A 71,663-nucleotide genomic window follows, 5' to 3' on the forward strand; every position below is an offset into this window, starting at 1 on the left:
GTGTTTTTGCACTGTAGTAATCCTTTGCACTTTTAATGTAGGAAAAACTGAAGGGGGCGTATCACCAGCCAGAAGTTTATCCAATATAAACTGCTCATCCAAGAGCATTCACAGGCATTTTCACCTGCTCTTCTCACACTGTTCAGTTCACACAGGATCACATGCTGGGGTTTAGTGAACAGCACCAGGATCTGGAAGAACACAGGCAGCATCTCTGCACCCAGCATGAGGGTACATGCTGTAGTTATTGGATATTAGGGATACATGCTATAGTTATTGGTCTGTAGGAATACTTTGGTGACACAGTTCAGCCCTGTAGAACAAGAGGATGGAGAAGAAATCCAGACCTTTCAGAGCAGCTGAATGAATCACTGGGAAGTTTGTAGCATCATTTTTTGTTCTAGGAAGTGTTGGTGAGTCATAGAATCACAGAATGGGTTGGGTTGGAAGGGATGTTTAGAGGTTTGTCATGGCCTGATATTACACCTCTCTCCCTTCAAGTCTGTTTTAAAGCCTGTCAGTCAGCCCAGATAGCTCATGAGCAAAGACCCTCTTGCCCATGTGAGAAATATGAATCCCATCTGACACAAACAGGTCTGGTGTTGTACTGATCATCCTGTTACCAAAAAAACCCGAATTCTGGCTGTGACCCAGCCATGGAGCCAGGTATTGATAGACTAAGTCTGTCTGTTCCTGCAAGACTAAGAGAAAAAATGATCCACATTTCCTGATCAGCCATTCCAAGATGCTGAAGTCTCTTTTGATCACCCTTGGACTGCACACTGTGACTCATCACCCCCAGCATGGAAGAGCAATAACGAGTAACAGTCCAAGGGCTGTACCAGACTGGGAAGTTTCCTGCTCATGTCCTTAACTTGGGCCTCAGGGAGGGGAGAGGCTTCCCTAAGAGGAGGCTCTGTCCAGCATTTTGGACCTTCTGTTGCCTTCAGAAGGGAGTCACACACCGCTATAGACAGGAATGAACAAAGGAACTTTCATGTAATTACTTTGGCTTTGCTTCTGGGTGTTTCCTGCTAAGCTCAGTAAAGGAAAAATGTCTGCAGAGGGATTTGGAGTAGTTGCAGGTTTTAATTAAAAATCTGGAATACTTGGCCACCATCAGCAAGATCCAGTCTGAACCAAGTGCACAGTTAACAAAAGTCAGTCTGATCATAACAGTTTTTATATAAAAAATCAAGTGAAATAATACAGAACACTGTCCAATAATTATTTAAGGTAATATCTGACCTAGACAGATGCTCCATAGTGCTGACCTCCCCACAGTAAGGCGTTAATACAGCCTAACACCTAATCCTAGTCTACGATTATGTCATTTGTGTGCTGGAGAGTGTGAGGCAGCGTGTAGAGGATAAGGAGGGCAGGCACTCAGTGCCTGGCTGCTGTCCTGCCCCTTCCCAAGCAGGAGGTGGGTGGCTATCTGCCCCCAGGGTTATGCGCCCCCAGGGTTATGTGCCCCCAGGGCTATCTGCCCCCAGGCTATCTGCCCCCAGGGCTATCTGCCCCCAGGGTTATGTGCCCCCAGGGTTATCTGCCCCCAGGGCTATCTGCCCTGGTGTTGTCCCCCAGCTCTGGAGTTCCCCATGGGATGCCGCGTCCCTCTCTTGGCTCTTCGCAATCCGCCCCGCAGGGCTCCTTCCTCCTCACTGCTCTCCTGGGAGCTGGAAGCCCCTGTTCCTGTTTGTGTGCCTGTGGGAGGCCTTTCAGCAGGAGCCCCTGGGCAGGAGAGCTTCTCCTGTCGGCAGCCCTGCCCGTGGGGCAGCTTCAGGCTCTGGTTGAAGAAGGCAGAAGCCATGCACTCGGCCGCGGCCGCGTCGCAGGCGCAGAGGAGCTTCTCACACATGCTCCAGCCAATGCCTGAAAGAGAAGTTTCACAATTCATGTTTGAAAGCTGTTGAACTTACTTCATGAATAATTTGCCACGGGTTGATGAGCTTTTGAAAATAAAATTTTCAAATCTGCCATGAATTTTAGTCTCCAAAGTCACCATTAATTACCTAAACAAAAGCCTGACGCCAAGGTGCTGGGCTGTGGAAGGTTCTGCTGGCTTTAGTTGAATTTGTGAATGTAAAGACACAAATAGCTGACTTCTGACCATAATTATAAAATGTCTGAATATAATTTTCTCAGCCTGACCTGGTCACATACACAGCTGTGTAATAACCTTTGTTTCAACTAGGAAAAAAGTTCAAGTTTATAGTAAACATTGCTAATTTTTTATAAGCTAAATATTTCTGTCTCCATACTCAGCTCTAGCAGCTCTGTCATAGTGTCACAGTGTAATAACCTTTGTCTCAACTAGGAAAAAAGTTCAAGTTTACAGTAAACATTGCTAATTTTTTGTAAGCTCTGTAATTTCTGTCTCCATACTCAGCTCTAGCAGCTCTGTCATAGTGTCACTCAGTCTATCATGTTGATACACTGTCATCAGGACATGAGTATTTCCTCTCAAACAAGCTTACATTTTGGTGTGTGATCAAAACATACAACTTCAGATCTCAAATTTCTTTCTGCATGACATCCAAGCTTCTTAACTTGCTCCATACAGCAGTGATGAGAGAAGCAGCATCTAAAATAAACAGTAGAAGTAAATGGAAAATACTCTTCCTGAATCCCATAACTCTCACAATTATTTGTCTGTCTTTATTTTCAATGCCCATTAAAACTAAAAAATTTTGGTTTTCATACCCTGGAATTTTTTTTATATGAAGGACAAAAATCAACCTAAGTTGTTCCTACCTCCTATTTTTGTTCCTACTCTCACTCTCCTCTTCCTCATTCTTTTCATGTCATGTGTTTAACAGAGGTGTTTTTTAATTTTAAGGCACAATTACAATTGTAACCATGACCTAGTTTGTGATGAGAAGTATCTTCCAGTGTTCAAATCCTGGCTGGAAATCTGAAAACTGCATCATGACACCCAGATCATGCCATCATCTAATCCAAGTTTTCATGCCTGTGCTGTCTTGTTTGTGTGTGAGTGCAGGAAAAAGGTGTGTGCTCTACTTGGACCTGATGTGCCCCAGCTGTTATGAACTTCTCCAGAGGAGGAGATTTTTAGCTATAAATAAAAACTCCCAGAGGTGTTTTTATTTGTGGTGTTCTCTGCATTGCCCCTCATCATCAGCCCTGCTGGCTCCTGGCTGCAGCTCTGGCAGAACTTTGCTCCAGCTCTGCTCCCTTCTGGAGGACAGTGTGCCCTGGATGTTAATTCTTCTCTTCAAAAGTCACTTTCCAGGCCACCTCTTAGCCAAGTGACCCTTATCCTCATCCCTTTGATGTACTCCTCATTCTCCATGGCTTACCCCCCATGGTTCTCCTTTCTAATTTGCAGTTAGTAAGTCCTCTCCAAAATATTGGCACAACAATAGAATGTGGTTTAGTCACATTAGAGTATTTTGTGTTGTATGTATTTAAGTGGATTTTTTCCCCCAGAATGTGACTTGACTGCTGCTGCAAAGCTATAGAATGCCCAGAAAATGATGTAGTGATCTTCCTTGGTCCATGGGCACCAAGTAACGCCCGCAGTTAATGGCTCATACAGAGGAGCCCACACCTGTCCAGTGCATCGGCGGGTTCGCCTCTTCCCTCTTGGCCACAATAGCAGCCATAAGACTCAAATTCCTCTGGGCACCGCTCAGTTAAGCAGAACAGCATTTCTCCAAGCTGGGGCAGCTCCCTCTCCATTCTTCCACGTCCTCTCTCCTGCAGAAAGGTCAGTCGCTCGCACACTACAAAGCAAAGTTGTTATTTGTCACATCACGTTTTCACTGCTTGGGGGCTCTCTTGTGAAGATAGGAGTGTTTCCAGAGCTATCAAAACTTTGCAGGACAATGTTTTACTGTCTCTAAATTACTGCTTCAGTCCAAGAATTATGGCTCTTAGAGTACTGCTGACTGAGCAAGACAGCAAAAGGGCAAGGTAATTTAAAGGGAAGAGAGATTCCTATGAAGATAGACCATACAAGTCAAATTGGACTGCAGTGAGAATACTTAGCAATACTTAGCAGTCCTTTGTAATCTTTCAAAGGTAAATTTTTCATTTGGAATATTCAAACTCAGCTGAGTATTCAGTGGTTTCTGTCTTGGTGATTTGGAAAATACAGTCCTAACTTCTTGTGCTTCCACAGTGACAGCTGGACAATGACCATGTTTTGCTGAAGGAAACAATATTTTTTTTTGTTCTCATTTGAAATATAGTCCAATTTGAGCTGTAGTGTCCCTAGACCAAATGCAGGAGTGATCTGTTGTAATGGCTATAGTGCTGCTGAGGGTTTGGCATCACCAAATGCCATTCCTAATGTCTCTGTGGTTCCCTCTACTCAGGAAGAACTGATATTACGGGAATTATTCCTCAGATTTGAAAAAAAACACAGTGTTCCATATCAGGAAAAAGGCATCAAAGGGGCCTGTTCTGGGACTTTGCTGGGGGAAGAATGTAAGAGGCTGATGCAGGAGAAGGAGGGAGGGAGGGAGGGCTTCTGTTCCCTCTGCATCCTCCCTTCTCCCACAAGTTATCCCATCTTCCCCTCTGCAGCTCTAGACTGATTCCCTGCTCCTGTCAGGGTCAATCCTGGATTACTGTTTCCAACAGGAAATTCTGCCCATGTGCCTTCTTGGGTCTTGATTAATTCATGTTAATTCCCAGGATAAACCACAGGTTCAGGAAATTGGTCTGTGCCCTCTAAAAGCTGGTATTTTAAAATGGTATTTTCCAGTTTGGTGAAAGGTGGGGTTGATTCTTCTGCTCTTTTCCAGTTCCAGGGATGCTTCTCTCCATTGGGAAGCCTAAAAAGACAGATGGACGGATGGGATGAGTGTAGATGTATAGCCATGACAGGTCTGAAGTGTCTTAGGATCTCTGGGATCCCTGAGCAGGAATTGGAACAGAATCAGAAATGGTGAGAAAAAGTCTGACTGGCAAGACTGTGGCAAAAGGTCAGAATGAAGAGCAGAAAAATTCCTATTGCTGCTGCTGCTGCTTATAAAACAAAGTAACCTAAATGTGTGATTAAATTACTTCCAACAAACAAAAGCAGGGAGAATCATTCCCTGAGCTCATTTTAGATACTGCACTAAATGAAAAAAAAATCCTTACAAGCTAATAATTAGTAGTTTTTATAAGTGTTACTGACAGCGTACTGGCAGAAGAGGTTAAAGTGATGGAAGCTTTTCCAGATATCTCCACCTCCTGTTCTTCTAAATACCAGTACATGAGTGCTTATCTAACTGGTTTAAAGTAACTATAATATTTATATGTAATACATACCTGCTTTTAATACAGAGGTTGCTGAGTATTTCATCAGATGTAATGGGGAAAAAGCCCTTTATTTACCTTTTCCTGCAGGTCTTCTCTCAGACAGTCCCAGGTCCAGAGCTATGCCAGAGGAAGCTGTGCTCAGGCCACCCCTTGCAGGGCTTGTCTCTGGAGAAGACAAATGCATAGATTAGACTTGTGAAGGTCAAATATCTCCTCTTTCAGGACTGTCCAAAAATGCATATTCTAAACTATTATCAGCTGCAGTCTTCTAAAATTTGTTCATTCTTAGTGGGAGGCTGTTTATTAGTGGTTAGTTAAGCTTTCCTGGTCAGGTGGCAGTGAGCTGCCCTTTCCAGGGCAGTCAGTGCTATTGATCCTCTGTTGGATGCAACCTCCAGATTTAAATAACAAAATAGCTTCATTCTACATATCCATGAAAAATGCTGACTCCTCAGATAGCCATAAACAGGAATAGGGGAGTGCTCTAAATTAGAAAAGGTGTAATTCAGTTTTCACTTGCCTTTTCCTTTTGTCCTTGCAGTTGTGCCTGCAGGACTTTTGTTGGTGGGGACAATTTTGACTTGCATTGAGTTACTGTCTCCTGGGAATGAGGCTGGGGAGGTGGTTATCTCTTCCACTGAGACCAAAGCTTCCATAAATCCATCTTCTTCTGAATAAGCAGAAAAAAGAAAGCAGAAAAAGAAACAGAAAATAAACAGCATAACAGATTTTAATTTTAGATAGCTGAGAGTAATATCCTCAGGCAGAACGAGTGTGAATTGATGGTTATAGAGAAGGAGTATCTAAGAGGAAAACTGGAAAAGCAGAGTATCCACACTGGTCATTTATGCACATCTCTTGCCTTTCAGAAGAAAGGACTGTGGTTAACTATGATCAATTTAACTGCTGATTGTTTGGGGTTTTTTTTTAATTCTCTATGTACTGAGACAAAGAGCTTTGCAGGTGCTGAAGATCATGATGTTTGCTGCTTAGTCAGTTGTACTGAGAAATAAAGTACAGGTGAGATGTCATTTGCTGATTAAATTGCCTTAAAAGTGTCTGTTCACCTGAAGTCTCTATAACTGAGAGAAACATCAGTGAAAGAAGGAAATTATTTGATTGATGCAGAGCTGGGTGATTGAAGGGTTTACTGGGTTGTAACCACAAGGAAATATTGAGGGAAAAATAAGTTGAAAAATAATTCTTTTCAGGAGATTCTTTATCCTAAAAATTAATTTGGTATTTGTTTTTAGATTATCTGACACTTTATTGTAGATCAGGAAAGTTTTGTTGAATTTGGAGGTACTTAAAATATTCTTACTTTTTAAACCTTTTTTATGTAAACTAATTTGTGAATGAAAACACTTATCAAATGGTTTCATTTTCTTTTCTAAATGTCAATGTGAACAATGTGGCATTTCACAAAATAAATATATTTTAAATACTAATGGGCATGTATTTTCATATTTTTAAAGATTTCCTTTTGAATTCTTTGGCTGAATTTATTGATTGGACTAAACTCAAATTCATTAAGCTTGTCCCTCTGATGTTCTGGTTTTAGTATGTGTTGAAAATAACCTGTCACAGGATAAGAGAACAGATTAAAAGAAATTAAAGTACTGCTAAGAACACAGCAAAGCCCATGAAAGGTGGCAGAATGGGATCAATAGTCACACACTGGTTTTGAAATCTCAGCAAGGTGCACATTTTATGCTACTTTCTTTGGGAGTGGAATGTTGAAATGAAAGTGATTCCTGCTGGATGTAAAAGATAAAACCAGAGTTTGGGAAATTCTACACTTAGCTAAGAATAGATATCACAAATAATCTCCTGGGAGCCATGCAGACCTGCAACACAATACACAGATTTTCTGGTACATTCAAGTTAATGCAGGAGAGCATTTAGTGATTTTAACCAGTGCTTAGTACAGCAATGCTGAATTCATTGGGGTGGGAGACAGGGATATTGTTCAGACAGTGTAATCAGAGACAAAAAATGACTGCTTTCTACTCTCCATATGCAGCAGTTTTCTCTGACATTTTTCTGGTGGATTTCAGCCTGCCTGGATAATCCTTTCTACACAAAAGGGGCCAGAGGAAACTTCCAGATCTACCACGGTGCTCCATTTCCAGCTGTGCCTACTGGTGAGGCTGTGCTCAAAGCACAGACACCTGCGAAAGCTGGAACAGGTTTTAGACTGGGAGAGAGTTCCATGAAATTATCTGTAATAAAGGAGGAGGCAAAATCAAAATAAACCCTTCTGGCAGCAAATGCTGTGAACGTAATTTACAGAAACAACGATTATATCATTAAACCTTATGTGAAGAGGCTTTCAGAAAGACCTGGATGAGGAGTGCAAATGAGTGACTGGAGGCAAGGAGCAGCTAATGCTTCTCAGCCAGGTTTTATTGTTTGTGTATCTGCTATCTGCCCCTGATCTAAATCTGATTCTCTGGCAGCCCTGCTGCTACCATGCAAAGTTTTAACTGTGATGCTTTTAGATGAAGAATTGCTGTGTCAGTCAAAGAAAGAGGAAAACTGAGGGTCACTGACCTTTAATTGAGAGGATGCGGGGAGCAGGAGCTGTGCCTCTGTGGTCCCTTGAGGTAACTACAAAAACCAGAGACATCATGGTAGTGACCTGCCAGCTGAATTTCTGCCATGCATTTCTGAAATTACTTTGACTTAAAGCATTATAAATTTAAACCAAAGGGCCTGGATTTATTAAGATGGTAATTAGGAGAAGCAAAGTGTTTTGCTGAAGGATGTGCAAGTCAGCAGAAGAAATATTATCCAGAAATCCTGTGCTGAAGATTTTTGACTGTGACGCCACAGAGCTTCATAAATGAAAATCCATCTTCACCTGTAGTCAAGAGTGCCAAATTTGTCAACAACGTTTAATGACTCTTACCTCTGGCTTTGGAAGTTGCCAAGACTCTGTCACGGGGCTCAAAAGAAACCACTGTAGAAAATAGAAAATATAAACTCAGGAAACACATTGCCAGCACAGTTATGAACAGTCAGGCTGCTGAGAAGAGCTTCTTCTGAAAATAGGAAGATACAGACATATCATGGAGAGACACTTGCCTATTTTTCTCAGTGGTGTATTGATGGTTACAGACAAAGTGATACTCATAAATTAATCTCATTGCAGGCAAATAATGTACATAGCACTAACACAGGAATCTATGATTCTATGAAAGAAGTGTAAATATGGCTGAATTGGGAAATTCAATATTAAGTCCATTTGACAGACAAATAGACTAAACAGGGTTAGGTCTGGCATCCCAGTGTTGTGCACAGAAGGATGCTGGGTTCCTTGTGAACATCTTGTGTTTGCCTGCACTGAGAGTCAGGTATGGATGGGCAGCCATAAGTCCAAATACTTCTCTGACCTCTAACTCTAAACAAGACTCTAACTTGTTTTCTTTACCTGATAAAATTATCTTTACCTGATAAAATTATTTTCATTTGTCAGCTGCCTTTTGATAAATTATAAAAATAGCTATCAAATGATCTAAAAAATCATCTCCACCTTTTTTTTTCTGTGTTGTTAGAATGTTGTGAGGTGAAGAATAACTTGTTTGCCTCTGAATGAATTTCTCAGTGATACTTAGCTTTGGTTTAATGAAGCTTCCTGTTTAAACTCAAAGAAACTTCCATGAAGATTCTTTGAGTTTAAACAGGAAGACAACTGGTTAAAAAGTAAGTGGTTCTCCAAATGTTGCCTTCAAAGACTGATTAGAAACGTTATCTATATTGTTTTCAGCTTTGTAAAATTCCTAATACAGGTTTTTGTTCGTTGATAATGCTTGGAACCTTATGATGGACTGAGCCTCAATAGGAAGCAGGAGAAGTTGTTTTTTCAGGAAGTAAAAGATTGCTTCAGAAGTGCAAATACAGGTGCTCTCATTCCTTCAGGAGTTCTGTTTTCTATTACAAAGTGTCCCAGAAGCAGACAGAAAAACATGAACTAACACGGGAGCTGCTGCTAGGCAAGAATGCAAAATATTGTAAAGAACTACTTTGATAATACAGGAGAGGTATGAAGGAACAGCCAGCACTTACACTCAGCATAAAGCCTTTTCAGGTACTTACACTTGTGCATGTGCTGCTATTTAAAAATATTAAAAACAAAGAAACCCACAAACCTTTAAATGTCAGAAACATTGTTTTTAAAAAAAAAAAAAAAAAAACAAAAAAATTTCTATGTGGTTTTCATTATTCCAGACTCACACTTAGGGCAATGGCACACACAGAGGAACACACTGAAGCTTGAAATCAAGTTCTTAGGTTCTGAAAAAAATCCAACTTTCCACCTCTCCCTGTGCAAGCTGGTCTTGTGCAAGCTGGTCTAGCCCACAGCAGGGGACTTGGAATATGATCTTTAAGGCTCCTTCCAACACAAACCACTCTGTGATTTTCTGGGTTAAGCCGTGGCCTGGTTGCTCATATCCAGTGTATCTTGGTTCTGTGCTTGGCAGATATGGGGTCTATGAACAGGGAATCATGGAATCATCAGGAGAGGAAGAGACCTTCAGATCCCCCAGCCCAGCTGTCAGCCCAGCCCTGCCCCTGTGACCCCTGAACCACCAAACCACATTGCCCAGCACCAAATCCAGGTGCCTCTTAAACACCTCCAGGGGTGGTGACTCCACCATCACCCTGGGCAGCCTATTCCAAAGTCTGAGCACCTGAACAGTGAAAAAATTCTCATTAATATCTCATCTGAATCTCCCCTGTCTCATCTTAAGGACATTTCCTCTGATTGTTTCCCTGCAGGCACAGTAGAAGAGACCAATGCCCACCTCACCACACCCTCCTGTCAGGTGGTTGTAGAGAGCAGTGAGGTTCCCCTGAGCCTGCTCTTCTCAAGACTAAACAAACCCATCTGCCTCAGCCGCTCCTCATAAGAAATTTTCTATAGTCTTCTCACAAGCCTTGCTGCCCTTCACTGGACACACCCCAGCACCTCAATGTCCTTTTTAAAGTGAGGAGCCCAGAACTGAGCACGGCACTCGAGGTGCAGCCTCATGATGCTGAGGGGTGATCCCTGCCCTGGTCCTGCTGGTCACAGCACTGCTGGCACAGGCTAAGATGCCATTGGCCTCCTGGGCCACCTGGGCTCACTCTGGCTCCAGTTGGGGCAGCTGTGCTCCAGCACTGCCAGTCCATTTTCCAAACAGCTCTGATGCCACTTCTCCCTTAACAGCAGTGGCTTTGCTTGTGATGGAGCCACAAAACAAGAGTGCAGCAGCTAAACTGGGTAAGAGTCCAAGACTGGTCTCCCTCTCTTCTTCATATCTTGGTCCTCTCTTACAAGGTGTCCCCCAAGGGCTGTGGGTGTTCTGTCCCTGGCCTCTGGTGTGGCAGTGCTCACCATGCAGGCGAGAGAACAGATTCTCACTGCAGCAGTGAGGTTTTGCAAGTACCCACTCCTCATAACACAACCATTGAGTGCAGCAATAAAAAAAGACTGTCATGAGAACCACTTGGCCTTGTGGTTTAGAGACTCACCAAGGAGGCGCCAGAGTGAGGAGGTTTCAGCCTGGATTTCATTGGTACAAATAAATAAACTAAAAACTGGTGGCTCATTGGCACAAAACATGCTCAGAAGTTCCTCATGCTGCTGCTTGATCTTAATTAATTCAATATCTTTTAAAGACAAGAAACATGCAGTTGGCTGTGGGTCCAGTGGCTGGGCCATCTCTGCCAAACAGCTCACCTGCCCCAGCCTGTTTTCCCAGGGGAAAAAGGATGTTTTGATGAAAACAGGTTTTGTTGTAGCCCTTGGGAAACTCACTGTAGACACTGGTTAAACACATTACATGCACAAATTGAAAAATTGCACCTTCCCATTCAATCTTGAACTCCACCACCAAAACATTACATCTAGTTTTACATAAGTCCTTTTAGAAGGGCAGAAAGAAAGCAAATATTCTCTGAGCTTTTGGGAGCTGCATCACCAAAACATTACATCTAGTTTTAGAAGGGCAGAAAGAAAGCAAATATTCTCTCAGCTTTTGGGAGCTGCAAGCAGGGCTTTTGTCACTCTAAGCTGCAAACCTTCTTCCACAGATGCAGTCGCAGCTGGTGTTCCATCAACCCCTTGATGAACCAATTCTGGAAAAAAAAACAAATTTACTTGTGGCTTAGGGTGATCCCTAGACTGTATCCTGGAATAACATGATCAGAGTCATCGAAAAGGAACTTATTTCTAAATATTATTATGATTACAGCAGCAGTATTAAAATACTGCTTTAGTATTTATATCCTGCTGATACTAAATTCTCATGAGCTACATGCAGTATAATAACAAAAAATAATCCCAAAGATTAACCTCAACAAGAGGAATCAGCTGGCAGTCAGCATTCTTTAAATTTCTATTTCTTCAGCTTATTTTTCTGAGTATAAGTCGGTCTCAATTTGATACATTCCAGACAAACAATTACAGAGGTGACCTACCCTCCATGTGTCGTGTTGTCAGCTCTCTCTTACTGGTTGTTTCTGAAAGAGAAAGGTCTCTCATAAAGTGTGAGCAGGTGATTTTTTCACTGTTTGATCTGAATAGCACAAATCAGGAGTCCATTGAATGTATTCCTGTTAAAGATTTAGTCAAATACATGCCCATTTCACACAATTTTTTTCTCTGTAATAAAGAACCTACCAAAATCCTTTGCCTATGGATTCATCAGATAGGGTTATTTTTTATTTTTTCTCCCAAAGTCAGAACTGAAGAGAACAGCTACACAGAAGGATTATAACATGAGTGGACATTGAGTGAAAATGTTTCATTCAATGTTGCTTTTTTTTTTCCCCTCATCAAGAAATATAATCAGTCACCTAAAATTAGCAGAGGCATCCAGTGAACTAAAATGGAATCTCTTTATCAGCAGTGATAAAAATCAGCATGATTTTCCTGTTAGCAAAGATCAATTTCCTCTTTATTTTTAGTGTGTTGGATCTACCATACTGTATATCAGAGATATCTGATCCCAGGGAAGGATTGCTGTCTTAAAAAAAGACAACAACCTGGCTTTGATGCAAACCTTCCTGGGGCATTTTCTTCTCCCTTGATGCATTCAGGAGGGTGTGCACACATCCAGGGTGTGACACAGGTGTGTCTGTCTGTCTGTCCTTAGCACTGGAGGTCGTGACTGTGACCCAAAGTATTAGAAAAGCCAGTGCTGCTTTTTCACATCTCCCTCAGCTTGGGGACCCAGAGCTCCTGCCCCTGCCATGCTCGGATTGCAATCCATATGAATGAAGTCTTTAATCCAGGCTTGCTCCCACGGAGCTGGCATTTGTTCTTGCAGGGCTGTGATTTCAGCTACAGAGCACAGATCAGTGTGTGACCACGGGGATAAACCTCACCTTCCTCCTTAGCAGGGGTTTTCCTTCCAGAATAGAAGCCAAGTAACTGACCAGAGCAAGCCTGTTTTTGCTTTCCCAGTCAGTTTTTGAATTGTTTAAGGGAAGATTTGGGTTAGCAATATTTTCAGCATTTCCTGCTAGTGACATCATCATAAGTATCACTCATTCATTCCAGGTGGCAGAAGCTTCCTGAAGAAAAAAATTCCTTCACATCTAACTGGAATTTCCCTGTTGCAGTGGTGTTCCTTGCACCCTGTGCACCTCCAGGAAGAGTCTGGCAGCATCTTCTCTCCACACTCCACTCGGTACTGAGAACTGCAGAAAGATCTCCCCCAAACCTTCTCCTCTTTCCTCATGGGCTGCAGCCCCTTCCCATCTCAGAAGCCTCTCCTGGCCCTGCTCCAGGACAGCAATCAGTCTGCCACCACCTTCTCTCCTGGTATTCACCCAAGTGGCAGTAAATGGACAGGACACATGAAACAGAGACCAGATTTATGGCAGGAAAGCACCCAGCTCCTGCTTCATTCTCGTTGGGTCACATTTGGTGCCAGCAGAAAATCTGGCAGGAGGGGCACTCGGTCAGATCCCTGTTATTACCTGTAACTGGAGATGGGCAGGAGGAGACATCCAGCCCGTTCAAGGAGGAGTTGATCTGTGCATTCACAAAGCATTCAATGGCATCTTTGTCACAGGTGCAGAGGAACTGTTCACAGGGATCCACAGACTCTGGAAATAAAACAAAAATCCAAACAAGGCACTATTGAAAAGTCTTTTCCATCTTCTGCTTTTTCCTCCCTGTAAGGTTTGTGTCTGTATTTTGTTAGTCCAAACCTATTTATACTGCGCTTCTCCATGCAAAACATGGACAAGTTTCATAGTCCAACTCTTGTTTTAAACACCAGTTGATGCAGACTGGCATGGCTGTCAATAAATGATTGTCTCTTTGCTTGTGTCTGCAGAGCATTGAGGACTACAGAGCAAGGCTCTAGTTTTTCCATGGAAAACTTAATCCAGCTGATACTGCATTTAACATTTCACAGACTTCATTAAAATATTCCTCCTAACTCCAAGAAGTCACAATCCACAATCCAAGCCTTTCATGGATGTGTGATTTGCTCCTTATAAAGGATCAGAGAACCTTAGAACAGCTTGGATTGGAAGGTGTGTTAAACCTCATGTCACTCCCCCCTTGCCATGGCAGGGACACCTTCCACTAGCACAGGTTGCCCAATGTCCCAACCAGCCTGGCCTTGAACACTTCCAGGGATGAAACATCCACAACTTCTCTGGGCAACTTGTGCCAGTGCCTCACTGCCCTCAAAGTTAAAAATTTCCTCCTAACACAAAGGATATGAAACAGTTCCCCATGAAATACTATTTTCTCTCTTCAAAATTTCCTACCTTTCAGAGTTTAAAGAAACATTGACTTTTCATAGCTTCTATTTTGGATTTGTCATGGGGACTATACAGAAAGAGCTTAAAAAGCATTATTAATGCTTAAATGCACTTGGACAATTAGAGATTGGCTTAAATAACAAAAATGGTTTTAATTTGAAATAAGAAATGGAAGTTGGATCAGATTGTTGCTTAAATAGGATGTAAGGGTATTAGTTTGGGGATTCTGCTGTTCTTTGCTGGTATCTTCAAACCATGTTCTAGCATATAGTCTTTTCTGAGAGCCAAAACTTGATGAAAAATTATATTACAAGTTATTAGGCATTAAAGAACCCCACTGCACTCTTGTCAGGCCTGTACCAGCACTGCATGGAATAGCTCCTGCTATAACACATGATCTCTGCCCTCACTGGTGATAGTGCTGTAGCTGAGGAGTGTGTGTGACCCTCTGAACAATGAATTTGATCCCTCAAAGTGCAGAAAAATCAGGCCTTGATGCCTCAGAAGATAGTTTTTCAGGTCTCTCCTCAGCATCTGCTGCTTTTCTGATGTGTGGAGACATCTCAAGCAATGCTTAGTGATCTTGTAAAGTAAGGGAAACCCCAGGAAGAGGCTGCCTGTTGGAGCAGCTCTGGGAAGTGGAGGTGGTTTCTGATGAATTTGTCTATGACTTTTGGTAGGTAGACCAGAAAGAACTTCTCGTGAGGCTCCAGTGTCAAGCTCTTTTGACAGGTCAATCTCACCACAGGTCAGGTTTTTAGCAGAGCAGCTGACATCTGCAGAAATCTGTGATGGGTCCCACGTGCACTCCATCTCCAGCGCTTCCTCGTAGCATTTGCGGTGCTGAAAGCAGCATCTTGAAGAGGAAACAACAGAGAGGTCAAACCATTCAGTTGGATCCCCAGACAAAGGAAAGGCAGAGTGCTGCCTTTCCCTGAGTCAGAGTGGCAGGATAACCATGGCATGCAAAACTCCATGGTGGGAGCGGGTCTGTCTGCTGTGGGTGACCAAACGTTTCGGTCCTGCTGTGGTTCCTGGGCCCTTGCAAGGACTTTACAGGCACTTCATATAAGAAATCCACTACCAGTGCACAAATACCTCCCCTCAGCACTGTCAGCTCACTGACAAGTAAAGTCTCACAAGTCAGCCCCAGAGATCTTGGGTCCAGTCCTGTCCCAACCTTCCTCACTGCAGATTTGGAGAACTAAACTGAACCTGGCACTCATGGAGGGTTAATGGCTCTGCAATGTGAATTCCTGTGTCTCACTGGGACTATATAAATACATGCAGTTTTATCCTCTATTTCTTGTACTTCTATGCAGCAATCACAATTGAAATGCACCATTTAGTTATAAGAAAGGGCCATGAAATATTTTTCTCACACTGGAGTAAAACAGTTTTCTCCTGCCACTATATGTCAGAAACCTTGTGTTTTCCTGCACTCCTGCTGTCCTGCCAAACTCAAATTGCCTACAGGGCCACTTTAGCTTGAGTAGGAATAAAAAGTCAATTAAACCAACAAGCTCTTCTTCAATCCTCTCCTCTCTTCAGCTGTTTATACAGATAAATCATCTCCACAACATCTCTGTGCACTGACACCAGCTCTAAATGAAACACCAAGGAAAACAGTCATCACTTACCCCAGGTAAAATTGTTACATAGATTAAACAGTCTTGCTGTCAGATTCAGATTGAAATACCCTCATTTCAGAGAAATGGACTCAAAACACAGCTCTGTTATTGAGTAGCATTTGTCCTGGACAATGCTGAAGACAAGGACAACAGGAACACTCAGACCCAGCATCTGCTGCCAGGAAGGCTGACACCTGCTCCTTGCCAGGCTCCCTTCTAGGGAGCCCTTCTACACGTGCTACACATGCACTCCTTCACCTCCTATATTTAGAAAGAATTTCATATTAAATCATTGACTGTATTAATAAATAATTATCACAATATTTTGCTTGTCTTCACAACCAAAGAAGGAGTCCAAGGAATGTATCTAAAAAAAGTGAAGGCAAACAGCATTTGGCAGAAAGGCCTGATGGCTCCTCTGCACAAATTCTACTGTGCCTTGTTGCAGGAATGAGGCTGAAATCTGTGAGCTCCATCTGGAGCAGGGTTTTGAACACCTAACTGCTGATGTCTCAACGCTCTCTTGACTCTCCCTGAGGTCTAGTGAGGTGTTAGCACCTAAAAGCTCCTCTAAGTGCATAAGAAGCCTAACACAAACTCTGCACTTCTTGTTTGTTTAGAGATTCATGATTACATCAACATTTACTGCAACAGTTAATCCAAAAATTCACTTAGTTTCCCTTTGCAAGCAGAGAAGGGATTGTTTCCCTGTCATTGCAAGACATGGATTGCCTTCCGGGCCTGCTTCTCTTTCACAAAGTTTGTGGAGGCTCCTAATTTAGATATGACAATGAGCTACTCTGGGAAATGGGAAAAGGTTGCTCTTACAGGCACTAGTACTTTCCCATGCCTTAAACACCTGCTGTGAGGCATTGAGTCCTTTTCTATGGAACAGAAATGGCGCAGGCAAGCCCCAAGATTTGCAAAACTATTTTCTAAGAAATAAAATCAGTGAAAAAAAATGCAACACTGTGGGAACTGTCTCTGGGAGAGACAGGCAAGCCACTGGTTTGGAGGCACCCTTGAACTAAGAGCACCTCTCTGTCAGTGGCAGAGCAATAATCAGTCTGTGTTTGCTGCACATGGCAGTAGGAATTCTCTGCTGGTAGGGAAACCTCACCCCAGGGCTGCAAAACAATTTGTAAATACAAACTGGCTGTGTGGGTGATTCTCAGGACAAACCTGCTGATGGATGTTTCTGCAGTTTCTGGGTTTGTGCTGCTCTGCACTAAAATGAAGCTGAGTGAAGCAAAAGCCCAGGTGCTCAGCTCTTGGGTATCCACCCATTGAACTGACTCAAGCTCCCGTTTCAGGATGTCATCACAATTGTTCAAAAAACCTTTCACAGAGTAGTTCCATGGCTTGTTTCCAGTAGCAGGGTTAGATCTCCATTTTCCCAGATATCCCATGCTGCAGAGTGGATGGATTAATTTCCACCTATCTATAGGCTTAGCCCTTTCTGAGCCGTTGCTGTCTTCACTGAGGGAATGAATACATTGCATTGTTGGAAACCCCATTTTCTTCACAGACATGGATGTATCTTGATTCTCTTTGAATCTCCTTTCACATCTCCTGCTGATATAATTAAACAGCTATTTGATTGTCCGGGCCTGAGATTACATTTTCTCTCACTAGAGCCAGATGGTGTGGGTCTTACTTACCCCCAGATAAATCTATCTTTATATTACTGTTTTTAATTAATTCATACAGGTGTTATGCTTTGGGTAATCAGAGCATGAGGGCATTTATTGCCAGTCAGGGCAGAAAAGGACCTCTCATGGATATGACTTACTCATCAGCTTCATCCACGGGGAGCCCTTCCATCTCAAACCGGCAAGAACAGCCATAGTCTTCGAAATCCCTGGGACAAAACCCAGTAACACACTTCATTTTGTTCACAAAGTTGAGAAGGGCAGGGAAGTTGGTGAAGATGGACTGTAACCAGGTGAAGTGAGAACCCAGGCAGTCTGGAAGGAGAGCAGCCATAAAACACCTGGTGAGCGGAGGTGGGGCAGGTGTGGGTGACACACGGGTGACGTTTGCAGGAGCACAGAGCCCAGACAAGGCAGGGACATCGGGCAGCGCTTGGCACCCAGCAGTGCTTAGTGTTACAGTGGCCCTTGGGGAGATCTGCATCCACAAAAATCCCTCTTTCATCTTTGTAAATGTATAAAAACAACCCCAAAGGATTTCTATTCAGAGCTAAAGTACAGATAACTGGAACAGATACGTACCAAAAAATAATGCAACACTTTCCACATTTTGAAAGACTCCATTGAAGAGTGTGGCATTGTCTAAATGAAAAAATAAACAAACCATGCTTACTTTAAAAAAAATATATAAATTACAATAATTGTCCTCAGACTTCCCTTGGTCTCGCTTCAGTTGTTAAACCATTTTGAGATGAGTTCCCAGCTATTTGCTCACACTTCCCTGTGATGCTTCTGGAGTACAAGGATTCCCACTGCCATGAAATATTGCAGAAAGTAAAGCTTAAACCTTTCTTACTCAAGAATCTCTCAGGTGTGTTAAGCAGCTCTGGCAGGAATGCTGGAGGCTCCCGTTCTTGGCCACCTACCTCAGCAAATAAATTTGAGAAGAAAAACATTTAAATGTAAAAAAAAAACCCAAAAACCCAGAAATACCCCACCAAACCCCAAAAGATCACAATAAACCAGCAATATATATTTAATTGTGACACACTGCAGGCATTTTGAATATCTTCATACACTGGTAAGCTGATTTATCAGAGACATGAAGTACTTGCTCAGCTCCACCCCCACCCTGGGAAGCCCAGAATTGTACTGGTGTGGACTGGTGTGTACTGGTAATTCACACCCACCTCAGCTCAAAACCCAGTCTCTGTTGAACAGGTGTTGCTGCTGAGGATGAGCTAATCCTTGTCTTCCTGTTCCCATCTGAACAGTAGCCCTTTCTGGGACAAATTAGTAGAATTATATAAAATTGGTTTAGTGCCCACCTATGTCCCAAATACTCTGTAACCCTGTGCTGTAATGTGAATCTGGGTTATTTGAAGTGATTTGGTTTTTCTGAGTCCATCTTGGCTTATTGCCTCATTGTCTCTCTTCCCATAACTCTTCATATTTTAAGTTAATTATCTTTTCTTCCTTTTGAAGATGACATGGTAGATTTGGCATCTTTTCAACACTTCCATTTTTTCTGTTGGCCAAATCCTGAATTAGAGTAAAATATAATATTTGTCCTCTCCCTTCCCATTTTTCACTTGTTTTTTTCCCCTGCATGATTTCAGAAGACAGTGTATTACTTTGGATTTCTTTAACTTTGGCTTTTTAAAAGGAAAGGAAAGTAAAGTAAGTAAAGGGTATTTGCTATATAGAATCTATATATAGAATCTATATGTTTGAAATTGAAAAAACCCATAGTGTTAAATTCATGACATAACTTATGTCTCAGAATAACTGGCATTAGGAAAGCTGTCCTTTTTCTCTAAAAAAATTCTGCAAAAGAGCTGACAGTTCTCTTGCTCATCTGTTACATTTTCCTGCAATAAATATAGGTGTAAAAGAGTAAAGCAGAGTAGTGGAGTTTTAGATAGGAGGCTTAACTCTGTGTTTAACAAAGGATTAGGAAAAATAGGAATTTTTTTAAAGATCATATATAAATGCTTTCTCAGGATGTCCACAACTTTTGTGATGTGAACAAGATTTTCATGGTAATAGTCATACCCTCCCAGCAATTAATTTCTCAAGTTGAGTTGCAGAATATGGAGGTAGGATTGAGTGAGTCAGGAAGAGATGCTTCCTCTTGAGTTATTCTTTTTCCTGAAATTCTTGGTCACAACAAGAAGCTTTTAGATAAAGAGTAATCCATCAAAAGTGTCCCTCTCTGTAGCAGGACTAAGGGGAGCAAATTTCTTTCCACAAATCAGAAAAAGTCTCCTAAATAATGGCTGGTCTTTTCACAGAACTGGAACAAGTCTGTTGAAAGCTTCAGTGCCCTGAGGATTTCAGCTTCAGGCAAAATGCAATGGCATGCCTTGCAAAAAAACAGCATTGGATGCTATATTTGTACATATGCTTGCTAAAGAAAATCTAACCTTATTTTCTAGCTTAAAGCCTGTGTTTCCTCTGCAATGACAAACGTCACCTGGGCCAGGTTCTGTCAAGTGCAACTGGAGCCAGGTTTGACACACTGGCTCAAACTAAGTGTTGATGAAGAGCCATTAACTATTTTGTCCTTTCAGCAAAATGTTTGGAAAACGTGAAAATCCCGTAGAGTTGAAATGCGTCAGAGGAGAAAATTGACAAAACCATATTCCAGGGGTACTGGAAGCTGTGATTGCTCCCCTATTCTTCACCTGCAATTAGTTATTCTGAGCATACTGAACTGTGTACATCCAATTAACACATAAATGTTTGAAGTTCCCCTGGAGAGGAATGTCTGCTCAGCAGTTTGGTAAATCATTGGCTCTTCAAATCCTCTAATTACAAAAAAACCCCTTTTCTAATTGTCACCAAGTCAAGATCAATGAACCAATATTTTCTAACAAGATTGCTTACTTTTGATTAAACTGGGGGTGTAAGGAACAAGGAGAAAATACTTTCTGGAGTAATTATTCTCTTTTCATCTTTTGGTACCATGTATTTGGAAATACTGTCCTATGTCATTCCCTGTAGAGGCAGTGAAAGATTTCACTACAAAAATCAATCCTTTAAATCTCAGAAGACCCTGAGGATGCCAACTTGTCTCACCTCTCTCCAAAACCTGTTAAAAAATTCAGTACGTTTTGAGGAGGCTTTTATGATACATCAGCTCTTGGGCTTTCCCATTGTGCACCTTATCCATGGAATTTCTTTTAATGTTCAGTTACATATAATATTGTTTCAGGACTGCATCTGTGATTTTCCTACCTGACAAGAGTTTTCTGAAATGTTGTATAAAATAAAGCCCATGAAAAAACATCAGTGCACCTCCAGTTGTCTTTTTCAGCCATGGCTCACTAAAATGTCCTAATACAGGGCACGGATGCTCTCCTTATAATCCTTGGGAAGCAAAAACCTCGACTATGCCAGAAAAAGTCAGGGTGCAGCAAACCCAAACTATTTGATTTATTCATGGTAAATCACATTAATTCCTCTCAAGGATGATATTTCATGCACAGAATTTGCTTCAGTCTCAGAGCAGAGATCAGCAAAATAAACCCCACAGAAAGATAAATCAATAATCCTCCCCAAACCTAAATGTGGTAACACTTTAAATATTCATGTTCTGATTGCATTTAGCTAAGGGTAAAGAATCTAAACACTGTTGCACAGTATTTTAAGGTTTGGGGGATTTTTTTTCCAAATGTTTTGTCAGAAAAATGTATCAACGTCCAGATATTTTTGAGTGCAGTATCAATATAAAAATACATATTTTTAAAATAAATAGGTATTGCAGGTATTTGAGCATTTGCTGTCACTGCAGTGGAAAATCTGAATATTCTCTCTGATTTCTCTCTGTATAGTAGATGCCTTAAGGTTCATAATTTTAGCATGTATGTTTTGTGTTAGTCCTGTTTGGTTTCTGAACTGCAATGCAAGCAACCCCTCAGAGGAGAAGTAACTGGTGAAGTTGATGAAGGTCAGTGCAGAATTTTTCTATTCTGGGGTCCTGAGTTTTCTCTTCCCTTTAGAAATATCCCCATGGATTGACCAAAAATGGTGATAGACATTCTGAGAGTCCTTCTGTTGCACATCATAGCTCTTACTGACATTCCTACCCAGTTCAGAGACTGCAGAAATTTGAGATGTTTGCCCATCCCTGACTCAAGAAGTTCATTCACTCATGACAATAAAATATAAAGAGTTATATGAAGAAAAAGCTATTCATACTAAAATTCAAAAGAGGAGCTTTAGGTGGACATGGGTTCTATTTCAGGATGTACTGAATGGTTTGGAGAATTAAGACAATACAAATGTATTTAATGAGTAGAGTCTCTTTATATGAAACTTATAAATTTGGAGTCCTAATGGCTTAAATAATGATGAAGTGCTAGCAAAAAGAAGTTGCAATTTTTTTTTCTGTATTTTTAACCCCATTACATATTTTGTTGTTTCACTACAAGTCCTGAAAAAAATACTTTATGAGTATTTCATAAAGAAATGTCTTCAAGTGCATTTGGGTTTTGAACACCAAAATTTGAGCAGAGTGAAGGTGTGTTTCTAAGAGACTGTTTCTAAATGCTCATACTTAAAATAGTATTTTGACATAATGTCAAATAATCATAAAAATACATTGCAACTTACCACTGTACACCACCATGGACATAGACACCAGCAGAATTACAATCATTTTTTGTTTAATCCAAAGACAAGAAAAAAGTCACACAGCAGATTGGTGTGCCTGGTGAGTTAAGTAAAATATTAAACAGAATGTTATCTCTTCAATCTGGGAGTGGGAAGACACCATCTTGGGAAATCATTCCTTTGTAGCCTGGATATATTTCTGCCTGACAAAATTCAGTTTTTACCCTTATCATAGTAAATGTGCATATTACAGGAATGATGGGCCTTATATATCCTTATTTTAGCAATGTTGTCTAAAAGTCTGACTAACAATATTTATTTTGGTATTGCTTTGAGCCAACAGACTATGAAACTGCCATGTAGCAATAAAATGGTGCACTTGCAGTTTCTTTTGTTTTGCAAACAGTTTTCACATCTTCCTTCATCTCATACAATGTTCAAACAATTCTTATGTTTAAATGAAGATGTTGTGAAACACTGTGTAAATAAAGTTATTCTGATGTTGCATCTATGGAATTCAGTTTATCCACAATCCATTATATTTGTTTCATATCACAAAAACTTGTAGTCAAACATTTATTCTAATCTGTATTGAGACTCATCTAATATATCCTAATTTTTCCTAATGAGAGATATGGTGTTATTTGGAGATCTTCAAGAAATGGGTATAAAATATTCATCTAAATGTGTTGCACTAGTATTCATTAAATGGAAGATGATAGATTGGTTTTTAATTACAGTCACAAATTACTTTAAATTTAGAACAAGTAAGTCAGGCATAGGGCTTTTTACAGCCAAATAAATGAACATATATATATATATATATACACTCACACAAGCACATATATATCTCACTTTTCAAATATGTACCTGCTTATTATTATCTTCTTTTCTGAACTCAAATATGGAATTCATTTCTATTAGAAAATCTTGTAATATTTCATCAGGAAGTGAGATTATAAATCTAACAGCTCTAAATATTTATAGTCCATTTTCCCAAATCTCTTGCCTATATTTTTTGTCTATTTCTCCTAAGTCACAAATAGCTTATTCTACATTGTTTTCTTCTTGCTTCCCTTATTATAGACAACATCCAGAAAGACTTACCTTGAGGGATATTATCCCAAAGCAGCTGGATGGAAGACAAATGAATATCAGCAAAGCCAGTACTAACTTATTTATACCCACTTGGATATAGACCTCACCCATGTGATCCCTTCCTTTATCAAACCCACTTCAACATTTATTAATTAATTCCTCCATGAGATTCCTTGGAGTCATTATGCCCGCAGTGTATCTGGTAATATGGCTCCAGGCATGTAAAGGATCTATACCGAGAAGTCTGTTCTGCAGGTGCCTTCACCATATCATAACTTTCCCTAATACTCCTGGCTGTAATTAAATAACAGTCATCCCATTGTTATTAATCACTCACAAAATCTCTTGGGCATGTGAATGAGGCTTTAATGGCTTAGCAAGAGGTAGTGTTTGGTGATGAAAGACGAGTGAGAGTTTACACAGCTTTAAGCACTGGCATTCCTCAGGGCTGGAAACTCTTCTTTAATCTATCCACAGTGGCTCTGATCCAAGGCTGAGTGAAATGCAGGAGAAGGTAGGTTCAGTGAGCTTTGGGCCAGCTGCTTTTCATCAGGAAGGTGTGCTTTCTGCCAGGGCCAGACACAGCTACCCTTCAAGGAGTCCATCAACAGAGACAAACTGTCTCTGAACTGCAGCATGGAGAAGTGAGAAGTCTGACAATTGGAAATTGTAAAAAATACTTACATGAGCAAAAAGCCCTTTGACTCTATGACCTACAAGGTTTTCAGGAAGACCTTCACAGTCTCCTGTAAGATCTTCATGGAGAAGCTGCTGATATCTGAGCTGGATGTGCCTGGGGAGGTGGTTGAAAATGGGCTGATGGGGCCCCAAGTGGCACAAAGTCTGTTTGGAAGCCAGTGCCTGGTGGTGCATTCCAGCAGCCAGTGCTGGATCCAGCCCTGCTTATCATCTCCATGAATGACCTGGATGATGGGGCAGAATGGACCCTTGGCAGGCTGGCAGGTGACACTGAATGAGATGAGTGATTGGCATGTCAAAGGTCACGCTGCCATCCAGAAGGGCCTCAACAGGAACTCCATGAAGCTCAACAAAAGTGCCAAGTCCTGCACCTGGAGAGGTGCAGCCTCATACACCAATATGTGCTGGTGGCCGCTCATCTGGGAAGGAGCTCACTAAAAAAGGACCCTGGTCCTGCTGGACACAGGGTTGAACAGGAGTAAGAGGTGCACCCTTGCAGCAGAGAAGGCTCAGGATGTCCTCACTGGGCAAAGTGCTGCCTGCAGGTTGCAGGAGGGGGTTCTGCCCCTCTACTCTGCACTGGTGAGGCCACAGCTGCAGGGCTGTGTCCAGTTCTGTTTGTTATATCTTCGTAACAAGGTATGTACAGATATAGAGATATAAAGTGAAAATGTACTTACTGTGGGAGTAAGCAACTCTTTTGACTCTTTCGCAGACATAACTTGCATTTTTCACAAACCAGGAATAGTATTCAACACAGTATCTGAAGATGGAGTTAAAGATAAGAGGCTTCTTATCTTTCATAAGGAGAGGGACTTTGGACAAGGGGAGTGATAAAAAGAGGAGGAATGGCTTCAGGCTGAAAGAGGGCAGGTTCAGATTAAATATTAGGCAGAAATTCTTTACTGTGAGGGTGGTGAGACACTGGCAAAGGCTGCCCAGAGAAGCTGAGGATGCCCCATCCCTGGAAGTGTTCAAGGTCAGGTTGGATTGGGCTTGGAGCAACCTGGTCCAGTGGAAGGTGTCCCTGCCCATGGCAGCAGAGTTGGAACAAATGGACTTTAGATCCCTTCCAACTCAAACCAATCTATCATTCCATGATAAGCACAGTATATCATGCTGCTATTACTAAATATGGAAATAAAAAGCTAGATTCCAACCTCAGTGATGTCATTAGATGTTTGGAAAGATGCAGCTGGGCTTTTTTCACTTAGCTGGAATACTGAAGCCAGATCAGGTACTGATCAGTGCACTGGGACACATTTGGGTCTCAGCCAGTGGCCACAGACACTCCAAAATAATCGGTGATTGAAAATTGTTATTTGGGAAAAAAAGCCCAAAGGAGTATTTTAAGCAGACAGAGAAATTAAAAATAGTGCCAGGTTTTACCTCATGGCTTCCTTTCTGGAATATCTTCTCTGACCAACACAGAGGCACAGCTGAAAGAACCTACAGAGCTCCATCACACAGGGGTTGATCTTCTGCACTATGAGGGTGACAGGAGGCGAGGTCACACGGGGCTCTCTGAGCATGGCCTGGGGACACCCTGGGGACAAAACACAGCTCTGAACCAGCCCAAAGCCTTGTGCCACTACATTCCTTGCTCTGCCTTCTCTGGGCTATGAGCTCCAAAGCAATGTCTTCCCTGCTCCAACAAATAAGGGATATCCCTGAAATGCCACTCTGGGGTGGAAGGAAGGAAGGAAGGAAGGAAGGAAGGAAGGAATGTGAGGGCAGACATGGTGTGATTGTAAACTATACATGACAAGAGGTAATGGGCACAGACTGAGAGCTGCTCCAAGAGGGTGAGATCTCCTACGGCATGGCAGTACTGCGGCCATGTTATGGCACTTCTTGAACTTCCAGAAGTTCTTGTTGGCCCATTCCTTCAGCCTGTTGAGGTCCTTCTGGGTAGCAGCATGTCTTATTCCCAGCACATGCTCACTGTATGGACATTCCTATTTATTCCATTGGCCTAATTTTCAATATCTGCTGAAATTGGTACCACTCCAATCTATCCTGCTCTTTGACAAGACAGAAGTTCTTCTCCCACACTATTGAGCTCATCAGTGAAATATATTTTCGAAGAGAGCTACTGCATCCCCCCTCTCCCTGGGGTTAGCATTGCTTATATTGCCACTTTCCTCCTTGGCTTTGCCTTTGAACACCTTTCTTCAGTGAAACATCCACGTGCAGCAGCTATAGTGCAAATAAACTTCTTTTTTAAAAACACTATTAATGGCTCGATGACGTATTCTGGGTAGATGTAGCATAATATTGCTGCAACATAGAAAAATATGGGATATGCTATTGATTTGGTTATTCTTTCATTTTTTTTAGAACTGGTTTTTAGTTCACCAGACTTGCATATCAAGGAAATGAAAGCAGGGTTGGAAGGGGCCCTGAGAAAACTGATCTGGTGAGGTTGGAAGAAAATAATCTTTAAGGTCCCTTCCAACCCATTCTATAATTTCATGTTTCTAAGAATCCTGGTGAGCTCACACAAATACATCTCAAAGTACAAGAGATCCTTTTACTTCCTGGGTTGACACTGCACAACAGGAATTGCTAAAGTAATGGAAGTTTTTGATTTAGAAGATAATCTGCATGTGTTTAACACCAGAGAGTCCTTCTTGTCTTCAGTATTTCAGGTTGCTTTTAAATTACTTTGCATTTGTTAATTTTGATTACTATGTCTCAAATGTCAATAAAATAAATAGAAACTATTTGCATTTGCTAGCCAGCCATGTAAATATCCTTTATAAAATAAGATTTTTAAAAGACTTTCAATGTTTTTATTGGAGTTACATCGCTTGTATGAAATATCTCTCTTTTTTAGACATTATTTTTACAATGACTTGGAGGAGGAGACATTTCTAGGTAAACATCTGGTTAATAGCTTGTCTGATTTCAAATATTTACAAATAACATGTTACTTTCTGATTTTTACACTGAGAAATCAAAAAGAAAACTAAAACTGCCACCAGTCTTCCAACTTGCAGTAAAATTTCTCAGTGCTCTAAACTGATGTACAGATGTTTTTAAGGCATTTTTGCTTTAATGCTGGAAGAACACAAGAAAATATTAGTTAGAAGAGGTTTTACAAGAAAATATTAAAACATGAATGAAGGTAAAATAATTTGTTTAATGCTTTAAAAATTGTTATCAGATAAAAGAGCTATCTGATGAAAGACAGCAAATATTCTGTGGACATGCAGAAATCAAGGAAGGAAGGAAGGAAGGAAGGAATGTGAGGGCAGCCATGGTGTGATTGTAAACTATTTTTTCCATTTTTGTGTAAGTAGCAGCAGGCTTTGGCCATGTGTGGATAAACTACCTTACCTGAGTATAATCCCCTTAGACAGTGTAATTGCATTTCCAGGTTCACATGTCTCACACACTTTATAGCTCTGGGCAATGCTATGTTATGTGATAGCAGAGGTTATGAAGGTTAAATTTGGACTAATGAAGTTCTGTTGAAATAAGCTTGAGTCATCTAGTGCTGACAAGAAATTTAATATAAAATGGCATTCTTGGGCAGGAGAAAAATCAAGGCTCTACCAACCTGAAAGAGAAACTGGTTTCATTGCTAAGAAACTATTTCTCTCCTGGCAGTGCTTGACCAAGATAGCTGGAGTGTGTGAGGGGTAGGGCACAGACACTGACAGCTCCCAAACTCACAGGCTGCCCTGAAAACCAGCTGTGTCAAAGGCACTACACAGATATCAGGTGAAACTAGACAGAGATGGGCAAGAGAGACCCATTTCTCTTCATCCCAGCAATTTCACATAAATGTCATTAGGCTTTGTCCACTTAACAGCATTTGACACACCTTGATATTCTCCTACATGGAGTAAATGAAAAATTAATTATTCCTTGCTTAAGTAAACACACTTCATGTTAATAACCAAATATCAGAGAATGGGGCAATAAGGTTTTAATATAAGTTGTCCCTGAAAAGTAATGTTAAAATTTATGAGAAATAATGAAGTTGATGAATAACTAAAACTTGCTGAAGGCCACCCTCCTACGAATTTCAGCCTCTGCAGAAGTGGGTCCCCCTATCCTGCAACGAGGTATTAAATGCTTTACTCAAGCTATGTGTTTTACCAGCAGAAATTCAGTTTTATTTAGCTGCAAATTGAACATTGGCAATTTCAATTTGAAGTCATCTATGTGGAAAGAGAAGTCAAACAATAATGCTAAAAGCTAAGGAAATTGATTTGGTTTTCATTTTTGACAATCACTTTAAATTACCACTGTATTTGCATAATACTGTATTTGTTTGATGATTAAATTCATTTTCAATTAATTTTCTATTTAATTTTTTGATTGCATAGTATATTCACATAGTATCATTGAAATTTAATTTTTCACCCATTCATAGTAATGCTTTATACCTCTTCTGTAATAAATTTCTACTGTGAAATGTATTTTTTTGTGTTCAGTACATAAGTTCACAAAGATAAGAAAAAGTAGGAATTCATTTCTTTTCCAAAAGAAAACTTTCTTTTCTAAAAATTCTCTTTCTTAAGAAATTGAATTAGTCAAGGGACCAGAAAAGGCAAGAACCACAGCTCCTGTGCAGAGATTTCCTCCCATGTGTTTCAAATTGTCACATTATTGTCAAGAGCAGTGAAGTGACCAACTTTTGCAATAAACAGACAGTTCTTTTATTAATTCAATATCACATCCCTGTGACACTGAGATTAAATTTTGCTGCCAGTGAAGACCAGTGTTATGGTTACTGTGAAGGATTCAGACTCAATATATCCCTCCCTGCATGCTCTAACATGCACATTTGCATTCTTTATTAGTTGGCACCCACTTCTGTGATTCAAGAATTGAATTAGTGGAATCATAAGCCATCCCTCAGAACAATGTGGATGCCCTTTCTTACTTAGGGATCCCACTGTTGGATTTATTTCCCCAAATGTGTGATTGTTAGAATCAGGCAGGCAGCCAGTGACTCCATGGCTTCTCCCAGAGAGGCATTTGGTGACTCCAATTCAACCATCTCACTGAAATCCATGTTTTCCACCTTTTCAAAGCATCCTAGGTTCTCCAGGGTCTATGGTGCTGCACACCAGAGGAGGACTCTGGTATTTAGAGCTCTTTAAAGAGAAGCAAGATGAGAGAACACTAAATCTGATTTCAGAATTAAATAGCATTATAAGAGCTAAAAAGATGACCATGAAAACGAAAGTCATTTGCCCAGCATTTTAGTTCCTTAGACTCTTCTGGTTTTATCTAAAATATCAAGTTTAAAGGATATTGAAGACCCCTGGAGGCCAGGTGATATGTTATTTTTGCACTACCCAGCATCCCTGCTTCTCCTAGACAACCACCACACAGAAACACAAGCAGATGAGAACTGAGGCTTTCATGAAAATCTAGTTGATGGTGATCCTTCTTTAGCTGAGGAAGTAGTTTGCAGTATTGTAAATTCAGAACAGTTCTGGGGGTTTCATGTGGCATGAGCTGGTATCATAATTTTGTTTATGATGAGATTTAAAGCATGATATTTTCTTTTGGAACGACTTTTAAGAATGAATTCTGCAATAACCAATCAATGCTAAAATTGCCACACAGAATACCTATGTTAATTCTATCACCACAATATAATCTATATTTTGAATTTGCAGCTGTGTACAATTCACAAGCAAATGGGAAGCAGTCCCTTGGACATTTGGGGTGGTTTACATACATAAACTATCACAACCTAATTAACCATGTATATTTTTTCTGCATGGGAATGTTTCTATCTTGCATTACTTGCAAACACGCCGCAGTTTCTGCTGCATGAGGTGCATTTACTTACTGGTAGCTGAGTAAAGTTTCAGTGTCACACCAGGTCGGTAGGAGGGTGGCAGAGACAGTACTGTGGAAGGCAAATCTGAGGGGAGAGAAAAAAATAGAACTTGCTTTGACACCTTAACACAAAAAGGCAGGTTGATTCAAGGAGCAGCAGAGAAGAATAAAACCCTGAACTCACAGTTCATTAATAAACATTTAGACAATGACATTTATATAGACAGTGATGTATAAACACATTATCAGTCATCTATTTCTATATATTAATTTCTATTTCATGAATGTGCCAACTGACACACTTTGTTGCTATCCCAGACCAGTCTTACCTGGCTCTGTTTGCATCAGTTTGCTGGCTTCTTGTGGAGACACTGTCTGCATCCAAAACATGGACGTGCCAGCTGTGGGAACAGAGAGACACACCCTTCCTTTTATTCATTATTTATTTCTACTGAGAAGAACTGCTATGTATGAGACAGCTCAACAGCCAGAGTCCGTCACCCAGTACTGCCAGTACATGTAGAAATGCCAGGATGAAATGGGAAGGACAAAAGCTGTACTTGACTAGAACTTGAATAGCCTGTGGTCTAGGGAAGGGCACAGCATCAAGAAGGCAGAAGAAGCATTTCTACATTGCTTTTTCACAGGTCTGCTCACCAAATTTGGAGCTAAATGTGAGGGAAGATCCAAGTGGCAGAGGTGTTTGTGGGAAGCAAGATCAGGTTTTTCCCCTAAAGATAAGAAACTACAGGATGGAACCTATAGCTGATTTTGGCATTTCTGCAATAAAATAATCAGCTCACTGGTGCCCCAGAGTGGGTGTCCCTGAAGGGCTTTCCAACCTCCACTCAGAGACACTTGGCCAAACCCCAGAGCAGAGGGGTTGGCCGGGTCCCAGGGCTCCTGCCATACTCACCGGGGCTGGGCTGCAGGGCTGGCCATGGGGCCAAGCTCCCCCCGGGGCTCAGAGGGGGCCTGGCCATTCCTTGGGGCCTGGGAGCATCCACGTGGGGAGAGGGAAGCCACGACCCTTTGGCTCCAATTGTCTTTGGCCACAGCGGGGACTTCGTGGTGGGGATTCCCCCTCCTTTCTGGGCGAGAGGGATCCTGGTAGCTGGAGAAGCAAGAGAGACAGAGAAAGGGCACCAGCAACTGCAACACACTGGGGAGAATAATATCTAAAATACACCCAGAACATCCCATCTACCCTTTGACTGCTTTCTGGCACGTGAGCAGGCAATTCTCCATTTTGTTTTAAATATGGAAACACAGGGAGCTCCAATAATGTTTGAAATTTTAACCGAGGACATTTTAATGTGTGAGTTTTCATAAACAAAGAAACGGAAATGTTCCTGCAGGGCTTTGGTTTTTCCTGGACATATTTTGTGCTCAATTTCCTGAGTTGCTTCACTACAGTAGAAAGAGAAAGGTCTTGTCTGTTTGAAGGTGAGCAGGCAGGTACTGGAGGGCAGATGCTGCAGCTTGAGAATTGACACTTGTGGCTATGAGACATAACAAAGGTGGGCATGTGGTTTAGGAAATTAAAAAAAAAAAATTTATAAAGGACAGCAGACTGCCTGCAGGAAATGCAGGTATTTTGTAGGAGAGAGATGCAGCTGCAATGACAAGGAGGGATGAAGTCAAGGTCGGAATTTCTGTTGATTTCTACTACAAGCGAGCAGGAGCAAAGCCTTGCTTTTTGGCTTCCAAAATGGGGCAGAGCAGCAATTTTCTATCTTGTAGCCTTGTAGCAAAGTTAAATGTACTAAAGTTTATGAAATTCTCAAGTACAACTGAATGTCATATAAAGAAATAGATAAAGAATAATACAGAAAAAAGAACTCATGGAAGATAAGAGGAAATAGTTTAAATAATCTTATTTTTTTGTTGGAAACCAACAATCAGTTTTTCTCTTCTTCTCTGCCTCTTCAGAAAACTTATTTTTTCTGGTAAAATGGCTTTTCACAAGAGTTTCTCTATCTTCCAGTTCTTCAATATATTACTGGCATCATCTGCTGATTCAGAGAAATTTTATGCTACCCTTTATTTGGAGTTAACATCACCTGTCAAGTCATTAACCAAGGGGAACACAAATTTAGGTCTGACAACATTTGCTCACATTTATATGTCCACACATATTCTGCTGATGAATCCACTGTCTTGTTTGGGTCTTCCTGCAACTTCACAAAACTTGAGAAAATCGAATCTAGGTCTTGGAGGTATGAGAAGACAAGGTTAGAGCACTCACTATCCACTGCATATTGTGTGAGAAAAAGGAAAGAAATCAGATTCTGCTACCACAGAAGCAGCTGTTGTTTCTAGTTAAAGGGGGTTTTGGGCCAAGTGTCATCTCTTTTTTTTTTTTTTTTGTTTGGTTTTAAAAGGAGAGAAACATCCCACAGCTTTCAGCACAACTTGCCACTGACTTCAGTCTGCCTGCATTAATCTGTTCTTGAAAACGGGAGATAGTGATGGGCAACAGTGAAAGGTGAGCACCTGAAGTGCAGCTCAAACTGGCAAAGCAGATTTGGGTGGAGGAACCACACAGGGCAATGACTGAACGTATTCACCTCCACTCTGAATGTAACTCATGTAAATGTAGGAGGTCACTTGTGCTGAGAGCTATGGAAGGCACCCAGTCAGATTTAAGATCACTAGAGACCCTCGCCAGCCCAATGCTGAATTCTCTAAAAGTTCTCAGTCCAGCAGGTTTTGTTTGTTCCTCCACCAGAAGACCTTATAACAAATAATTTAAAGGTTTGGAAAATTTAATTACATTTATGATATAATTATTGCATTAAATTTTCAACAATATAAAATATTATTCTAACTATAATTAAATGCATTATAGTATGAAAATATATAAGCAAAAATAAAAAAATTAAAATAATATTTATAGTAGTGGTAATGAAGATGGAGTACTCATTGCAAGAGCTATCTGGACATGATTTTCACTCTGGTTCCTTTTGTTCCCCAGGATGTACTTACCCAGGTTGGATGATGTGTTACTGGAAAATGTGTAATTAATAACAGGAGACTTATCTAGTATTTCCAAAAAATCAGACAGATTTTTCCCTGCAAATAGAAATGCTTACAAATATGAAGAAATTCTTGTTTCCAGTATAAATCATCACTGAGGAAAACTAGGGCAATATTGTTGGGTGGAATGATTTTAATTTTTACCTGTCTGCCCTGCCATAACGCAGATGTAGATACAATCAGAGTCATTGCTCTGACGCACTGAAAGGCAAAAAACATAAAAGAGATCATTGTTACCAGTTTTCCTTACATAGAATTATCTTAAACAGTTGAAAAGACAAACAAAACATGGCATGTGGCTATGGCAGCTGACCAAGTATGTTCCTTCTGATCTAATTTTTGACAAAAATCTCAAAACACCATCAAATCCAAATGTTAGTATCTTCAGGGAAAAAGTTTCTATCTAATTCAAATTCTAAATTACAAGTATTTTTATGTGTAAAAAAATTTCAGATAAAATAGCCCATACTTATTCTCTGTGAATCAGAATTGCTCAAAATATCAGCATGTAATAATAATTCTCAAACCCACCAATTTTTAGTAATTAATTATAAAACATTCAAACAAAATAACGTAGAAACATGTACATCTCTATATTACACACATTCACATTGTACATGTACCTTGTTCCATGAGTTGCAAGAAAAATACTATTGAGTAAGGCTTTTATCCACATTTTTATGGTTGTTTTCATGCCAGGAGTAAATGAGACAGATAAGACAATGATAAATGTTCAAAGGAAATGCAAACCTGAGAGAATAGAAGTGGATTTGAAAATTTCTGTGAGATAACTGGTGGAGTTTCCAATTATATCAACAAGTAGAGCTGTAAAATCTAGACAACAAATAGAGAAAGTTTATTATTGAAAACACATATCCTATCATGTAGTCAAAAATTCACTTTCATATGTGATGATATTTAGGTATATGTTCATTTATGACAAAGTTTAAAATATTTTAAAGGCTAAAATATTTTGCTGGCGTGGACTGAAAAACTACAAGAATACTTTCAGAAGTATATTTCAAAGATGATATCAAAAATTACATCTGTGTGTCTAAAAGCAAACTTAAATGGAATTATCTGTTCAAGAGAACATTTTAAAGTAATGCTCTACTTAGTCTGCTGAAATGTAGGAGATCTAAAGCCTGCAGGCTTTGCCTGATGTAATTGCCTGTCTGCTGTGTAGGACCTTCCAATAGGCATTGGATTTTTTCCTCTGGGATCTGCTTCAGACATACTGATGATTCAGATGTAGCCCAGGAAATGGCTGGTGGTGTTTTAGTGGTACTTCCTAGCAGTAACAGGTCACTGTTTTCACTTAGGGAGTGCTGGACCTGAGCCCTGAATTTTTACTGCTTTGGAGAATGCTCCAATCCTCAAGATATTCTGGAATTGCAGCACAAAGATTAAAGTTTCTCTGTTCTTCTCCAAGGCAAACTGGGTAATTATCCATAAAGGCTTGTGAGATATGTGGATCCAGAGAAAGCCATGAAAGCCACTGGAGCTTTTGCAGGGTCACCACGTGTGGCACAGAGGGTGTGGAGTCTGGTCTGTAGCTGCTGATCTACTCTTGATGCCCTACACTGACCAGCTAAAGAATCCAAATATTCAGATGCATCCTGAAATGTTAAATTCTGTGAAATCAGGGGTGTGAGTGAGGATTTCAGGTGAAGGGTTTGCCCCACAGTATGTTGTAATCCATTCAGCAGTTCTGTGAAGATGTTAGTGCTTGCTTTTCACTTCTCTTGGGCTCATTGAGGTTACTGGAAGTTTCTCTGTTGGTGCAGAGAAGCCCCTGTTCATCTCCTCTGGGTTATCCCAGGAGAGAAAAGGTGGCCAAGGTGAGGTACCATATATTGCTGGCTGTCTCTCCTGTGCTGCAATTTGTATTTCCTAGGAGGAAAGGAGGGTTGTTGCCAGTCAAACCATGCCAGTCACTTGACTGATGGATGGCTCCATCCCAGACTGGCTGGATGGCTGCAGCCACCTGAGGCTGAGGCCGTGGAGTTACAGCAGCCACTCGTTGTGAGTTCTGGCTGTTGGCTCAGTCCGGTGGTGGCATTGTAAGGATGAAGTCTGCAGAATTCAGACTACAGCCTTCAGCTCCAAAGGAAATAATTCACCTTAAGCACATGCAATTGCCAACCTCTTTTGTGTACCCACCTGTCAAGTCATTTGTCACATTATTCAAACAGTAGCAGTAGTGCATAGGGAACTTGCCAGGGTCAATATTTTTTACATTAGAGACTGGAGGGAGAGACAGAGAAAAAAAAAATCAGTGTGTTGTGGCACAGGCTGTGGGAGAGAAACTGCTCCAGAGCCAAGCAAAGCCAACACTCACTGTTGTAAATGGTGACTGACACTTTGTGGAAGGCAAATGAGCTGTAAGAGGTGATGCTCAGCAAAGAGAAGAGTTTCTTGGTACCTGCAGAAACACAGGTCCACACTGTTAGTGCTGGGAACAAACAGTGAGAACAGCATGTTTTCACTCTGCTCATTTAGTGTCTAAAGGATTCCCAAGGTGCCAGTATGATACAGCTGCCTCACACTCAGTCCATTCTCATTCCACTGAAGGAAGGATCGTTTGCATTGCTTCTTCCTTTTTATTTTGTTTTTCTTTTAATTGAAATGTACACTGGATTAGAAAGTGCATTTGAAAGGTATCCCACAAGTAATTATATTTTCTATATATAAACCCAGACTAATTTCCAAGCTCTCTGGGGTAGACAGCCATCTGCATGATAAATGCACCAAGGTAACATGCTCCTATAAGCAATTCTGGAGGCCCACAGCACATGTTTACAGCTTCTCCTGCCAACACTCGTAGTGCCTTTTCTCTGCTCTGCTGGGTGGCAGCTGTGACCTGCCCAGCCCTGTCCCATTACCTCTGAGCGCAGTGCTCAGCATCCCGTTCACCAGCTCTGTCAGGTTAATGCCAGCCAGGTCCAGGGACTTTGCAGGCAGCTCTGAAAGGAAAGGGGTGCATGAAGGCACAAGGAAACAGCTGTGCATCCCCTGCTTGTGTGTGCTAGAAATGTGCCAGAACAGGAAAACCAAAATGAGCAGATTATGTATGTTTGGGGTGTACTAAAAAAACACTGATGGGAAATGAAATTCCAGGACCACGGAGATGAGTCTAGAAAATAGCAAGATACAGCAACAGTAGAGTGGTGGGCCAAAATTCAGGTTTGCCAGCTGTGCCCTTGACCGTGCCCTTGAGCAGCTGCAGGGCCCTGCCAGCCCTGGCATGCTGGTGCCCTCTCCTGCTGGGTGATGGGTGTTTGCTGCCAACAGAGGAGCAGATCTCACTACACAGGTCACAAAAGGCAGAGAAAGTGCCTAGAAAATGTTTCACCTTCCCCAAACTTACATGAAAATACAGATTTTTGTTTTCCAGCAACATTGATGGCTATACTGCTTGCTACAGAAGAATAATTTTGCTGTAGCCAAATCACACTTTTCATCTTAACATGTTTTATTTCTGTTGTTGTTGCTTATTTGTTTCTCCCAAGTCTTTTCAAAGACTTTTTTTGCTCCCCTCCCACAAAGTCATGCAGAAGCAGAGCAGTGCAGTGTCTGTGTGAGGGAGGAAGGTGTGTGTGAGCATGACAGAGAGAGGAAGAACAGAGCAGGATGGAAAAAGAAGCACAGAAAGCTGAGATGAGAACAAAATTGAATTTGGGGAGAAATGTAATTTTCCAGTGACATCAGTACTATTTATAACCAGTTTGAAGCCAAGCTGCACCCCAGGGCTGAAAGCAGCACTTGTCCACAGCACAGAAGAGAGAAAAGGAAAAACAAAAGGGAATGAAGAGCCGGGAAGGAGAGGAAGGCAAAAGAGAGGAGTAGATTTTGGGAAGGACAGTTGTTAACCTGGTCAGGACTGGACTGGGTGGGGTGGCCTTTCAGCAGGGCTGGGCTGGGGCTCACAGACCCTGCAGGAGCAGATCCCATCTGCTGCCACCTCCATGCCCAGCACAGCAGCTCCCACTCCCATTAACACCCTGGTGCTGGGGCTCCTCATGTGCTGCCTGTTACCTGCAGTAGCCAGCACTGCCAATTGCTTCTCTTTCTTATTTTCTTTTCTTAGACACGAAGCTGAAAAGTGAAGAAAGAGGCTGAGAAACAGTTTTCCCTGTTGAATTTTCCCCTCAATAATCAAAATAAAAATATAATAGCAAATATTTGTAGAGATCTTAAATAGCGTTACACTCGGAATTTGCTGCAAGGTACAGAGTAAAATAAGGCCAAATCCAAACAAATCTTCCCTTCTCTGTGCATATTTGTTATTTAGAGCAGCCATGCAATTGAGGATTGTCCTCAAGAGCTGTGTTGCAGGAGGAATGAGCTGAAACTGGGCTCAGGAGATTGGACTGGGTTTCTAGGATTCACTAAGTGACCAGCTGAGGTGCACAGCAGTAAATGAGGGATTGCAGGACAAGTTGAAGATATTGTTTGAGATTTAAGTTTCCTATCCCATCAGAGGAGATCTGAGTGTCTCCTAAGGGTAATCCAAAAGGCTCTCAAAAGGAGACAGTGCCAGGAAATGCAAATCTGTCATGTTCCTGTGAAGCTTCAGCTTTTCAACCCATCCAAGTTCCCCTTTATGTTCATAAAGGAGAAATATCCAGTGTATAATCCAAGGCTTATAAATTGTGATGTAGTGTTAATCAGCTGAATTAACAACCCTCAATTAGTCAGAGCTAAATCTGGATTGACAATCTAGGTGGTAGGAGCTCTTCTATAATCCTTCTCTCTCTCTCCTTATAAACCTTTCTGTTTCCAGATTCTTGGCATGGGATCCAGGAGCAGGTATCACAGGTCTGCTCTGCTGAGTGACACCAGCCCTGAGCTCCAGCCCGTCAGTGTTGCCTACATAGGGTGAAAGAACCAATCCTGCCACAGATGTGGGAATGGGGCTGTGGGAGCAGCTGGGAAAGAGGTACTGGGTTATTCCCTGGGGAGCACCAGAGCATTATCCTTACCTGTGCTGAAAACCAGAAAGAGACACAGAAATCCCAGGCTCCTCTTCGCTGCCCCATGCCAGCAGAGCCCCTGCATTATGGATGCTGACTTCCAGCAGGTTTGGCTGGTCTAGGAGAGAGAAATGCTCTTTTGGTGGCGTTAAAATTTTTAGCATTGAGCAATTTTGTCCAGCCCTTGTCCCAGAATTATTTGACCCCAGGAGAAATATCTGATTTCCATGATGCAGAGAAAGATTGGTGTTGGAAATGACAAAGGAGGAGAATCCCACAATCAGTATTTCCTCTGTGCCTGTGGGTGCTGTGAGTTTAGCACGTGCCTCTTGATTTTTGAGTCCTACCTAAGTGGCTTTTCTGGGGAATTGTCAACACAACCCTCTTCTCTGGCAGGATGAGCTGTGCCTGAAAGGCACCTGACACATCAAGTGCCTAAGGCCACTCTGTAAAAACAAGATAAAATTTGCTTAGGTTTAGTTTCAGACCAGAAATGTCAAATGAAGTTCTCTTCCACAGAAATCTTGCTTTTCTTATCATTCCTGGTTTTGTATTTCTGTAGTTACTACCACCAAGTTGTGTCCTGTGCTGCCTTGCCTACCTGCTTGGTAAGGATTAACAGTGTTCTGCCTCTCAGACCATGAGATCCTTTCCAGGTTTCAAAGATTTAATTAGATGGTTAGGGAGGGAGGAAAAAAAAGGATTTCTTTTCATGTTTCCCCTGTTTTTGCAATATCAGAACATGTTGAATAATTCTGTAGTTGTCAGAAAATGAGGGATATGATATGAAAACCAGCAAAAAAAAAAAAGTCCAAAATTTTTTAATATCCTCTTGGAGCAGCTAATCTTGCAAATATGCAGAAAAATATTATCTTGAAGATAATACTGTTTGATTAGAAAACTATCGTCATCATATTTAAAATATTTTCATCTTGAAGTCACCAGAGAATTAACAAATTCAAAAATGGCTTATTTGTATTTAGTGGCTCTAAAGAGACTCTTCCTTGGGATGGTGGAATAATACAAAATATTTCTGTGTTGGAAATGTCTGTGTTTGCTGGTCTGATGAGTCAAAAGTGTGTAAGTGCCAGCTCTGCTAATGCAAGCAAAGCTCTGAGAGCTTTCAAGCAGTTCATCCTACCTATTCAGCCCATCTGCCCAATCCTTTTTACTCAGACCCAAGCCTGGACTCATCCACAGTTTCTGCACAGCATGTGCAGAAGAAAAGAAACGAGGCAGAAATTGTTGGCCAAATCTCATTCCCAGACTTCATACTCCATCACCCTTCTATGGAGGAATTATGCATGGACAGAGTCCAGTATCCCATGGACAAGTCTAGCACCAAAAATCCTAAACCTGGCTTTTCTTGCAACAATATTCGGAATCTGGCAAACTGCTAGACCACAGACCACGAAAATGTTGCTGTCATGAAAATCCCAGGGCCTGACTCCCTGACAAGGTTATCCCCACTTCCACTCTCTGGTGTTATGAAGCCTCCTGGGATGTGTAACATTTTTGTTTGGTCGGTTGGTTTTTTTTGTGTTTTTTTTTTTTTTTTTTTTTTTAATGGCTCTGTGGACTCTGTACTTAGGGGAGAGCAGTGTGTTAGCTCAAGCCTGCTCACAGGTTGATGTGGTGGAAGCAGTGGAGGGATAGTCTGCATGGAGATAGTATAAAACCAATCCACATCTCTGGATTCTGATAAATTTTGTGTCGTCTTTGGTTTGGCTCAATGAAATAGAGAGGAGTTAGTGAGAGATGCTCCTCTGTGGAGCTAAGTATGAGGAAATGGTGCTTTGCAAAGCAGCAGGGAGGTGGCTGTTGGGGAGAGCAGCCTTTGGGAGGTGGAGAGTTGGGTGATTGTGTAAAGGGAGGTTTGTAACTACATGTGGTTTGGAGCAGGAGTCTGTGGTGGCTGGTGCATCTAGATAATCAAGTCCCTATTAAAGGGGAACTATTGGGCTGTGTCTTTGTTTGAGGTGAGAAGTGGGGTGATTTGCTGCTTTTAATAGAACTTCATGAATTTTGATTGTACTATGAGAAGCGTCACCTTAGCTCTGCAGAATCTGCATTAGGATGAGTTGTGCTTTGTGATGATGGTTCAGTGTTTATGGGCCACAGCCTCTCTGAGCAGGTTCCCCATGACCTGCTCCATGCACACAGGAGTGACCAGGCTGCAGAGCCACTGCTGCCCTGTGCACACCAACCCAAGGGACAGCAGCAGGAAACACAAACAAAAGTGTTGCCTCTGAGCTGTCCCTGAGGTGCAGGGCTGGTCAGCTGGAGGGTCCCTGCAGCCCTGACTGGTGAATGGCCCCACACCTCTGCCCTTCACAAGGATTTTGGCTGCATGGTGGGTGAAAGACCCAGAGCTAGGAGGTGGGAGAAGAGGGCATGCCCTGCCCCATTTTCAATCTGTCCCTACAGATCAATGGCCAGTGTTCATCCACCGTAAGGAAACTTGACTTCCAGGACCTGCTTTGAGGAATATGGGCTCTTCTGGGTCACCAGTGAATCACACTAACACTGAAATCCTTGGTAAGGGCATTTCACAGACTGATGTGAAAGCACAACTGTTTTACAAATCTTCATAAGTAAAAGGGTAGATAGGAGATAATTTCCTATCAGAGATCTAACTTAGTTCTGATTTATTTAAACTGGCCAGAGTTGTTCATGGCAGCAGGACAGGGGAAAATCATTTGACAGAGGATTTGATGTAGCAAGTAAGAGCAGGGTCTAGAGAGACCACATTCCTAAAAGACAAAGAGGCAAGAGGATTGACACATGAAGGCATCATCTATTTTAGGAGAGAGAGAAAAGCTGTAAAAATGCAAACAGAATAGAACAAGACAAATTGTGCTTGGAAGCATTCCCCACACACTGGGTGAAGCTTTCTTGCTCACCTGAATTCTCAGTTCCCTGCTGCCCTCCCCACTGGGTTGCTCCTCTCTGCTAACCAACACACGCAATTTTCAGTACTCATAGTGCTGATTTCCAGCAGGAATTTAGAGAAGGCATTAACCTGGCCACATCATACTACAGACCCAGCCAAGCAAAACATCTAACAATAGGTTCAACAGGAAAACATAACCTGGAAGGATGGATCACAGTAAGACAAATCCTGTTCTACTTCTACCAAAGAAATATTGAGTATTGTTGCTACAAAATCCTCCATTCATGAGAGTGCTTCTTTTGCCCAAATGCCATTTTTAGCACTGGTGTGTTCCCTGACCAGCACAAAATGCTTAAAAAGAAATTGCAAATAAATCTTAATACTAGAGGTATCAGTCCAAAATTGACTACCCTTGCTCCTTATTTGGTAGAGACTTAATTTAAATTTGAAGCTTTAGCTTGTAGTTGCTTCCCAAAATCTTTTTCCAGCATTAACTCTCTGAAATTTATGCTATCCAACTAAATTTCAAAACCATGTGTGACTACTATTCCTAGAGCTGTTGCCTGAAATAGCTTATCTCTCAGCAATGTGAATATTAGTAGTGTTAACTTTTGCAGTACACGCCACATTTGTGTTACTCTGGTTATTTAATATCCAATTTTTATTTATCAGAGACAATTCTTTATTACTTTGCAACTTTATCTCTGGAAGTGACTCCACTGTGATGACTGAAATACATGTCCAGGTTGCAAATATGAAATCCTCATTGTCCTCCAGACCAAAATCACCATTTCCATTTCAGACTATACTGAGATTCACAGGCACTGAAGGCACAGGAGCCTCACAGCCCCGAGCAGGCAGATAAATCCCATAAACTGACTCAGAGAAGGTTTCCTTCCAAACATTTGTCTGATAAAGGCTGAGGGTCAAGCCTTTGGTTACAAATTCTCCTTCACCTCTGCTGGTGTAACAATCCTCCTCTGTTTATTTTAAGCTGAATGATATTAGTAGAATCTATTTTATTTAGAGCTGTTGATCCAGAGTTCCCTGAACTGCTGAATTGGAGATTTTAATCCAGTTCAAATTACTTTTATACACTCATGAAGACCTCTTATTAAATCCCTCTCTGTTACTCTGGGTTAACAGCAATCTTAAACCAATGTGTTTATTAGTTATGCTTCAGTGGAACTCCTTTTAATGTGGCAGGTAATGATGAAGTTTGAATTGTTTTCATTTTTCCTGTACCAGCGTACTGCACTCCAATATCAAGCAGTTTCCTCATGTCTTCACGCTTAACAGAGCGGAACAGAAATCAAGAGAACAAAGAAATAAAAGAGGAAAGTCCTTGAGTATGAATTTCCTTACCTTCATTCAGTTGCAACATCTAAAGGTCATGTCTCATTTTAAGCACACCATCATCCACCGAGTCTAAAGAAATATTTCAAGTTAATTGAAAATATGCCTGTGTTACAACCGCACGCTTCATTACATTGACACAATTACTTTTTAAGTTCAGATTTGTGTGAGAATGAAATATAATGCAATAAATATACATTTAATAAAAAAATAATTTCATTTGCTACATTCCCACTGAGCATTAATAGCACAGCTGAAATGGTTTCCTCCAAGTACAAGCAAAACCACCAAGATCTGGAATAGTTAATATCAACTTACCTGATTTCTCATGACAAAAATTATTATCTTCAGAGCCTATATAACACTGGAAGTTATTGCCAGTTCTTAATAAACACTTTGTGAAAAACTTGAGTAGACAGGCTTGATAATATTTCCTTAAAATCCTGTGAAAATTGTTATCCTAATCCCTGAAGGACTAACCAGAGGTAACACAATCGTAAGCACACAAAGTGCCTGTTGAATCCCGTATGGAAAGGCTCTGTGGCAGGTCAGGTGGGGATTGGAAGCTCCTTTTGGCAGTAGAATTGAATTGTGGAGGATTTTTTTTTTCCCTTTTAAAGGAACAGCTCAGCTTACTGCAATTAGACCCATGCCACCTTTGATGGGGAGAAGTAGGCAAGGGTGAGTCCCTCTGGTAAAGCTTTAGCCATCCTTCCGTTCAAACAAGGGACATTGTCAAGAGGGCAGAGATGACACCTGAAGTGTTTCTTAAGTGTGGAACCTCAAAAGGAATAAAATGTGAGTTACAACAGGAAAAGTTGCCTGGAATCCTGGTTAAGTGGTGAGGAAGGAAGAGAGGTCTGGTCAGAGCAATGACATAAGGTAATTTCAGTGCTGCTGAGTGATGTTTAGTAGCATCCAAGGGAAGATCACTGCTGGAAACAGTCAGCAAAATTCTGCTACCATTTACTCCAGCAGCCTGGAAATAATTGCTCTGAAATCAGTGAGTTTAGATGCAGCATGGTTAAAAGCCAGTGATCATCCATTCAGTAATTTTATCACCGAACGTTTCAACTTGTGAAACCACTCAAAACATTGTAGCAATTAATAGGAGAAATTTAAGTGGGTTCACAGTCCGTTTATGAAACAAAAAGTGCTTTAGCAACCATTTTATGTGTGTGGTTGAGCTGTGTCTCTGTCTGTCTAGCAATCCTGCCTTAAACAAGAACTTCAGATGCTGCAAGGCAACTGCAGCCACATTTAACAGAGCGGTAGCTGGTCTGTAAGATGCCCACACATCTGTGCACATACATGCACAGTTTTCCCTTGTTTTCATTCACTCTGCTTTTCACAAAAAACCATTATGCGGTGAGGTGTCACTGCATCTAGTATTATTTAATTCTATATGGAATTTACTGCTCTGAAAAAAGGAAAATTTTTGAGACTTGTGACTGAATGCTGCAGCTGGGGGAATATGGAAGCACCTTTTCTTTGACAAGACTTACTTTTACTGACTTAATTACCAGTTGCTCAATAGCACATCAAGAAGGCTGGGATGAAAGTCCTCTCTGTAACAGCTGACAAAACCAGGTATAGCCAGGAAAATGTGTGTGCTGGGATCAGTTCCAGCCGTTTGATGTTTGCCTGTGAGGATAATTAGACTTTCAGCAGGTTTTGCCTCATGCTGTGTTTTACCCTGGGACTCTGTAATTTTAACTTTCCTCAGCTGCTGATCAATGCTCAGGTGACCTGGGAGGGGGCTTTTGTTCAGCCCCAACTTTGACTCTTGGGGACAATGCTGTGTTCTCACTCAGAACATCCCTCTGAGCAAGTAGCTTTCTCAGGAGTATAGTCTTTACATGCCTCCTTTTTCCAGCATCCCTTTGTGTGGCAGCACTGTGTCCATAACCAGCATCCCAAAATCCAGAACAGGAAAGGAAGACATTTTTAGTGTCTCAGTAACACAGTATAGACACACAATTCATATAAATTACCTAGTAAATGCATCCATTTGCTGAAGGTTGCACAGGGTAAGGCCCTGCTAATGCAATTTAAATAAAGAGAAATTCAAGGAAATGCCTGTGATTTATCTGTAAGAGACAGTGGTGTGACATTCTGGTAGGGAGGGAGAAAATGTAGTCTGGCTGTTGAAGCTCTATCTCTTTGTGGGCTGAGAGCACAGAGTGAAAGCAAAGCACTGCTTCTTCCTTCTGGCTTTTTCTCAGGCCTTTAGATGTGATGAAAAGCACACATTTCTCTGCAGAAATTGCAATATGTGTAAGTGACTGCAGGAGCTGCAGCCATACCCTCCTGTGACCTCAGCCAGTGGCACGAACAATGTCCCCTCCCACCTGCTCTGTCCTGGCGTGGCAGTGCCCTCGGGTCTGGCCACCCTCCAGCCTGGCTGGGCTGTGAACCATCTCTGCCCTAAAAGATGAGCTGTGCCACCTGAAGCTCTGTAGCACCTGAAACACCTTGAAAAACTGTCTGATTTACCTGGTTAGAAAACACAAATCCAGCTGTGTTCTCTCTCACCAGATGCTGATGTGCAAGACAGAAGGAAATCCTGGTTTCAAATAGAGTGCAAAGAAGCAAACTTCACCCAAGTTTACTCAAGGGCATTGAAGTTTTATTTTCAGTTACACTTCATTTTACTGTGGCAAATATTTCCATGAAAGCATCTTTGAGTGGTTGTTAAATAAATTTTGTTTAGAAAAGTATCGAGTAAATTTCATTTGTTCCAAAAAAACTGATTGCACTTCAACATTTCTCTGTTAGTCCTCTACCATTACAATTTTACAAGATATTTAGTTTATTTTATTAAGAAATGTACTAGCTCTATAAAATTTTAATTTCAGATTTTACTAATATCCTTCTATTACATTTATTTTTGGCACAAGTTTTATTATGGATAATTCTCTAAATACATTACTGTTTCTTTGTCAGTCTTTTTTCAGAAGAACAACATTTCATCTCCTAAAAAAAAATTATATAAAGAAACAGAGAATTATTATATCTGGAAAAGACCTCTAAGATCATTCAGTCCAACCATTAGCTCAGCACTGCCAAGTCCCCCACTAAACCACATCCCTAAGTGTCACATCTACACGTTTTTTTACAAACCTCTGGGGATGGTGATTCCCTGGACACTTTCTGGACAGCCTGTTCCAGTGCTTGAAAACCCTTCCATTGAAGAAATTGTTCCTAATATCCAATCTAAACCTCCCCTGGCACAGCTGGAGACTGTTTCCTCTTGTCCTGTCTCCAGTTACCTGGGAGAAGAGACTGACCCCCACCTGAGTACAGCCTCCTGTCAGGCAGCTGTAGAGAGTGACAAGGTCTCTCCTGATTCTCCTTTTCTCCAGGCTGAACAGCCCCAGCTCTCTCAGCTGCTCCTCACACTTGTGCTCCAGACCCTTCCCCAGCATTGTTGTTCTTCTCTGAGCACAGTCCAGCCCCTCAGTGTCTTTCCTGCAGTGAGGGGCCCAGAACTGAGCACAGGATTTGAGCTGTGGCCTCACCAGGGCTGAGCAGAGGGACAATCACTGCCCCGGCCCTGCTGGCCACACTACTGCTGTCACAGGCCATGTTCCACTGGCCTTCTTGCCCACCTGGGCACACTCTGGCTCATGTTCAGCTGCTGTCAACCTACACCCCAGAGCCTTTCTCATGGGAGCTTTTCAGTCACTCAGCCCCCAGCCTGGAGCACTGCAGGGGTTTGTTGTGACTCCAGTGCAGAACCAAGCACTTTGCTTTGTAGAACCCCAAATATACAGTTATATATATAAACATGTATTTTTTCCCCTTCATTGAATTTCCTTCCCATTTCAGAACATGTATTTTGAACTGAAAATAGTTTCTGTCCTTTATATAATTTTTTCTTTAATTTTTATTATCAGTGTTTTGCTAAGATTGGTACTAACACCACAAAACTTCCTGAACAGAATGTGCATTAAACTCTACAAACTGTTCTCAATAAGAGTGTTTTGTATATTTACTAGTCTAAAGTAGGAAGCACTTTCTTTTGAAGCATCTGATATTGTGAAACTTTTTTGGGATTCAAGTATGCTCTTGAGGGAGTAAAAGAAGAGAAAGTAAAAAAAAAGGGGCCATGGAGATCATGAAAATGTGTAGTGGTGAGACACAGGCGTAGTGGTTTTCTTATCTGTGTGTGAGCTACAATAGATGAGATTTTTACACAATATTATGCACTGCTCCTTGAGGTTTTCCAAAGATGTTAGCTTGTGATCAAGCACTTGGCATTTTTAAACATAGATCCTCATAAAGCCTTGATTAGATACCAAGAAATTTCAACAGTCCAGAACTCAGAAAAAAATTAATGACTTATCCAAGGATTTTATTTCTGATAGGATGTGTGTCAGAGATGTAACTGATCCCATCATGTCTGCCAAAACGTTCATAGCACATATTACACCTTTTTTCATGATCTCTGCTCTGTATTCTGCTGTCCATATGCACCAGACACAAAGAAGCAGGAGAAAAGCTGTGGTGCTGTCCCAAACCCACTGGGCTGACAGCCATTGTCCTAGAGAAATTTCGTTAAATAATGTCTAGCTCCCCTGCTGCTCTCTGCCATGAGATTTGGCTTTCCTGATTCCATCCCTTCTCTGTGTTCCAAGAGGATGCTGTGTTAGTCAAGCAACTGCTTTACCCTGGCAAGACTTAAAAATCAAAGCATCCTGCAAAGAAACAAAAGGGTACACTGAGAAAATTCCCCTCCTGACACTGTTTCTTGATTGACACTCTTTCAATTTTACCCTTTCTAAACTGCTGACCCTAAGTCTTATTCTGCTTAGGTGGGGGAAAATTGTGTAGGATCCCCAAAGTCCCATACAGAGGTAAGCAGAGGCTGCACCCCTGGATACAAGCAGGGCTTTGCCTGAGAATAGGTGTCACACCTTCTTCCCATTTTAGAGTCCATTTCTTAAAAGATCAGACTTAATGCTTTACTGAAATCCAGTGATTTGTCAGGTTCTGGTGTTTGGGTGACAGCCAAAGGGAAATTTTAATGCAACACCTTTCAGTGCAGGTGCTGACCTGCCTTCAAAGCCTTCACAGCTGAGTGGTTCCCCTGCTGTGTCTGTGAAATGCCCACGTAAATGCCATTGCTGTGCCTGGCAGCTGCAGGGCTCAGCTCAAGCCCTTCAATGAAGGCTGGGACATTCAGGGCTGAGGCAGTGATGATAATGCAGGGTAGAGCTGTCTATAAAAGTGAAAAACCCCTGAACCCCAAAAGATTCAGAATTCCACATTCTGGTACATTAGTTTTGAAAACCACAAACTGTCAGTCTTTGGAAAGAATAGAACTTGGTTGTAAGAGTCTGATATTCACCCTATTTCTTATTTAGTTACTACTTTTATTTGAATTGAATAATTTAAAACAAACAGATTCAAAAGCACAACAACTTAATGCTGCAGTACTAAAGGATCTTTTAATTATTCCACTTTACAGTGGTTTAGAAGTAAGATAAGACATGGCATAAATGTTGAATATTTTTTTACCTACCACAAAAAATTTTAAAAATCTTATTTTGGGTTGTATTTTAAGTGCTCAGCAGAGCTCATTCCTTGGTGACAGCCATGATACTGAAGCCACAAAGAATGCCTTAAAATACCTCTCTGTGTCCAGCTAAATTTTTGGGAAGAGTTGATGTTTCATGAGTTTCTCTTCCTGTCTCATTCAGACACAAAACCACACAGAAATGAAGCAACAGAACCAGGGGCGGAATTCAAGCAAATTCCCTGCAAGGGATATTCTGATCTTGCTTGTACCATTACTGTGTTCTCTCTATATTTTGTTTGCAATTTCATAATATTTTAGCATGTTATGTTTCCAATATTAATGGATTTTCTCCCACTTTTCATTTTCCCCCTCACAGATGCTCAAAGCCATATAAATTGCATGGCCACTAAATCAAAAGATGCCACAAATAATGGGATCTACTGTGTGTTGATAGCTGAGGCAGTGATGATAATGCAGGGTAGAGCTGTCTATAAAAGTGAAAAACCCCTGAACCCCAAAAGATTCAGAATTCCACATTCTGGTACATTAGTTTTGAAAACCACAAACTGTCAGTCTTTGGAAAGAATAGAACTTGGTTGTAAGAGTCTGATATTCACCCTATTTCTTATTTAGTTACTACTTTTATTTGAATTGAATAATTTAAAACAAACAAATAGACTCAAAAGCACAACAACTTAATGCTGCAGTACTAAAGGATCTTTTAATTATTCTACTTTACAGTGGTTTAGAAGTGGGATAAGACATGGCATAAATGTTGAATATTTTTTTACCTACCACAAAAAATTTTAAAAATCTTATTTTGGGTTGTATTTTAAGTGCTCAGCAGAGCTCATTCCTTGGTGACAGCCATGATACTGAAGCCACAAAGAATGCCTTAAAATACCTCTCTGTGTCCAGCTAAATTTTTGGGAAGAGTTGATGTTTCATGAGTTTCTCTTCCTGTCTCATTCAGACACAAAACCACACAGAAATGAAGCAACAGAACCAGGGGCGGAATTCAAGCAAATTCCCTGCAAGGGATATTCTGATCTTGCTTGTACCATTACTGTGTTCTCTCTATATTTTGTTTGCAATTTCATAATATTTTAGCACGTTATCTTTCCAATATTAATGGATTTTCTCCCACTTTTCATTTTCCCCCTCACAGATGCTCAAAGCCATATAAATTGCATGGCCACTAAATCAAAAGATGCCACAAATAATGGGATCTACTGTGTGTTGATAGGGCTGGCTGTGGAAGCCACATAAAACCTGCTCAGTTTAGTCCTGCCTAGATGAAGTCAAAAGGGTCTTTGCCAATGTCTCTCCTGGGGGTACACTTGACAATGTATTCTTTGAATATATGTGAAGATATTAAGATTTAAATGAAAATAAATTCATCCACATCATAATTGAAATTTCTATTTATTAATAAGTGGTGCAGTTTTTAAAGACAGAACATAAAAAAATCAGTTAAGAAGTATTGTTTGCATAATATATTGAAATAAACATATTAAATTTGTTCAAATATTGGACAGTGCCAGAATAGAAATTACACATACAGTTTAAAAATTACAATAAATAATATTATAAAGAGCACTAAAGGCCACTTGTATAAAAGTTGTGTTCCCTTGTCAGCCAGAATCTGAAAAGCATCTTTGTAGCATGGAGAAGATTTCAGTGAGCAAGGCACAAATACTAGTAATAATAAGATGCCATAACTAGAAAACAAAATGCAGTTGGCTATGTAAGCTTCAGTCTCAGTGTGTTCTTCATGATGGAAACAGGAGCCCATTTTCACTATTTTGCTTCAGTTAACTTCAGAGGGAAGCTACTCAAAGCTGAATTGGGAAAGATCAAATCTTACAGCCTAAAAAACCAGAAGGAATTTAATACCCAGAGTGCCCAGCTAAAACATTGAAAATGCTCCTTTTTCCTCTGCACCTCCTAAAATAATCTTCAAATGGAGCACTCACATCCAGCTGTGCTCCTGAAAAAGTGACATCCCCCCAAATTCACGAGGTGCTGTAGGAAATTTAGGTTTGCAGCTCTTAGACACCTAGAGCTCAGTGGTGGGGGCTGTGGGGTGCAAGGAACCCAGATCCAGCTCTTTCCTCTCATGCTCTGCAGTGATCTGCAGGACAGATTCAGTTCTTACCCAAGCAGATGTGACACCCCTGCAGCAGCTGGGCTCCCTGCAGGGGTGAGGGTTCTCCTCACTCTGCATTTTCTGATTGCTTTAGGCTCTGATCTTGCAATCTGGTTGGACCTTGGTTCTCTCCTGAAGGCCACAAGGCCCCGCTACCCCCGGATTCAGGTGAGCTTTAGTTTGCAGCACTCATGGGCCACCGTTTGAAACAGAAAAACTTTAAACTATTTCCACTCTGGACCATAATAATGCAGCAACATTACAGATAAAAACAGAGCAAATATAGCCAAAAGACAATTTAGGGACTTTTTAATCAATCTCTCTATGGGTTGAATTCCCTTTTATTTAGATAGGAGCCAGAGTGATAAATTCAGGGCAGGGAAAAGCCAAGACAGGGACAACAGCCATTACCTGACTAGATTTTTTTTCTAAAAAGTGCCAACTCTCTAAGTAGAGCATACACCGCATTTATCATACCTTCATACTTCAACAAAGCATTCACTTTTGCCTTAATCAAATAGTCCCAGTTTGCTTCTAAAATGAGGAAGCTTAATTGATAATAATGCTGCAAAGAGAGGCACACAATGTAAACACAGATTCACCTTTTTGAAAACTGCCAGACATCTGGCGGGGACTGAAAATCACTCTCAAAATGTAGCCAAGAAAAATGTCTCCAGATCAGTGCTGTCCTTCACAAGGAAATGTGTAAATAATGGCAGATGAGAACCCAGCCCTGCTCCCGGTGCATCACTGTGAGAAAGTTTCTAACTTACTTCAAGGAGAGCAGAGAAAAGCTCCACAGTTTCAAATTACAAAAAATATCTCAAGGCCTGAAATGAGATGAGAGTCATCAAAGTAATTTAATACTTTTTAATGTTAAGTACACGCAAAGTGCTAGTGTCAGTCAAGATGCTAGAAAGGTCTGACCCAAAGAGAATTGATAACTCTTAAACTGAAACATCATGCAGAAGAAGGTATAAATCTAATTAATTCCTACTATGAAGACTATTATTGACCCAGATGCCTTTCTCAAATGAAGTTGTGAATAGAGATTCCTTGTGTGTGGAAACAGGTCTTGACATTCTTAACATTACTGGGATCACACATAGTTTATTCTGCTTTGTCCAGTACCTATGGCTGGCACATGAACCACAGTTCCAAGGTGGATGCATTCCCTGGACTCACCCTGATTGGAGTCTGATGAATTTTTGTGCACAGCCCAAATCAGGGATGGTCTCCAGATCTCACCTTGCTGGTGACACCTTGACACCTATCTGTTGTCATCACAGACAGCAGAACTGATGGATGCCCTGTTTTTAACCCCAGTGATGTAAGTGGCAGAGAGCTGCTAAGAACAGAACCTTATGAACAGAGCAGTGACAGGTTTCAGTGCTAAGAAAGAAAAATAAATATTAAAATAAGCCAATCAGATCTACCTGCCTCATTTCTTGGATCTCCTTCCAGGACCCATAGATATCTAGTGCAGAGGATCTTGCTGAGTTTATCACCAGTGCTTTTTAAGAAGAGGCAGATCTTTTCTGGCATCATTAAATATTTCATGATGTGACTACAAATACCTGACCTTAAAGATGCATGTTGCAAATTGGTGATTGCAGGCCAGAGAAAACACTAACTTCAAGACAGTTCATCTGCTAAGTGTGCAGAGTGCAGGGCAGCCCAAATCCTACTTTCTCTGGGGCTGTGTGCGGTGAATATTCATCCAAGTCTCTGTCCTTGCTTGGATTTTCTCTTGGAAAGAACACAACTTGATAAGGAGGCTATTTATGGATTTTTCAACCAGGTTTAATACTGAGGAAAGATTCCTTTTGTTTGACCTGTCATGGAAAAGAACAGAAACTTGAACTGAAGAATTTCAGTGGGAATTGAACAGGGAACTGCATGGCATAGCCACTGTCAAAGACAGTCACAAACAAATTGATCAGCCTGCACCTGCTTTTGGCTGCCTTCATTTTTGATTGCTTAGCTCTAGGAAGCATTTAAAGAAGGATGAAATTGAGATTAAATCAGTAGAAACAACAGGCCCTTTATATACAAGAAAACTGAAGCAGACTTGTCTAGCACATACTTACATACACTTCAGAAATGTAGTAATATTAAAATTTTTTTCATTCTTTTCCATTTTCTTGTCATGTGAGGGTTAAATCTCACAAGTTGCCACAGACATCTATTACTATTTCAGAAAGCTGTAACAGGTAAAACGCAGATATTTCCAAGAATCGTAAGGGCCAAAGAATTCTCAATTATGCCAAATTATAACGAATTACACTTTGGTAATTTCGTTTTATTCTTTGTAAATTTAGCCACAAAACTGTGCCAAACACAGATTATCTTTCAGGTCAATGCTATTTTGTCAATTAAGTAATTACCAAAATTGTGCCTCATACCATCATAGTTACTGGCTTCAGAACAGCTCCATGGACTCAGCCCAGTCTTCAAAGGCTGTAACTGGTCTGCAGTATTTAATCCAGTGACAACAGCAATTTGTTCTTCCTGAAGATCCATCCCAGAAGGATGAAACATGATTTAGCTAAAGAATCAGATGAAGTAAGAAGATCCTAATCCTTTAGATGTCTCTTCCAATAGAGAACAAACAATGAAGATGAAGGCAATGCCCACATCTGGGAAAGAACAGAATTCCCTGGATGGAATGACTGCTATGAGATGTCAACAATGCTGAGGAATTAAACCAAACGTTTACTATGGTCAGAAAAACCCAACAAAACATTGTCATTGGAGCACTTTCCATCCAGGGCTGTGCAATTCCCAGTAAGCACTGGGAAGCCCAGTAACATGTTCTTGGCTCAGACTGGAAGTGCCAAAGATGCTCTGTTGAGCAGATGCAGTGCAATACAAGCAGTCTCTGCAGAAAGTCCCTTTTGTAACACCTTATTTGGGCCAAATCCTGCCATCTTTGTTGGTCAGTGCCCTGGCCACAGTGGGGAAGTCATTGTGTGGAGTGACAGGGATTCTCCTGGACATGAGGTGGGGATGAGCCATGGCAGAGAGGCTGCACCTTGGATCAGTGGGGGAGAGGTGAGACAATTAACACTGGTTTTGTGGTCTCTGATCATCTGACATCTAAGCAAGTCACCTTCTGCTCTCTTTGAAGTTGGTAGACATTTGGTCATTGTAGATAACTGAGTCAAAGGAGAGATTAATCTCATCCTGAATTTGATGTGTGCCTTTGTTGCTGTACCCTGTGCTCACTGACTGTACTCCTTCATTTCCCACCAGCTGTAAAGAGTGTACAGCCACCAAGCTGGACACACACGGATGCTATTTCACAGACACATTGACTGACACCAGGTAAGACCTGTAGAGGTTATTTGGATATGCCAGTTTCACTAGCTTTATAGGTACTACATTCCCACTGTAGTGGTGAGATCTTTGATTCATTTCCTTCCAGTGATCCAGTGTTTTTCCTGGTCTCCTCTTCCTCAATAATATCCAACTTCCATTAAAAAATATTTGGCTGAGGCCTAGGGAGCATGCTTATCTCTCTGTTGCACAGGGACACATAAAAAAATGGTGATTATTTATTCATACATTAATCCTATATATAGCACACATTCATGGATTTGGAGCACTCCATTTCCAAGAGAAATGGTAAACAGAGAGAAACAGATCCTGGCAGCATCTCACACTGTAGGACTTGCAGGGAAGAGAATAGCAATTTTCTGCACATCTGAGGAGCTCAAAGCACTCGGCAAATATTAGAGAATTGAGCCTTTCAACCTGTGAGCATGTGTGGAAGTGTAACTACCAATTAACAGATTGGGATACTGAGGCTGAGTTACATTCTGCTTCTTACTTAGCAGCACCTAAGTCAATAGAAGAGTGGAGTGTATAAACCTGGAGTTCTCTACAGTGAACAACCTTATTTTTGTAACAAAGAAAATTTGGCCCCATAAGTAGCAAATAGACTTAGCAAAAGATTTTCTAAAAAAAAGCATTATAATCCAACTTTGAGCAATTTTATAAACACTAGTGAAGATTTTCAAAGTATTTTGAGGGATTTCTATTTACATTTTACAATAAATAAATGCCTATGATCAATCCCAGGAGGTGGCTTTGATGATTTAAAATCCTACCCTTAATTTCATTTCAACATTGTATTTCAGGGGTAATTATATCAGAGATCACATGAGAAACACTTAGTTCACAAAGACATTTCAATAAGGTCATACTTTAACTCAGTTTTCCCCCGCTTTTGATATTAGAAATCATTGGCATGGTTGATTAGAGATTGATTTGCTTATAACGAAAAATGATTCAGACGTTATGTTTCCACAAAGGGATATCGTTCCTGAAAATCTTTTTATTTTGCTGCTCTGTTTACAAAATGTAGCAAGGACCACTGTATCTTGTCTGTTATCAATTCACCATTGTTGTATTGAAGAGTACCAGATAGATATGTATCATGGAAGAAATCAGCTGTACCATTTATATAGGGCAAAGTCATGCAAACCATGCTCAAAACTAAGCTCCTTAGTTTTGGTAGCATGAAAAAAACTGCATTAGTAAATTGTATGAAATGGTGCAGAATGACTACCACTAATATCACATGCATCTTATGCAGCCATTGGTGTTTGGAACTAGTAAGCTTTGGGTGTAGAGTAAGTGAGATATACAAAGTATGCTTACATTACAAGGAGAAGTCAGCCAGTGACTGCCCCACACACACTTTTAAACTGGCTTGTTTGACGGGGTCCATATTGAATCTGAAATCCCATCTCCTGTAGAGGACAAAGGCATGGAGCCACTTGGTGTGAAGGGGTCTGTGTCTGTGTCTGTCTCCCCCTCTGCTAGGTAGCGTTTCTCTCTCATCCACGCCGAGCCCCCGTTGGGGCCGAAGGGGAAGTCGTCTCTCTCTTGGGAGATGCTGAAGCCGCTCGGGGAGCGCTCGAGTTCCTCGTGGTTGACTGAGAGAAGGGACAATGGAGTATCGCTGTCTCTTGTTAGGCTCCTTCTCTGCCTTGGAGACACCTTGTCTGAGTAAGGGCTTTGAAGGTCCCCATGGGAGTGGTAGCTAACCTGGGAGTCCATTAATGTAAATATAGGCAAAACTGTTGGCCTTTCTGCATATGAAGTTGAGGAAGGTGTGGCTTGCAGTTTGCCAGAGTTTTGCCCACCTATTGATAAAGGTTGTGAGTGAGCCATATGACCCCGTGCTGAGAAACCATAGGGACTGACTTTGTTGACTGGAACCTGCTGGAAGTTGTAAGGAGTTTCACGAGAACACTGCTCAGTGTATTTATATATTATTGTTTTTAATTCAGAATATTTGTTTTCTTCTCTCTTCTCCCTTGCAGGAGAAGCGGTTTCTTTCAATGGACTTATCTCAGCAACTTGTATCTGCAGCTGTTCCATATGATGCATATGCATATCAACAAGAAAATCCAGTTTCTTCCCCATGTCATTTACCTGAAAAATACCAATGATATGATATTGCCTCAATTCAGTTGTTCAAAAGAGTCATGATTCCATACATGTACCATGGCGTGCTGCCATGTTTATTGGTCATGGAGGTTCATACAATAACCGTGACCTTCCCTCAAAGCTGGGCTGAAATGGATAACAGCTGATCCTCTAACTGCCTCAGAATAAGACCTTTCCCCTAACACTACCTTACAGTCCCACAACATGTAGGGTTACATATCAGGACTAGTTTCCTTTCTCTTTGGATAGGGCCCAAGAGTGGACAATCATTTTGAGTCCAGACCCTGCAGGAAAAGGCCTTGCTCACACCAAACATCAGATGTGATGGGTACTGACGCTACAGGAATTAGAAAGTCACACTTCAATATCGTGGTTAGGACCTTCTGCCATACACAGTGACACTGATTCAACAAGTTCAAAAGGCACACTTCCCAGGTAAGCAAATTCTTTCATGAAAAATTAGCAACATAGTTTTGTGATCATTAGAAAAAGATCTCTGTGAGTCTTCATCACCAGCAGCACAATTCTGCCTGGGTCAGCCAGAGTCATGTGGAATTTATATCAGCTCTGTCATTTCTGAACAAGCACCTCAGCCTCTGTTATTGTCATGAAATTTCTTACCTGCCTCTCAACTTTAACAAATTTTCCCATCATACTTTGGTCTTCAGTATCAGCTGTAGATGCTTTGGCTACATATGGTTCATTTCTGGAAATAATTATTAACTCTATTAGTGTTCAATATTTCTTTGTATCACAGTAAGTAATTTATAACAGAAAACAGAATTGCCATCTTGTTGATTTATTCATATAGATCCTTGGAGCCCTTTTAGCTGTTTGTACAAATATATATACACAGGAGTGACATATATACAGGATTGAAAGTCTATTGTATGTGATGCCAATGCATGCCTAAAAAATATAATCTAGATTTTAATTTTTTTTTATGTTTTTGTTTTTCAAGTTTAAAATAAAGATTTAAAAGCACCAGAAGTTCAAAAGAAAATTAAAATTAATCTCCAACTTTTTGGGAAAATTTCAGGTTTGTGAAAATTATTGAGATAGTGCAGTTAGTGGGTCTACAGATGGCCATGTGTTTTTAAATCTAATTCTTTATAATTAGAGTCTTTGGAGACTGAATCTGCGTTTCAAGGATGAGTGTGGCTTTTTTCTCAATTTCATTCTATCAAATAGTAAGTGTCAGAGATTGGAAATGCTGAAAAGAGACAGTCTGGTCTGGAGATTTAAAGCTGATTCCAGAATAGGTTTTCATCTATGCAATTTCCTCTTGCCTGTCCATCAGATGGACCAAATTCATCAGATAAGAAGATGATCTCTAACTAAAGAGCTTGATTTATAACTTCATGAGATTTTGGATTCTCATGATCAAGTTAAACCTTTATAAAACAGTTTCCAAACTGATATTAAAGGAATCAATATCTTCCTAGATAGGTCTAGAAAAACAATTTCTGAGCACTTGCTCTGTAACATGATTTGGAACAAGTATACTCTAAGACTTTTAACATGGCCAGTTCTTCTCTTTCCTAACAAAATCCAAAATATAGCTGAGAATAAATTGTACAAAAAATCTATACCTAAAACATGTCAGATTTCCCACATTGGGTTAGTGGTGATATGGGCTCATGCAATTTTTGCAATCTGCTTTCCTCCCCAAATGATCACTGCCTCTTCCATATACCTAGGTCTCTTTCTTCACATGTACATGGTTTCATATTTTTCCCTGTGTGGGATAATTTATTTTCTGTAAGATTGCTTTTGTTCAGAGCAACCACAACAGCTTTGGGGACAGATTGTTGATGGTCTTGTGTGGTTCTTGATGGATATTTATTGACAGATTGATAGTTGCAAACAACAGAAGAAATGTCATTTATTATTGGACTTTTCTATGTGGAATGCAGCAACACAATAATATGGTGCAACTTTCACACACAGAAATCTGTTATTTCAATTTGTTTTGAGTATCTCTCATCAATCACTGATTTAAAAATGCAGCATTAAAAATCTCTGCTTGCCATTTGGTGGGCACTTCAGGAAGACAACTAATTTACTTTCAAACTATTAATGATTTTTATTGAGCTTTTAAGTGGGTTTACAAGTTACATGTTAGAAAATTAGCACATCACCAATCAAATGCATGCATTTAATTTAAAACCATATTTTCAAACTGTGGAGAAGCTGAGCTGGACAATTAAGAAGCCATTGTTTAGATTTCCATCACCTATCACTCTTAGTGACTTTCTGGCTCAATATTTATCCACATGTATCTCAGGGCAACATATCCCCTTAGTATCATTATTATAACAGTGAATGAACAAAGATCATGTTAATTGGAATGAATTAACTTTTTATTTCTGTGTTGGGCTGTGCTAAATACTAGGTATAAAAGAATTCACCTGGGAGACTGTTGTGAAGGGTAAGAAAAAGCTCCTCCCTTTTGGGATTTCTTATGCTTGGGAGTAGATGGAGGTCCAGGTGTAAAAATCATATCTACTCTGAAAAAAGAAAAGTGCAACTGTGTAAGTCCATCTCCAAATGCTAACACATGACAGAATATGCTGTGCATCTCTGAAGCAAAGGTTCAAAAAGGAAGCACATGTTGATTTGGTAACATGTTGAGGTTCATGATGTGTCTGCTCTCTTTTGGGTCACAATCAATGCACTGAATTGCAATTACCTGGTAATTGAATAGTAATTAAGTAATGCTTTAGGTCACTGTTTCTAGACTTCAACATTTGAAACACAACTTCTTTTCCTTCAAAGGAACCAAACAGCATGATTGTCAAAACATATCCAATAGCAGCTGCTCTTAAAAATGTCAGGAGACCCATCAGATTTTCTGTAGGGTAATGAAAATCAGAACTTGGCAAAAAGTGGAATTGCTGACATTCCTAACAAACCAATAACATTCTGTCAGTTGTTGTTCCTAATTGTCAGCAATATTTTACTCTTTACTAATTATTCTTTTGGCTTGAAAAGCATAACTTTAAATGAAGGTGCATAAGGAAGTTACTCAATTTTTTATTTGGCACAAAAGAAGAAAGATTGTTTGGAATGCTCCAACACATGTAATTATACTTTTACTATATCAAATATTCTTTCATTTGTCATCTCCACCTGCTCAGGTGCAAGTAAATGTCTGTTTATTCAGTTCACCCCCCAAAATGGTCACATATCAATCAGCACTAGTCGACAGACCAGTTATCTGTATTAGTGGACAATCCATGCAGATTCCTTGCATGGTTTCACAGTGCCCCATGGAGTTTTGAAAATGGAACTTGAAAAAGCTCCAGGCAAGCCTCACAAAGCTAGCTAGATATTGGCTCGAATCCCCAGGCATTGCTGACAGACATGCTAAATACTTGAAAAAGAGATAGCCCAGTGCATGGGAAATGATTTTGAAATAAGAAATTACGAAGTTCAGCAGAAAGATCAGAGCAGCTTTTCAAAGCCAAGGTAATTACAGACAAGGCCCAAACGTGCAACAAATGTTGCAACCCCTCAGCCCATTCTTGAGAGAAATGAAGGTGATTGTGTGGCATTTTGCTGTTCAGAGTCACTGAGGGTCTCAGGGAATGTGCTGTGCAGAGACTGAGCACAGACAGCTGCACACATCTGCATGCACATCTGGACACACATCTGGACACGTGCACTCAGGCCCACACAGACTTCCAGCCCCAAGCTCTGACCTGGGCTCATGGATCAGAGGATGAGAAGCACAAATTTTTGTATATGTGCCTCAAAAGCACATAGCAATGAACCTCTTCTGGGAGGAAACAGCTGTGGATGCAGATTGCACCTGAACAATCACAGAGGCCTGAAATTCCATTTTTTTCAGATAGGTCAATTACACCTGAGTGAAACCTTCTGTGTTGATGTATTTTGGCACTTTTACGGGATGTTTCACTAGGCACACATCATCAGAGAATCCAGCCCAAAGAAAAGTTAATAAAGAGCAACTATTGCTTTTATTTATCATCTGTAAAATGGGGAGAAGGAGAAAAAGTTGATCCTGATCAAATAAGGCATGGTCAAGGAAATTCACAGTTTTTAACCCTCATGTCCTTGTTCTAAATCTGAGCCAGTGGTCTCTCCATGCAGTTATCCCTGCTAGCTCTCACTTGCCTTTTGTCTTTGGGAAAAGGTTTTCTCATGGACCAGCTACATCATGCAAAGGCGTGGCTTCTAGGTAGTCTTGTTAGGCCAATGTTTTCATTTTGTTCATATTGTTCTCATAGGCCAATGTTTTCATTTTGTTCATATTGTTCTCACAGGCCAATGTTTTCATTTTGCCAGCAAAGCTATACATTTACCAGAAGATTCTTACCTTGCCTGAAGGTATTTTATTCTGGAAAGCATATCAAGATGCCCTGCTGAGTATTGCTCTATCACATCCTTTACATCATAAGGCCTCAAAGTCTCCTTGAATTTTTTTTTATAGAGACGAAACTGTAGTATTCTGTGTAATAAACAGAAAAAATATTAATTTCTTGCGTAAATTCCATTATGAAAATTTCCAGTTTTTTCAAAATATGGATGAATTCTCTGGGTGTTTGTAAATTTAAGTATGTTATTTCTAAACAAGGCAAATATAAAACAAAGAATCTATAACATCATACCATATTTGAAAATTTATAATAGTTGGCTTTGCATAATTAATAGTCTTAAAAAATGGTTTAAAGCTTCAGAATCACCATCAAAGCTTGAATTTGAACAACACAAGTCACAGGAGATTTTGAAGCTGTGAAGCTGAAGTTGCTTCTTCTATGCTTCAGTCTATTAAAAAGCAAATTTATAGTATATGCAATGCTGAATCATTTTCATCTTAGTTTTAATTTTGCACCTGAGAAAGTTTTGGATAGGAAATGCTAATTAGATATAAATGTGGAAGTTAAGAAGTTAGCAGCAGTTCAGGTTGTGAAGAGGGGAAAACTCTTTAGAACTGCCTGAAGTGTCCTTGAAGACAACAGCAGTATCATATTGTTTTTGTTGTTGTAATGATAATAATATGATTAATCTTACTATTGCTATAAAATGAGCTAGTAATTAGTAACAGGATTCTTATAACAAGGAACACTGCTGGCCAGAGCACTTGAAAAATGTTTGGCGTTCATTTTTCATCCTTTTCTGTTTATACATTACATTATATATATATATATATATCTTGGTAGATTAAACCAATAGAAGAAATATATTTAAACAATGAAATCTTTATTTTCATCTGGTTTAGACTTGGGTTCTGGATGTTTGCTTTCTCAATAGAGTCTCCAGGTACTTGTTTGTCTGAACTGGGAAATTGCTGTCATCTGTTAAGATTCTAACTTGATTTTTATTTAAGGTTGGTGGGTTTTTCAATGTATTTAAAGCCTGTATAAACTTTCATTTAGCAAAGATAATTATATTACAACTTTTTAAGGGCTGCTGATTCTTTAACTCTGTTGCTTATAAATATTTCAAGGTTTCAAAATTATACCTGTGCCTAATTTTGCCAAATTAGATATGGTAACAGCAAAACTACAAATTCAAAGACTTAAAGGAAAAATAGGGATCACAATGTTAGCAATTCTAATTTAAAGTCTCCTTGATCATGACCCCAAAATCCATTAAGTGTTTTTGTCTGAAAGAATTAGTCTCAATTAATGTTCAGGATCTGGGTAGCCTACACAAGAAAAAAAATCTTGGCTCCTGATTGAGTTTAAATGGAAATTGCATGAATCAATTAGATTTGGACAGGATGTGGGGAAGGAGTTTTTCAAAAGTAACAATAACATGTTTGAAAGAAAGCAGCTATCAGGGAAACAAAGGGAAAGCTGTGGAGAACAGGGATGAAGAACCTTCCAATGGGAGGGAAGAAGTCATGGGTAATATGAGCAAAGCCTGTGACACTTGGCTTTCAGCAGCCTTTAGAAAACTTAGAATTTTTAGAAACTGATTCTCCTGCACCCAATTCAAAAAGAGCCAGGAGGTTACATAATATGTATGTAACCATACATATTATGGTTATATACATATAAATATATGGTTATATTTTTATTATCATCTTCCTTGAAGTTTTTCTAAGATAAATGTGAGACACTCCAGACTTGCAGTATTTCACCTGGAAGGTGGACAACTTCTGGAATAAACAGCAATTGCAATGAAAGCAGAGTATTTTCCCATGGGGGAATTTTTCAAGGGAAGAGAGTCAAAAGTACTGCATCAAAGAGTAACAGAGCATGAGTGAATGAATTCTATTTGCTTGATGTGCTAAACACATGATCAAGGATTACTAGGAGTTTTCTAAGCCTAAGGAATATCTCTTGTGATGTGAAAATAGAGGTGACACATGTCACAAGCCAAAAACTGCTGAAATGGAGACCTCAGCATCTATTAAAATATGACAGCTGAAAAGTAGGTTGCACACTCATAATTGTGAATAAAGAGTTGAGTCAGCTCAGATTTTTTGTTAAGCAAAAGTTCCAGTTTCATATAAATATTAGTCACTAAATTAAGAAAGATACATTTCTATAACATTTTAACAAGGAACAGTACAAAATATTATTTTATAATAAAAACACTGTGGAGTATCTTGCAAAATGACATGGTCAATATTACTGAAAAACATTCTCCTTTCTGCATACCTTCAACAGACTGAATAGGGTCTGTCTCATGTTTTTGAAAACACTAGAATTATCTCATCTATTTCATTAAAAAAATAATAACAGAAACAGTGCATCAACATGTAGCAACATAGTAATGTTATTTCCTGAAGCATCATCCTGCAAAAAGACATTTACCTGACAGCTCGGATGGCTGTCTTGAATGTGGGGATCATATCTTCCATAGGGAAATCACTACTGTCACCTCTGTCTTCTGCCATGGGTTCCCCTGTTCCTGCATCTGCAAAGCAGGTCAAAAAACCAGATGTGTGAACATCTCACCACACAATATTTAGAGGAATGTCTGGCTGAATAAAGCACTACATAAAGTTAGTGCAATTTAATAAAGAAATGTCTCTTACAGCTTCTTTCACTGGTCAGGTCTTGAAAGGGTTTTAATTATTTTGGGACAGCTGTAAGACACATTATTGAAGGACCTCCTTTCAGATTCCAGCATTTATGAAACACTTGGAACTTGTCTTCCTTTCCAATAGATCTTTGCCCAAATTATTTTACATAAAGGCTAAAACAAGTTGTAAAGCCACAGGACAAGTTCTCCTCTCACTGGCATGACCTGGAGCTCATGTATCTTCATAAAGGAGAAAATCAAGTTCCTGGTGTTGATACCCAGGCTACATCCATGGTAGCATGTCCAGCATGCACTGGTGCCAGCTGGCATAAGAAAGGGGAACCTGTTATTTGAAGACCATTTTGATGTTATGGGCAAGAAGAGGAAAATGTGTGCTCAGGGAAGCTGAGAGGAAAAATGCCCTATAATGTTGCATGGAGACCCAAAGGAAACCTCTGAGGGGCAGCAGACTTGGGGAGTGAGGGGGAGGGAACAAGACATTGATTCTATAAACGAGGTTTAATGAGATGACAGTGAGGGTATATTTGAGATGCCTGCACACAGGCTGTTGCAGGGCTGGATGCAGTCCAGGAGTGAGCTAGCTTAGCATCCTTGCTCATAAACCAAGCCATGGTGGTGTGTGCTTTTTGGGGGATACTGATTGACTGCCCAGTGTGCCCACTTTTTCCAGGCCAAACAGGCTGAAGCCAGCACTGGCTTTACCCCATATCAATTGCTGGTTTTGAGAAGGGCTGGTGTCTGATTTCAAGCACTGTCTTGCCTGGACTCCAGGACTCTTTTTCTTGGGCTTCCCCTAACGTACTACATAAAACCAGGTACCAGACATCCTTATCCCAGAAAGTCACAAACCTTCAACAGAATATGCAGAAGAACAAAGTAAAATGAGGAGTACAGGGGATGCATAGAAAGAAATCAACACAGATGGGCTACCTTCTGAGCTTTGCCAAAAAGCGTATGCTTTCATTCGGAATGCGGTGCGAAAACGCTCCTTATTATTCAAGACAACATTCTTAGGCTCTTTTGAAGGACTTTCTTCAATGGCATCTACATTCAGAGGGGTAAATAGCTTTCCTTTAGTATTGGTACCACGAACCCGATCCAAGAGACCCAGCTTTTGGCTACAAAATAAGCAAAAGTAATCATTTTCCTCCTTTGTACACTATTAACTTGTTTTCATGATGCTTTAATTATATAATAGGCTAAATAATTGTTTTGTATACAAGGACACTGCTGGGGCTACCATAATTACCAATGTCTCTGTAAGCAACAGTTAAGGTCCACAGATAATGAACTGCTTTTTATGAGCATTTTTTGGTATCCATGTTGAAAATGTTTCCAGAAGGCCATGCTATCCTCTCTATGCAAGGTGTCACAGTGCTTCAGCTCACGTAGCACACCTGAAGCAGTAGTTTTATTATAAAGACATGAAACAAAACTACTGCCATGGGCAGGGATGTCATTCACTAGACTGAGCTGTTCAGAGCCCTATTCATCTTGGCCTTAAATTACTTCCAAGGATAGAGCATCCACAACATCTCTGGGCAACCTGTTCCAGTGGTTCCAGTGGGGAATTTATTCCTAATGTCTAATCTAAACCTGCATTCTTTCAGTTTGAGGCCATTCCTCCTCATCCTGTCACTCCACACCTTTGTTAAAAGCACATCTCCCATTTTCTTGCAGTCTCCCTTTAGGTACTAGAAGGTGCTCTAAAGTCTCCTCAGAGCATCTCTTATCCAAATGTAACAACCTCAGCTTTCTCAGGCAGGAATAAAATAAAGTCAGATGTGCTGTGAACCAAATAAATCACCAGCAAAACTCTGGCAAGGTTTTGCCAAGCACTGATTAAGGACATGGTAGTGAGGATTCCCTGTCTTCTCTGCACCATGACCTACAGGAATTGTAGTGAAGTGACAAATTTTATTCCTCTGATTATTTCTTGCACTGTCTTTCCTTTTAGAGATTGACTGTCTGAATATATTTGTCCTTCAGTGACAACACAGAGATAGAATTTCATCTACCTGCCATTTTACCAGCACCATTAACACTCCTGACAGCCTGATGACTGTAATGATCTTAAAGGTAAGCACTAATACCACTAAAACAGCAACAGGAATAGGAATTTGCCAGGGAGTTTATCAGCTTATATATGCTCTGAACACTTTGTAGGTGATAGATGGTATAAATATTTGATTTTCTAGTTCACTTTCCTGCTCAAATATTTGTTAATTGCACATTTGTTTAAAACAAACAAACAAACAAACAAACAAACAAACAAACAAACAAACAAACAAACAAACAAACAAACAAACAAACAAACAAACAAACAAACAAACAAACAAACAAACAAACAAACAAACAAACAAACAAACAAACAAAAACCAACAACAAAAAAAAAAAAAACCAACCAAAAAAACCCAACCAAAAAAACACCAGATCAAGTAAATTGAGTGCAGGGAGGGAAGAGGCTGTTATAGCTGGGAGGTTTTTGAGAGCCACAGATGAGAGCAGAGCTGGAGGATCAGCAGCCATGGTTACCAGAAGAAGGAGTTAACAGGTGAGGTATCATTGCAGGATGCTCAGCTGCAGCCACTAAACCTGCTGGCAGGAGAGGCAGGCGTGGGGAGGGTCCACTGTGCAAGGACATAGTGGCCAAAGATGGAGATGTGTGTGCAGACCTTGCAGCTGTGAAAGAAAGACCCATTTCTACCTCAGAGCTCTGTCTGTTGTAGTATCCCACCACAATGGATTTTATCTGAGCATTGAGCATCATGGCTGTTGCAAGTTTTTGTGCTGTTTGTGTTTTTGGGGGTTTTATACATGAATTACTGGGGTTCTCATCTCAACTGTCTGTTTCTGATTAATATATCTTTGACCCAGGGAGTAATGAAATGTGGGATTCCCTATCAGAAAAGTTGCAAGAACTAAACCTTTGGGTGTGGAAAGCTTTTCCAACCCTTCTGATTTTTCTTTTTGATATGAAAATACTTGTGAATGTAATTTCTGCAGCCTAGGAAGTCCAGACACTTGCCCTGTCATTGCATGGATGAAGTGCACGTGTGTGTGACTACTGAAGTGACAACTAAGGAGGAGTTGGGTACAGAGACACAGATTTAGTCCTGAAGAGTCCTCCTATTTCCAGGAGATAAAAACATGGATTTGAGTGAAGAATCACAACAGTCTAAATGAATGATATCTACATTACTCAGACTTTGCCCTAATATATTTCCTGAAGAATTCATGGCATGGGGGAAAGATGCACAAACCGCAGACAAATGTATGGAGTAAAAATTGTAGAAAAAGATGTTGCTTGTTGATATTTGTGATAAGATACGTTTTGAAAAATCTCACATTTGAGCTTAAGAACTCTTTAAAAATTAAAAATTATTAAAAATGCAAAATGGCTTTAAAATATGTTAATGCATTTTAAAATATAAAATAGCTTTAAAAATTATTTCCAGAGTTCTTGCTTTTGGGGTGGAATCTTGATCTGCTTTGCCCACCAAGGTTCTGCCAACACTGAACTGATGGTGAGTGCAGAGTCCCAGCAAGTGATTTCTACTAACTTAAGCAGATCCTGCACCCTCTTTTCTGCATCACTTTCACGTCTCTGTTTGACCACTTTTGAGAGCAGTACTGCTTTACAAGACAGATATTTCAATTCTCTGTGAAATTTGGATTCTTCAAGCACTCAGCTGCCATACATAGGGCAAATATATACAGGAGAAGAAAACTAATGAGCAAGTTTGAAAAGGGCACTAAATATAAAGGTTAGGAAGTAAAAGTCAATGGAATTATTTGCATGTGGAATTTTGGGTGGGTAAAGTAGGGAAAATAAATTCTCAAGTTTCATTAATAAATCAAAGTCTGAAGGAGGAATTAATTTTGAGTAGTATGGTCAAGAAGAGTATAGAATCATGGCACATCACCACTGAAAACAAATTTAATCCAAAGAAATGCACCAAAAATCTAGTTAAGTGATAACAGAGTCAGCCAGGCAATATAAATGATGGGCCCTTGATGGGCCTCAAAGGTGTTAGAGAGAGCGAGCTTGTGAGAGTGACAATTTCTTTAATATAAAGAAAAAAGAGCAATGAGGCACAGACACCCTGGTGGTGATCTGTGCAGACTGAAGGAGATTGTGGAATAAGATAGAACAAAGGAGAAACCAAAGCAGTTTTAGGATGAGGAGATCTGTTCTGTGATAATAAAATGACCAAGTTTGTTTCTGGGTCTGAAAACACTGTGCAACAGGTTTGTTGTGGAGATCAGCTTTCTTCTCTCCAGGTGGGAGGATTACAGGTCACTGACAATAGATGATTGATAGATGAATCTCAAATGAAAGGAAGAGCCAAGTGGTCACATACTACACACTGGCTTCGAGCAACGTACTAAATGTCACAAGATCTGAGTTAGTAACTCTATGGAGAAACTCTCAAGAGAAAAATATCTTTAAGGAACAGAACCTGAATGGCAAAGAAGCAGAAAAATAGGTGAGGCAAAAGACTGCTGTTGTTTGTAAAAAGCCGTTTAGTACTACATTAAAATAATACATTTGTCATTACATGTGGCCTCTAACTCTCTCTCCAGAAACTTGCTTTGTTCTTCAAAACACATATCCAGCTGTCCCAAAGTTTGCCCCTTAAAACTCCTGTGATAACTGCCTTGCATACCAGTAAAAAAAGAGGCATAAAGTGAGGTGAGCACCTGTAGGGACCAGACCAGAAGGAAAAGGGTCAGTAGATGATGCAAAGTATCCAATATATTAATACAGTGGCTTTTTTTTTAAGTATAGGACAGCAATATAAGCAAGATATGCAGAAATCTGTCATAGAGCTATGAAAGACTGGGACTTAACAAGATTTTATATCCTCCTCATAGATAAAATCTGAACAAAAACTTCCTATGCATTCAGCACAAAACCCTGCTTATTTGCAATGACATTTTCCTCTGCATATGTTGGCATGCTCATTTGTGGGGTGGGGTTTCTTGGTGTTTTCAGTGTGGTGGGACTTAAGGTAGATAATGCAAACTGAAAACATTCCCAGATTTTCTTTTCAGAGTTTTGCAGCTATCCCTGCTGATAAGAGTCAGTTTAGGAAGAAACTATTCTCCAAAGACTGTTGCTTGAGCATCTTAGGTTTATAAGCTAGAGCTCATCTGATCTGTTTTAAGCTGTTAAAGAAGTTAAACTTCCTGTCTAAGACTACTCTTTAGACCCATTTCTATAGTCAGTGGGAAATCAGCAACTCTAACCAGTGAATGAGGAGAGTGTGGTTCAGTTTGGGACAACTTTATACTTGGGGAACTTGGCTCTTATTGACTACAGAAAGATCTAGATGAGAAATCCAAAAAGCAGGTCTCTAGTTTAAGTTAAAGTTACCTGAGCTGAAGCCTTCCTCATTAATTGAATCCTGAAGGTTAACACTTGAAGTAACATTCAGGTTCATAACAGTATGTTTATGCAGCAAATATAGACAATTGTGTTCTTATCTGGCAGCCAGAGCAGTAAAATCATCAGACAATAATTCATCAGCTTCACATCAAAATATTTTACCATGTGTTGTATACAAAAGAACCCCAAACAAAACCCAAGCTTCTTTCCAGATAACGACTGTCATGAAGAAAAAAAAAATGGACTTTATTCCCATTTCCAAGGAATGAAATCTGGGTCTGCTGGGGTTGTAGTTTTCATTGATCTTTTCAAAAGTACTGAGGAAATGTTTGTTCTCATGACATGATCACCTCCACTAAAGCAGCATGCGCACGGCTCGGTCCCAGGGCGTGAAGCATGCGCCGGTCACACCATCCTTCGTGAGCGGGGCTAGGACAGTGGTTCCCACACACAGGGTCATGCACTGCTCTCGTCTTTCAGACTCCCCATTCTGATGTTAGCCGCTCTTCTTCCCCTGGGAACAGTGGTCCCACTTCATTTGGCTTCCTTACATTCAATAAAATATGATTCTCAACTTCCAGCACAGCTCCAGAAACTGGGGAGATACAAATCCACCCCAAAGATGCTGACAAAAAATGCAGGGTAGTTTCTCTGGCTAGCTTGGATAAATCACCATTTCTTGTCTTGCACGCTATTGCATCCTCTCTCTCATGGGTTCCAAACCCTGTGTCTTTGAAATGGGGACCCAGGATGAGAATTCCTTAACTCTGTGGTAGATACAGATCACCAGAAAGGGAGGAAATTGAGAGCAGTGCAGTTTCTTTCTACCTAAAGAAAAATTCAGCTCTTAAATTTTTGGTCCCCAAGAGCAGTGGGAATTATTTTGAACCACCTGAAAGATTATTTTGGTCGCTTGATATACAAGAGATGGCTGGCTTCTGCAGCACATGCCCTTGTTCAGAATAAAGAGTGGGAACCACTGAACTAGATATATTTTCCAGAAACAGTCATGCAAAGAAATAATGCATTTACATCCCATCATGCAAGCCAGATACTCTCCTCTCTATCCTTTTCCTAGTATTGGAGTTTCATAAACACATGGTACGTGTGTGAGGAGAAAAATAGTGAATTAATTCTAAGAGTGAACCAAACAGTCCTCTGCCATGGATTTACCACTTTCACTGACAAGGACAAATGATAGTCAGGAGATTTTTCCATATTTTTTACAGTTTAAAATCACTAGATGTAATTAGTCTCAGGTAACTGGAAGCAGAAGGAAGTAATGTTTACTCCAGCATTTTTGTACCTTATCAGTTGAACTTATATGAGTGAACTTAGCTTTGGAAAATCAAACATTCTGAATGAGGTTTCCAGAAGTATTCCATATTCTGCTTTGAACTCTTCCTAATGTTATCTAATAATCTATGTAATCTAATATTATGACAGACATTAATTCTGCAGTGAACCTGTTCAACTGATCTCAGACAGTCCATGAGATTTCTTAAGATAAAACAAAGAACATTCCACATTTCTGAAGTAATTCTAAACTTTAACCAATCAACTTTCCCTTTTATTGAGTAGCATTCTTTCCTTCAGAGAGGATCTCACAAAAATGTTCTATCCCAAAATAGAGCTACAGCTTCCTGAAAACTAAAGACTTCACTTTGCACCTTGAATCTTGAGGCCTCAATTTGAAAATTTCTAATGTGTGAGGAGGAAACATCCCTTCTAAGTCAACAAATTTCTCACTCCTTGATGGTGTACATCCTCACTGGTATTTAAGGGTGGGTATGACTCGAAATCCAGACTGACCTGCCATCCAGATTATCTGCCCATAAACTTGAGCACAAATCAAAACTTCAGCTCAACTTTGATGCCCTTCAGAATCAGAAAGAGATTTTATATACACTAAAGGCCTTTGCTTAGCCCCTTCTCTCATCCATACTTTCTAAAGGGATTGGAGATGGATGAAAATAAACAATGTCACATAAATCTATGGGAAGAATAATCCAAATCAAATTAATTGTGAAACCAGGATGGATATTTTTCATCAATGGATGCAGCCATTGTAAGTAGAAACCATACAGACACTGATTCACTTTTGGCTTCAAAGTGAATGTATTATGTATCAAGCACTAGAAAGCAAATCAAACTGCTAAATCAAAGTCTCTTGACTATTTTGCATGGGCCAATCATCAAATGAAAAAATGGAGTGCTTTTACTTGCTGCTCTCCAAAAGCTGAAGAGCTCCAGCTAGAAAAGCTGAGTTGCAGGTTGATGGTTTCATGTTTGTGGAATGAAGTTGGAATGAGAACAACCAGATAAAGTTGAATGACAGCAAGGTGTGGGCTAGAGTGCACTACTTCGCAATTCAGTCAAAATATTATTTCTAATGATGTGTCTTTTATATTCCTGAAGCGCCACAAGCTATGTCTATGTCTCTTTGCAGGAAGGTAAAATTCTTGCTCCACATCTTAGGTCACAGTTCAGCAAGATATTTAAGCATGTCACTAACTTTATTCAGATGGTCAAAAGCATCCACTTGTTTTCCATTTGCTGAACCAGAACCTGCAAATACACATGCAAAGATGTTGTTCCACTGAACTCAAATTCAAAGTAACTTGCATGAATTGTGTTGGCAGGGTTGGGACCACATAAGAAACAGTGTTTAGCTCTTATAATACATTTTTCTCACAGTAAATTTCAAAATTCTTTGCAGACTAGGCTAGTTTAATTTCCATTCGATGGAAACAGAGAAAAGTACCTGTTTCTAAGCAGAGTATTGGGAGACTTAGGATAATATCCCACGTTTTCTGAACAGTAGAACAATTAACTATTTGCAAAGTCATGCAACTTTCTTTTTATGCTTAATAAATTTTCAGTCTTATTGTCCCTTACTTTTGATGGTGGCTAGGTGAACTACTGTAGTAAAAACAGAAAGTGCAGGCAGAGAATGGCATGCAAGAAATATGAAAAGAATAAGGCTCAACTGTTACTTGAACATATATACCTAAGTTTTCTTGTGAGGCTTGATCCAAAGAATGACTCCCTACTAATCATGACATTACTGTAAAGTGAAGAAAAGTTATTAAGAAGAGACATTAATGATTACCCATGAAAAGCTCTATGAAAAAGAATGGGAGCCTTTCATTTGTATTTAATGTAGTGTGCAGATCAGAGTTGCCTTTTTTCTTTCCTGTTTTGGGCAGATGTATTAGGATGAATAGCTTACAGCGAAATTGTATACCTTGCAATGTAGGGTTTTATTTTCATTCTGTTTTCAGCATTGGCAATACAAAAATGCACCACATTTCATGAATTCTTTCATACTCATGTAATAGGAAGGACAGGCACTCATTATACCACTTTAAAAAAATCAAATCAGCTTTTCAAAGTCACAGAAATATTATTTATCTTGTAGAGATAAGGAAACAGGGATAAATGACTTTTCTGCAATCTCATAATAATAGATCTAGGAATGAACATGCTCTCCTGATGTCAAGTTCTAAAGCTGGACAATGAGGATCAGGAGAAAGACCCTAAGAGAAAGTTCAAAATTCTTCACTAAAGTGCCTGTACATGCAAATTTAAACTCTGGTCAAAGTCAGTGGAACAGCTGCTAACAACAGCACTGAAAAATCAGGCCCCAATATTAATTCCTGAAACATAGACATAAAAAGTTGCTCAGAATAAAAATATGTCTGGCAAGCAAACATCCATCTAAATGTAGGTCAGGCTCCCAAATGTTTGCTGAATGATTGCAGAAATGCTGCATGCCTGCAGACATGAGCATTAGTATCTCTTCCTCATAAATCTCCCTTCTGGAGAGCTGAACAGATGAAAAAGCTTTGCAATACAGGGAGAAAAGCACTTGCTGTCTGAGATTTCATGGGGCTGTGAGGTTTAGGCATTGACTAAAGGAAAAAAAAGCTAGCGGCACCTCTGGCATGAGGTCAGTAAACTCCTCATCAGTGAGCCACAGAGAGCACAGCCCAATTCCTCCTGGGTTGGGGGACTACACATAGGGAAGATGATGTTCTTAAGAGCAGCATCACAGCTACCACTTCACTGTTTACAGGACAGAGTCGAGCTCCAGTCCATTGTCCTCTTCATCATATCTCATATCTTCACAGCTTTATTTTAAAGGGAGCTTCAGTAAAGCCTCAGATTGCTGACAAAATTTACTTGATTAACCACTATGAAAAGTCCTTCCCTGCAGCCTTGCCTTGGGATCCAGCTTCTGAAATGGACTTTTCCACTCATTTGTGACCCCTTTGTTCCTCCCAAATGGTCTAAG

At 40.3% G+C, this 71,663-nt stretch overlaps 3 protein-coding genes across 3 annotated transcripts in view; all 3 read right to left on the reverse strand.

Annotated features, from left to right (window-relative positions):
- Window positions 1-1,561: 1,561 nt before the first annotated feature.
- Window positions 1,562-21,992, reverse strand: OC90 (otoconin 90). The gene is made up of 14 exons (XM_041488104.1): window positions 21,947-21,992; window positions 18,186-18,251; window positions 17,912-17,971; window positions 17,470-17,644; window positions 14,790-14,902; window positions 13,249-13,377; window positions 11,743-11,784; window positions 11,344-11,400; window positions 8,189-8,239; window positions 5,798-5,944; window positions 5,353-5,442; window positions 3,575-3,749; window positions 2,481-2,587; window positions 1,562-1,875 (listed from the first exon to the last, which is right to left on the reverse strand). Exons 1-14 carry the CDS (start codon window positions 21,990-21,992, stop codon window positions 1,562-1,564), a joined length of 1,572 nt encoding a protein of 523 aa, XP_041344038.1.
- A 1,637-nt stretch (window positions 21,993-23,629) lies between these two features.
- On the reverse strand, window positions 23,630-44,238 carry HHLA1 (HERV-H LTR-associating 1). The gene is made up of 16 exons (XM_041488102.1): window positions 44,170-44,238; window positions 37,579-37,687; window positions 36,632-36,691; window positions 35,479-35,559; window positions 34,935-35,018; window positions 34,757-34,840; window positions 33,344-33,427; window positions 32,738-32,794; window positions 32,543-32,629; window positions 31,674-31,760; window positions 30,471-30,668; window positions 29,884-29,955; window positions 29,565-29,639; window positions 25,133-25,289; window positions 24,424-24,506; window positions 23,630-23,697 (listed from the first exon to the last, which is right to left on the reverse strand). The coding sequence occupies exons 1-16, from the start codon at window positions 44,236-44,238 to the stop codon at window positions 23,630-23,632; spliced, it is 1,455 nt and encodes a 484-aa protein (XP_041344036.1).
- Window positions 44,239-54,198: 9,960 nt separating this feature from the next.
- Window positions 54,199-71,663, reverse strand: part of KCNQ3 (potassium voltage-gated channel subfamily Q member 3) — a 185,217-nt gene continuing 167,752 nt past the window's right edge. The window contains 6 exon segments of the mRNA XM_041488085.1: window positions 54,199-54,936; window positions 55,573-55,657; window positions 57,363-57,461; window positions 59,294-59,425; window positions 61,743-61,845; window positions 62,905-63,092. Coding sequence (XP_041344019.1) covers window positions 54,199-54,936; window positions 55,573-55,657; window positions 57,363-57,461; window positions 59,294-59,425; window positions 61,743-61,845; window positions 62,905-63,092 — 1,345 coding nt within the window.

Source organism: Pyrgilauda ruficollis, unplaced genomic scaffold (assembly GCF_017590135.1).
Source record: "Pyrgilauda ruficollis isolate IOZ18807 unplaced genomic scaffold, ASM1759013v1 scaffold87, whole genome shotgun sequence".
Taxonomy (NCBI): Eukaryota; Metazoa; Chordata; class Aves; order Passeriformes; family Passeridae; genus Pyrgilauda; species Pyrgilauda ruficollis.

Coding starts and splice junctions, on each gene's coding strand:
- OC90 (XM_041488104.1), bottom strand. CDS start 21,992: ATGATTGTAATTCTGCTGGTGTCTATGTCCATGGTGGTGTACAGTG. Junction 18,252..21,946: donor GTCCATGGTGGTGTACAGTG/GTAAGTTGCAAT, acceptor TTGCTGAGGTAG/GTGGCCAAGAACGGGAGCCT. Junction 13,378..14,789: donor TGCTAAAAACCTGACCTGTG/GTGAGATTGACC, acceptor TTTTATTTCCAG/AGTCTGTGGATCCCTGTGAA.
- HHLA1 (XM_041488102.1), bottom strand. CDS start 44,238: ATGGTTCACAGCCCAGCCAGGCTGGAGGGTGGCCAGACCCGAGGGCAC. Junction 36,692..37,578: donor CTTTCTGGTTTTCAGCACAG/GTAAGGATAATG, acceptor TTCACTTTTCAG/CTTCGTGTCTAAGAAAAGAA. Junction 23,698..24,423: donor AAGAGTTGCTTACTCCCACA/GTAAGTACATTT, acceptor TCCAATTGTCAG/ACTTCTCACTTCTCCATGCT.